Source organism: Dermacentor albipictus, chromosome 4, assembly GCF_038994185.2.
Source record: "Dermacentor albipictus isolate Rhodes 1998 colony chromosome 4, USDA_Dalb.pri_finalv2, whole genome shotgun sequence".
Lineage (NCBI taxonomy): Eukaryota > Metazoa > Arthropoda > Arachnida > Ixodida > Ixodidae > Dermacentor > Dermacentor albipictus.
The window spans coordinates 145,279,151-145,351,239 of record NC_091824.1 but is presented as its reverse complement, the minus strand read 5'-3'; positions in this window follow the sequence as shown (position 1 = coordinate 145,351,239).

Here is a 72,089-nt window from a genome sequence, read left to right as displayed (position 1 = left end):
AGTTAGTTAGTTAGTTAGTTAGTTAGTTAGTTAGTTAGTTAGTTAGTTAGTTAGTTAGTTAGTTAGTTAGTTAGTTAGTTAGTTAGTTAGTTAGTTAGTTAGTTAGTTAGTTAGTTAGTTAGTTGTGTAAGTTGCTAGTTTTTTGTTCGCTTTTAAAGTGAGTAAGCTGCCGTTGTAATGACAACATTGTGTCACGAACGAAGACGACAGGCGTCTTGATTTCTGCTACCCCACTCATAACTTGAAATTAAGGGTTTTCTATGGAGGACTACATGCAACAAATCGCTGCAATATTCTCGTCACGGCATCACGTCGTCTTTGTCAAGTCGTGCAACGTTCACTGTGTAAGGATGACTGAAACACGCTTTATGTGGCTGTAGCTATTAGTTACAGGCCCCTTTGCTGCCAGTCATACTTGATTTAGAGTTACAGTACTACATGGACGGCGTACATACGTCTCCAGTACTATGCACCGAATCCTCTTCAATCTACGTTATGCACCACCATTGCGCACTGCTTATGCGCTGCGAGAACCGGGTTGTGACACCTGTGCGGGCACGCGCTTTTGCCGAGGTCAAAGCAAGATTGCACCAACCTATTGCGCTTCTGACATATGTTTCAAAAGTGAACGGAACAAATCCCTGTCTGCTGCGCTTTCACCATACCAGAGACGAAAAAGAAAATTGACAGACACTTAAGCAGCCTTACGAGATTTGAGTGTGAAAGCATTCAAATCCCTCTTCGTCCACTTTAATTCACCTAAATCCCCCTTAAGTCATCTTACTCTAACTTCGCAACTCTACGTTATTCCACCTTAATCCTCTTTAATCCCCTTTATTTAACCTTCATTCACTTTACTTTACCTTAATTCACTTTACTCCACTTTAAGTCAGTGTACCATAACTTGTAACTTTAGTTCACTTCGATCTAATTCATTCTATTTACCCGTAAGTACCACTAATTAACGTTGTTGTACCATTTACTATGTCCTGTATTACAGCTGACGCCACACAAGACTCATACCATTATTGTCTTCGGTATTACGTTTGGGTGATACAAGACGCTGAGGACGTCACTGGTGATGATGACTTTTGGTACCATCGCATGATCACGCCGGTTTTTCTGCCTCATGCAGCATACAATGCTTACGCGCTAAAAAATTAAGTTATCAAGTTTTACGGGCCGAAACTACGGACCGAAACTACGGAACAACAACCCGGACCAAAGCCGGATAATGAGGCACGCCGTAGTGGCGGACTCCGCATGAACTTTGACCAACTTTGACGGTTCTTTGACAGGCCACTAAATCCAAGTAGAGCAATGAGTAGCACGCAGAGGACGAGACAGTAAAATTCAAACGCACACGAACAGTACGACCGCTCGTGCGCGTCTGAATTTTACTGTCTCGTCTTCTGCGCGCCACTAATTGGTATTCAAATCATGCGCCAACAGTCACAAAAAGCTACGCTGCTGAATAAATCCAAGTACACGAACGTTCTTACATTCCGCCCCAATCGAAATGCGGCCGCAGCAGCCGGTATTCGTTCCCACGACCACAGCAGCGCAACGCCGTAGCCACTGTACTACAACAGTGGGTTGCTTAAGAGACTCGAATACTTTGCAGTGCGTCCTGAGTATGTGGCGCATCGAAGGACACTCGAACATTTTGAGCACACGGGGACAGGTTGAGCCTGCCCATCGCGTTCTAAAATCCCGGCGTGATTTCGTAGGTGAGACCGGCTGAGGCGCTCGCATTTAGAACGTTTGCGGTGTGAATGTAAATGGGCAAAATGTGTTTTGTTTTGTTTTTCGAGAGCACTGTGTGTGGACGGGTTTCCTCTCTGTGCAAAGTGTGTGTACAGTGCCAATATCGCGTATTGGGCAACATGTATGCCGGGTGTCTCAGCTAATTGATCGGAGCTTAAATATATGCTGAAGCACTCCGGGATGACGTGACTACATGCATGTACTTGCTGTTAGCTATCGTATGGAGTAACTCGAACAATTTTTCCTCTACGCTGCCTAATTGCATAATTAGTCAATAATAATTAAACAACTATTAAAACGTTAACTCCAGGGCAGAACTTCTAATGGGAAGGCTGTATAACATTCTAGGAAACACCCTATTCAACAGCTTTTAGCTTCCTGTATGTTACGTAATTTTAATGCGAAAGCATTATGTGCCCATGAGGCAGAAAATTCGGGATAATCAAGCGATAATACAAAAATTATCATTAGCAGCAGCAGCGACGTCATCAGCGTCTGGTATGACGTCAGTAGCAAAACACAAGATAGCAAATGGTATGCGTCTTCTATGACGTCAGCAGTAATACAGGAGATAGTAAATGGTATAACGACGTTAATTAGTAGTTTTATTGGTAAATAATGTGAAGTAATGTAAAAAAAGTTAATTATAGTGAATTAGAGTAAAGTGAATTAAAGTTAGAGCATGTTAGAGTAAGGTGTCTTAAGGTGGAGTAATGTGAATCAAGTTGAAGTAAAGGGAATGAATATGAATTAAAGTAGATTAACGTAGAATAAAGGGGAATATAGTGAAGATGGAATAAAGTGGATTAAAATGGAATAAGGCGGAAAGATGGAAAGATAGAATAAGGTGGATTGAGGTTGGTGTAAATTGTAACAAAGCAGATTAAGGTGCATTGAGGTGGATTCAGGATGGTACAAATTAGAGCAAGGTAGATTAAGGTGATTTACGGTTGAGTTCTGAAGGACGTGTGGCAATCTATTATGTCACGTATCATGGACGTAACCAATTAATTAGAGAAGTCATAATGCTTTGGTATTCGAATCATGTAAGGATACTTAAATGACCGCCATTTTTTTTTCTTTGCCCTATGAAAGTCCGAGAGCTATAAAAAAAGACACGTGACACATGCGCAGCATGATTTCAGTGCTCTCAAATGTGCCGCGTATGAATGAGGAGCGCATTTCACCTGGTGTGCTTCCGCTTAGGAAGTGACGACACGGTGACGCAGGCGTCCGCTGCGCGATTTTCGCCATTGAAGCGTTTCCCTGATGAAGGCTCATGATAGCGATAAGTCATAGAGTTTCTAAATAAATACCGTAGACGGAAATGTTGCGCTAGTGTCTACGGGGGTTCTCCTGAGCGTTGCCGCAGCCTACATGGGAATGACGGGAAGTACAGGCTTCGGATTGACTTCGATCTTTAGACTAGCGGCGTTTGCTTGCGGCGCTGTAAACAAAGCTACACTCAAATATTATCGCGTAAGATCTAGTTTTATTTCTGCAGTGTCTTATATAATGCAGAACACGTTACTTAAACTTTGTATCACTTTGAGATTGAAGCACGGCTTACTATGGTTTACACCAGGACACACCAGGGTATGCATTCTTGTGCAATTCTGTTCTCGATTTAATGCCAGAGAATATTTATTTAAAATTTTTTTACAACAGCAGTAACAACCGTGCATGCACTTATATAAATATACTCAAGTATGTACGGAAATAAAAATTTTGTATTGTGAGAAATTGTTGCGCCTTTGAGAGGAATGCTACCAGCGTCGTCTGCTACGATGCCTGCTCGCTGCGAACGCGAGTCTTTTCTCGCAGGCGACAGGCACTTGCGAACTCTCTCGCTCTTTTGAAAGGCTGCGTCGGCTGTCACGATTGCTGAACGTCTTCAAGTGCTTTTAAACACATCTACTGGATTGCTAGTAGGGATGCTTGAGGCCTCCTACGAATAGGCTTAATTTTATTTTACGTTGACGCACCGCTTCCGAAGCGGTACGCCGTGGCTTTGCACTTACCGATTTTGCGACACTAGACCACAGCCAAGAAGTAGCAGCCTTTCCAACCACAAGTAAATGTGTGTTATCAAAGTCCTAAAACACGCATTTCAATGAGCACATAAATGAGCAATGCGTAATGAAGCCCTCAATAAAATTTGATTGTCAAGCCACTAGAAGTCCAAGTGTCTATGTCTTGTATCAGTAGTGCCTTTTTTTCGTATTCTGAAGTTTCGTAATGCATGTAACGCCACAGCGCCAACCTAACACACTTAACAAACCACGGTCCAGACGGTCAAAACATGTTCTTTCAACGTTTACGCTGCCGTCACTTTCTGGTGAAGGTTTCGACACCATGCCGCGACACAAACATCGTCCTAGCCGCTGGCCCAGCGCGCTATCGCCACTTCGAGCAACAGAACAAAGGCAGAGAGCTTTGCGTTGCAATGTCCCACTGCAGGTTTTAGAAATTGAGCTTGGAGCGAAACCAAAACTGCCAAAAAATACTTCTAGCCGAGTTTGCCAGTCAAGAAATTCCACTTCGCAGCCTGTACTTCCCATCATTCCCATGATGGTTGAACCATTGCAGCGCCAGGTTTCCCTCTAGTGATACTAATATGAAACTCTATGCGATAAGTAGACCAGGCAGCTCACCATGCTCCATGCGCTCTTGGCAATTTTTAGGACGGACAAGAAAAGGACTACGCAAAAGCCAGGAATCCCTGGGATTAAAATATTGCCAGAGTGCCCTACAACTTTCTGGCTTGAAAATTCTCCCTAAAGTTAATACTTTCGAAGAATAATAATTCATCATCATCATCATCATCAACAACAACAACAACAGGAGCATCACTGGGACACCATGTATGGTTAATTATACTGTTGCACCGTCACCTGCCGTTTACCTTTCCCTACTTCTCCCCTATCCCCTCAGCCTGGCGACGAGTAGCAGCTAGAAACACGTTATTTCGGTTGACTTCTCCTCCTTTCTCTTCATTCATACGTCCCTCTATACATCTATTTTTCTTTAGCCTGCCGATGCATGATGGAACAGCGTTTCCTTATTAAATACATGAAGTGCGGCCCCAGTCTGTTCATCTACTATGGCGCGCACATATAACTTTTGGGAACACTAATTTGGGTAACTTCATATATTTGCAGCCCACCACTGGGACAAATCAGCCGCATTTTTTTCTTCTGTTAGTCAACAACAGACTCATGCATAAATAACGGGCCATCGAGTCGTGTTCTACTCTCGGTGGCAGCATGAATATATGAAGAGCAAGGAAGAGAAAGCGTCCGCTTAAAATATGGTTCCGAAGCAAATATCGGATCAGAGTTCTCCTTAGTATGGCTGAAAGCTCTTCGCTGCAAATAAATGTGCGAACGGGTCGTAATGGAACTGGCAACACGCGTTTTAGTTTTGCTGTGTTGGAGGACAGTCTTGTTTCCAACAGCCGTGTAACGTCAAAGTGATATTGCGTGCGGTGTCTTGAACGGAATGAAACACAAAAATAACAAATAAAAATAAAACTCATCCATTAGAGGCGCACCGTGCTGCAAACACTGGGACGCTTTTGCGCTGACCTATCCCGCGTGCATTAACAATGCCGTCCATGTGGAGGGTATGATTGGATAACTGAATTTTCAGGCAGACACTACTCGTTCGCTGAACAGTACGGGAGAAACAAACAATCTACGGCACAGCAAAAGAATCTACGGCAAGGGCCTCTAGCGTTCGCGCGGTCTGGGCCTCATACCTTTCGTCGCGAGAATTCAATAGAGTGCGCAACTCGATGCGTATGCCGCAGAGTTTAGTTCTGCGCCACAAGCTAGTATGCGCGCAGAGCGAACAATGCATGCGACGCTGTGCCGGATGGTTCGTGGTATCTTGTTTGATAGTTTCGTGTTTTCGCAACCGTGGTGTGCCTCAGAGCGGAGTACTGAGCCCAACGCTCTTCAGTATAACACTCATTGGACTCGCCGACATTCTTCCATGCACTGTTAGGCTCTCCATTTATGCCGACGACAGTTGTATTTGGACGCCGGATGTGACACGACTCTAGCTTCACGCAAGGTTTCAGAAGACAATCACTTTAACATCCTCCTAGCTTCCAGAAAAATCACTTCATCTATCATGTGAAAAGTGTGCAGTGGTGGCGTTTACAGGAAATTAATGTCTCCACAGCTGATCTCGTACAGCACAAGTCAGAGATTTTTGGGGGTGGTCCTTGACAGATATCTCTCCTGTGCCCCTTATGTGAATTATGTAACAAAACGCATGACAAGAATATCACAGGAATAGCAGGAATGACTTGTGGAGTGACAATACAAGCTATGCTGCAACTGTACAGCGTCCTCTTTATCCGATTCATCATGTCCAACAGCTGCGGCACTAACCTGAATACAATCCAAAGCATCCAATTCCAAGCCCTCAAGATATGCCTCGGTCTACCGCGGAGTGTGTCAACGACTGAAGTTACTGCAGTCACTCAAGATTACACTATTAGAACGCACATTACCATTGAAACAATGCGTGTACATACAAGATACTTCTCTTGGACCCCTACCCACAACCTCTCAAGTCTCCCAGTAGAAAGGCCCCACACGACATTAAGTGCGACTGTTTTCAGTGCATCGTGCCGCAGATTACGCACCTACGGCAAGACCTTTGATTCATGAATTGTGTGTGAGCCCTACCCAAGTAAACCTTATAATCCTAGGACTTCAGAAAAAGTCGGACTTGCCATCATCAGCGCTCAAGCAACTAACTTTACTTCTCTTGTACGAGAAAGTCAGTGATTGCACAGGCATCTATGCTGATGGATCAACTGCGTCAACCAGTTCCGGTGGCGCAGTAGTTATACCAACAATGAGAATAACCCGGCTGTTCAAGACTTCCCATATCACTACGTCTACAGTTGCAGAGCTCGCTGTTCTCCACGACGCGCGTCATGTGGTAAATGCTGAAAGTCCTCGAAAGTGGGCAGTCTTCTGCGATTCAAGGCCGGCCTTGCAATGTGTGCAGTCGTTTCTCCGACATGGAACTCACGATCAGTTCACGTGCGAAATCGTGGAACTTGTCCATCACTTGACAGAAAAAGCCATGATATCTAATTTCAATGGATATCAGGCCATTGCGGTATCAATCCAAATGATGACGCAGATAAGGTGGTTCGGACTTCAAACAAAGAATACCGCTGCGTCCCCATTCCTCTGTCAAGGACTGACGCTGCGAGCCAACTTCGCATTCTAGCACACACACTCCCCTTAGCAGAGTGGAATATTGCACATAGAAGGCACACAAGACTGCACAAACTAAACCCTTCACTGTAACTCGGACCTCCGGCCGGACTGCACTGACGCGAAGCTTCTCTTCTTTGTCGGTTTCGCCTTGGAGTTGCCTTCATGAAAGCTTACTCAGCACTAATTGGAATGGCTGATAGTCCTGCATGTGATGTTTGCGGATGCGAGGAGAACATTTATCACTTATTGTTCCATTGTCCTCAATTTCAAGCGCAAAGACAATCTTTGTACAGAACATGGAGGAAATTAGATGATCGTCCTCTGAGTGAGCTGTCAGCACTCGAGCACTCCCCGCCGATCATCGGCTCGGAAGGCAGTGAAGACACTTTTGTGCTTTCTCAGAACGTCTGGTTTGCGAGAGCGGCTTTAACACAAGTGCTGTCCGTGCACGTCTCTATAACATCTCTCTCCTTTCTCTCTCTTCGCCTTCTCCCTTCCCCCATCGTAGGGTAGCCGATCAGACTCTTGCCTGGTTAACATGCCTGCCTTCCATATATTGATATTTCTCTCTCTCTCTCGTGATTGTTGGTATCATGGCCGCAAGGAACCGGTTACACGAAACAAAGAATAAAATAAAAAATGAACAAAGAGAAAGGATAATGCAGGCGCCGCTTGTTTCAAAATAAATTCTTACTTCATGAAAGTATAGGGCAGCAAATGGATCGCTTTTTATTCCGCTGTGTGGCTAATCTGAGGCTGAATTCACAAACGTTTTCATTCAGCTACCTTTACCACTGGCCGACCGCCTTCATTAATAATATGTTGACCATCATGATTAGTTGGAAATTTCTCTTGCGAACAACTCCTTCCCACGAAATTTTCGTGAATACAGGCCCTGTTCTTTAGTCACTGATCGCGTGTCAGCGCTCTCATTTCAGGAAAGAGTGTGCCGTGTGCATTATGTATTTACGTCCGACATAAGCAGCATAATTGCTGCAGTGTTTAACTGATTTATTTTCAGAGTTTCTTCATATTCAATTGACTAACATCCTTATATAACTGCACATTGCTTTTCAGCGGAGATACTTCTTTTCGTAAAGAACAAATCACCGATGTGAAAAGTATCCGTCATGCTTGCAAAGGAATCCAGCATATCCAATTGCGTGCTCTGTAAAAATTCCAAGTTTCTCATTGAGGAAGCTCAGAGGTAGCACTTTTCTTGGCACTTAGATCAAGCAGGAAAAAACGGAGGGCTGTCATAAAATATTGCCGATCTCTCTCGTCCAGCTATCACACAGTCTCTTCCTGAGACCGTATGCGGCTGTCTTATTAAATCTCAATGCAGAACAACAAACAAAGTTCAGAACTGCTATCACCTGTATGATTGGAAAGTTTGAATAACAAAATTTAATACATAAGGCGATAGTGTATGTGGTGTCATAATGAGAATCCTTATTACTTAAAATATAATAATGAAAATACCTGGCAAAGACGGTGAAGCGCCGCTTATGTAGAATGCTCTTCTAAGCACAGTTTGAAACATAGCGCAAATGCCACTAACTAAGCACTAATGCCCCTTTTTTTAAAGTCAATTTAAGGACCATGTTAACAACGTACTTTAGAACAATATGACATCGTTGGTAACCAACGCCCCTATTTAAAAAAAGGTTATTACGCAAGAACCACTCGTAAGAGCTGGTAAGACTAAATCGTAATTTTCGGACATCTTATAAATGAAGGCATCCGGCCAATGGCAAAAAGCTCTTACAATCAAAAAGCTTTGCAAAGTTTGCCCTCGATATTTAAATTGTGACAGCGAAAATGCATTTTGGCATTTCTGTGCTTACGCATTTTTTTTTTTTTTGTAAGAATACCTTCACGAGCTTGCCCAGATTCGCTAACTCCTAGGCGAAACACTTCACAAGAAAGTAATTCCATATAAGCACGACATTTGCTTTTCTACATAGAAAAAATGTGCCCAATACTTCGCCTAAAACACGTAAACTTGTATTAAAATGCAGCCTGCAGGACTTTCTTCGAAATTTACCTGCTTTGCCCTATTAACAATAAAATGTTTCTCCTAAAAGTGTTCTGCCCTGTATATTTCACGCCCCAGTCATAATAACGTTATATTTTATGAATGGTGTGATATCCAGATTTTACAAGAATAAAGGCTTTTTTTTCTACTTCATGCCTAGTCCTCGTTTTATGGGGATGCGACCAAAAAATAAAATAAAACACACGCCACTGTTACAAGTAGGCTTTGACCTTAAACTAATTGAACACGAATACAGGAAAGGCTGTGCGTAAAGCTTTTACAATATTTTATGGAACGTAATCAAGCTCTGCACAACATCAAAATATTCGGCTCTTATTTATAGATTGTTCTAAAGGCGTGTTAGTTTCGAAGCTGAAAGATTGTCGGTGACAATTACGGCAACCACAATGACTTGAAGTGACCGACTTCCCCGGGCAAAATGATAAAATTCATAGAACTCGATGCACTCTCCTAAATTGGAAGCTCATTGTCCTGTCACCAATTAATTCTTCTCTGTTAGACAAAGGCGTAACCTAGCCATCAGTTTGCCATTTATCGGTTCTGTCCCATTTAGGCGAGCGTCGAGACTGAGTAATAAAACACGCAAATGTGACGGCACGTGAACGTAAACTCTTACCGAGGTCATAGTTTAGAAGGAGCGCTAGTGGATCGACAGTAGCCTTAATTTTAAAAAAAATGAGGCACATTATTGCAGAATGCTGCATACTTCTTGTTCTTTTCCCAAGCGCAGTCACTGAAGGCATGCAGCCCGCGCCTCCGTGTGGAATTTGTTCACTAGAAGAATAAATTATAAAATGTTAACTTAATCGACAAGATTAATTTTCCGCGGCACCTGTTCATACTGCAGATTATTCTAAAGAAGAATGCTAAGCACTGTGCCTTCTCACAACAATCTTGGCAGATTGCGAGATAGTGCTTTATACTTTATTGCGAAATGTACCAAAGTTCAGGAACAAACGACGACGAAAAAGAAAAGTAAAGCACGACCACAAGCCCTCTCAGTCAGTGCGAAACTCATTTGAACTAACACCAGCGAAAGTGCCTCAAACACAGCTGCAACGCTGGTAACGAGTATGTGGTAGTATTCATAAGATCCACGCATGCACTCGGCATTTACAAACGTAAGTGTTAAGAGAAGAGAGACGAGATCCACTCACTGGACCATTTTGTCGAAGCCGCCTTGGCGAGCTGTTGCTTCAGCGGCGTCCTCTTGTCCAGCTTCACTCCGTCGAACTCAAAGTTATCCGAGGAGTTTCGCAGCAGCTGCGCCATGGCCTTGGCCCAGAGGAAGCAGTAGTCGTCGCCGTGCGACTCCTTTCGCGCCTCGGACTCGAACAGGATGAGCATGCGGCGCCAGCCGAAGCGCCGGCAAAGACCCAGGAATCCCTGGCACAGACCGGAAAAGGACAGGCCCGCGCGAGTCATGAGGTAGTATTCGCTGCCTTCGTGCACCTTGTCCCAAAAATCGTAGGCGAGCGCGCCCGCGGTGACCATGGGCAGGCGCCAGAACTTGAGCAGGCGCGCCACCGAAGCGGCCGCGTAGTCGCACGCGGGACCCACGAACACGTGCGCCGCGCCGCGAGCGTGGTCCCTGACCGCGTGCATCGTCGCCAGCGGCGACTGGCATCCGGAGTCGCGGTACGTGACGCGAAACTGCCACCCGAACTCGCGCGCCGACCGCAGCACGGCCAGTTCGACGGCGGGCCGCACTCGCGCGAGCGAGAACAGGTACGACGAGTTGCCCGGCAGCAGCACCGACATGCGGACGGTGTTGTTCCACGACGTCTCGTCCGGCAACAGCGGACTCGTGGAGTCGTCGCCGTCGCCGTCGTCGTCCGCCACGCCGGTCAGCAGGACGCCGCCGGCCAACAGCGCGCCGTAGCACAGCAGGAAGGCGGTAGCGCCGATTGCTGGTGACCCGCGCAGCCGCATGCTGGACTCGCTTCTGACAGGGGAGCGAGCACCCGACGCTGGCTGACGGCCGGTCTCGAGCGCTTCCCTTTCGGGACAGGGGCGCGCGCGAGGGGGAAGCGAGCGCCGCCGCTGCCAGCGGCGGCCGCGAAAAGCAACGCGCGCGCGCCCGTTGCTTAGCGGGTCAGCGAGGAGACCGGAGTAGTTTTTCGCAGGACTTGGAGGAGGCGCGCGCACCCGCTTGGGGAGAGCGATCTGATCCGTAGTAGGGCGCGTAATCCATTCAGAAGTTTCGACGTGTGGAGCGTAGTCAGCTGTGACTGCTGCGACGGCGTAGTTCGATCCAATAAGGCTGCGCTGGAGCGATCACGTGCAGCCGCTGCCAATAAAAAAGCAAAAAATACTACTCTGTAGCACGACAGGATGTGCAAGAGGACATTCCTTTCCCGCGTTCCTTTTAGGCGTGTTATAGGTTCAGCTTAAGGATAAGGGCACTTCAGAGGATTGACTGCGTGTCAATTTTTTACCCCGCGTCTCCTTTCTCTTTCTATGTTGTTCGATTTTGTGCTTCTTCCCTAGATCGTGATGTTCAGAGCAGCGTGCGCAAAATCGAGCATGAGGACCCCCCAAAAGAAGACAGGCCAACAAGAAGCACAAAAAAAGAACAGTAATACAGGGTGCCAGCGGACGCTGCTTTGCAAACTTGTGACACACATTCGTACGCTTGCATGATAGGAAGACGTCCAAAACTGACAGTTGCTAAATGTTGCAATGAAGTCCGTTGTGAGTAAATAAACTGGTTGCAGAATAATGAACCGTTATACCTCTTTAATTACGCTGAAGGAAGGGCTAGCTTCTGTATAACAGTTAGACCTCACAGCTAGCACCAATGAAAAAATATCTGGTCCAACGATTTGGCCTGCAGACAGATGCTGTAACTGTTCGATATTGTTTACCTCCTAATGACACAGCTTCCTTAATACCATGCCTTCAATTTACTTTAACTGCCAAGGGTGTTAAATACTGTCTGTGGAAAGCGTCCATTATCTCTTTGAAAGAAAACGCCATATCTTGGCGGTATGCTGTCGGGAAAATATAAATATTTATTTCAATAAATTTGGCGAGGCCGTTTGGATTTCAGTAACTTCGCTTAACGCCTCTTTAAACTGAATTAACTTCTTAAATAGAGAGTGAACAATATATTTAATTGATGGCCGGAGGCCTATTCGAGGATGCGGATAAAGCGGTGGGAGCTCAGTGTTCGACATTAGCGCGTAGGCGAACCCGATCCTCTAACGGTGGTCCCGCACTGCCCACTGTATATGAGCCTTAGTAAGCAAACACTAAATGATCTTTTGGGTTAAGATGGGAAACACAGAACTATACCTGCTTAGACATAGGGTGTTCCAGCTAACGTTAGCCAAGCTCTTCAGCGAAAGAAAAGATTTTTAAAAAACATGGTGCGAGATAGAATTTTAGAACCTACAGCGCTCGGTCTTCGGACCTCTGACGACCAAACACCCAAGGTTTTATAATTGTATCTTGGACCCCCGTCTTAAGAATGAAATGCTTTTAGCTCCCGGTGTAGGCGACTTTCAAGGGACCTTGGCCAAAAGCCAGGGCTGTTATCCGGGCACTCAAACAAGAACATCCGGGAAAGTTGCGAGAGCAAAACGAGATCAGTCGGGCAACCAGTCGAAACTTAATAAAATGCAGTCTTTGGCCCCCAACCCTTTGTACAGGACCCATTGCACACGCTAGCTCCTTCCCAACAAGTTAAACAAAAGAATGCTACTGAGTTCTTTCTAATGTTTGTTCATAATATACCTCAAGCTGTAACTTCTAGTACCTCGAAGTGTGGTTTGTCAGTTCTAATCGGCGACGTTCAAAGAGCGCACATATGGCACCATACACTTCACTGTTATCTTTTGGTGCTGTGACAGGGTTGCCTGTGCTCTTTGAACGCCAGTGGCCCGTGAGTTTTGCGCTGCGGGTTTTGCATCACCTTGAGCGATGGCGCCACGCTGCATGGCGCCTCCTTCAGGTGATTTTCCTCTGGCTGGTCAGCGCGCTCTGTCGTGCCGCCTTCCGTTGGTTTTCTTCTTCAATCTGGGCAGCATTCATATGGATCAGTATACACTATGGCGTGGTGCAGTGTGGTGTGAGGGGGTGTGCCGTTGCGAACATGCACTGCACCAATTTTAAGAATGTGGATAGTATCATCTGCAACCAATCTGCTTTGCCGGTTGCCATCACATGCTTACATCTACTCTCGATTATGGGAGAGCCAGCACTTTTTTTCAATATTTCTTTTTTTTGTTCCTTATTTTTTTCTTTTTCGTTGCGCAACCTGGCTAACGTTAGCTGGGGCGCACGGTGTATGCTCATGAAGGCTGGGTCATACCATGGTGCTTTTAACGTATGTGCAAATTGTTCTTCCTTGTTTTAGTTTATACAAACAACGTGCGCGGGTTCCGAAATGCTGTTGTTAATTTCACTGAACATTCATGGTTGTTTGGAAGCGCAACCACACTGTGCTCGTTGTGTCTCGTTCTTTTTCGTTGCTGGTGTTTGCGCTTCCAAACAACCAAGAATCTACAACAAGTGACTCGGTTATCCACTCTCTTGAAATCCCCTGAACGTGTTTGCCACTCCTCCACGAGGACAGGATGTCGCATCTTGTCAAGCGAAACGGCTTCCGCCGGTGGTCAATAAGCGCGGTTGGGTTTCGCAACACCTTACGTTAACTCGCTTTGACGTCGTAAATTTTGACGTTGTAAACTTTGCCCGATAACCATATCAGCCTTGTTCTTTTCGGTTTTTACACTCTTTGATCGCGCCTTAGTACAATGAATCAACACCCGTTCGCTCGAGAAGAAAGCGCTGAAGTTCTGAAAGTTTCCGTGCCCTCAAGATGCGCCCCCATAAAAACTATTGTTTGTGGGTGACGAATCCTGGTATTTTGAAAGCGACTAACGTCGAACGCCTGCGCCTCTTGGTCGGGTAATTCTCAAGCACGCATTCCATTTCCTTTTAAGGGGCTCTTAGTGGATATTGCGCCCGACCCTTTGCACACGAGAGGATCTGGAGGAATTCCGCTTCCGCGCAGGAGTTCCGCAATAAACTTCGTGGCGTTTTCGATTTTTAATTTCAGGTGTATGGCCTGCTGCGATAGTTGACAAGTGTTCTTGCTTCTTGTTTCGCTTCCACATGACGTATCGTGCTAGCTTTTTCTGCATATTTCCCCTCATTTCAACTTCCTGGTTGCGTCACTATGCGTTATGCGGTGCGATGCGTACAAGTTTATTATTGCTGACGTACAGGTTTAGCGTCGTGCGAAATGTGAGAACTGTTACATCAAATAGCTTTAGCCGTGCGATAGCCATCAACATTAAGTATTGTTCCCGCAATTTCTTGGTGGGTTCGATTACCGCACACATGAAATTAGACGTTGCGGATAAACAGACAAGCTTTCTTCGTCTTTGATGTACAAAGAAAGACATAAAGGAAAGAAAGCAGGAAGGCGCCACGTCAGGTTTGATACCCTACGCAAACGAAATTCCTGTTGCATTACTGCAATTTCTGAAGTCGCCAAAATTCTGTAAGCGACTGTAGCTTCGATGTGCTCCTCCTGAAGAAGCGACACCCTCAACGTGTCTCTCCTTTCTTTCTTTCTTCCTTTCTTTCTTTCTTTCTTTCTTTCTTTCTTTCTTTCTTTCTTCATGTAACTGCTATAGATTAGTTTAGAACACAAGCGTGCTATGAGAAGGCATTATGGGAAGGCAGCGCCTTCGTTTTAGTAATTCTATTTAACGTCCCTATCAAATTATTTTAGTCTGTTAGAAAAAGAAAAAAAATATTAAAAATATGGAAGCTCGTAAACAGATGGATGTCACTTAAAGGGAAGTGGCAGACAGGTAGAAACCTTGTATTGATCAAGCAGAATGGGTTGTTGTTGCTTTAACTTAAGTACAATATGTAAACGATTCTGTTAAAAGACATCCTTATGACAGCAGTAGAGGGACCATTCCATACACCCTATCCTGTTGCAATCGTTTGCCGGTCTGCCCGCCCCAAATGCAGCTGGTGGACACGGAAGCACATTTGCACCTTTGCAAGTGAACGTTTCGTGGATATGTTTTCTCCAGCACTGAGTGACACGATTTGGAGGTCTTCTGACGACTGGTGCTGCTTTCTTTATTTGATGTCAGTGTCTGCACTGAACTTGGAAGGCTCACTTTATTGCATCCTCTTCTTGAGCAACTCTACTCTATATGCCTCCAGACGCCTCATGAAACAGACACCGGCGATGTTCCGCGGAGATTACGAACATAAAGCACTAAATTTTCTATAATGATACATACCTTTTCGATTTCTTTCGAACACTGTCATCAACCGTAGCGATCATGACCATTTCCGCGATCTCTTTATGACCGTTTTTCATAAAATGATCGCATTGATCTCAGATATCCATAGGCATGCGTAGTTTTATTCGCGGTATCATTAACTCTTACCTAAATCAAAATTCTGTCGCCCCGACCTAAATGCCACCTGAAGCCGGGACATAGAAGCGAGCAACGAGATTTCTTTCAGCACCTGGTTCTTCTCACGGAGCGTATTGTCCCACAGCCACGCATGCATGGCGCGCATGTTGTGCCTGTGTGTTTGTTGTGTGTATAGAAGTGTCCGCCTCCCCTTGTTTTCATGAGCAAAGAGGGAGAAACGAAGTGAGTACGGAAATGAAGGTATTCACTTCGCTTCCTGGTTTGCGCAGGGTTGTATGCTTTCAGTCGTCGTCGGCAGCAGCTGTGCCTTCTTGCGCATTCACCCGAAACAATGTCAACCGAAACGAAAATCAGCGAGACCCAATGAGCACGACTGCAGTGTTTTTCCACTGTGTACTTTACAAAGAGGGAAAGCTTTCAGCCGGTGAAATTCACCGCTTCAGTTTCTGTTGACTGCCGCTTCAAGTATAAAATTTCCTTGTTGTCATCACCCTGCAGGAAACCGGGGGGATCGCAAAATTATCGGGGTATAAATCGTACAGTGCTTCCGGCGAGAAGGCAACCGTCACGACGCTGATACACAGAAACCTCTCGGCTGTCGAGCACGATACCGGGGTGCGCGACATAGACCACGTCCTGATTGAAATAATCCCCTCCCGTAAAGAAGAGGGAAGTCTATTTATTCTGAACATATATAGTCCACCCCGGCACAAGCCCAAATTCGGCCCACTCTCCCGCAAAGTGTTGAGCGTAGCGCACAAGCAGGCACTAGTCGTGGTCGGCGATTTTAACGCGCCACACGCAGCTTGGGGATACAGCATAGAGAACATTAAGGGCCGAAGCCTATGGGCAGACGCTCAGCACGAAGGACTAACGCTCATAACTGACCTTCAGGCACCAACCAGAATAGGAAACAGCGTAACCAACGACACGACACCAGATCTCACATTTACGAAGAATGTAGCAGTTTCTCAATGGACAAACATGCAGGAAAGCTTAGGTAGTGACCACTACATCGTCGTCACAACGGTACAAGCAGGCCCATGGAAAAAGAGGGGGAGAGAACTGAAGCTAGTAGAATGGGACTCTTTCCGCAAAATCAGACAAGATGATGCGGATAACACTATAAAGGACATTGAGAAATGGGCAGAGAAACTGCAAGAAAACATTAAACGAGCTTCCAAAACTCTTCCAGAGGAGGCAGGTATAGAGGAGATGGATAGCAGATTATTGCACATGTGGGAAGCGAAAGGTAGCATGCTGAAAAGATGGAAAAAGCAAAAACATAATCGGAAATTAAGGAAGAGAATTGTGGAATTAAACAAGGAAATCGAAATATATGCAAATAGGTTAACCCAGCAGAAGTGGGAAACCACGTGTGACTTGATGGAAAGGCAGATAGGAATGTCCATGACCTGGAACATTCTCCGATGCCTCTTGGACCCCGGAAGTACAAAAACCATACAAAGACACAATCTACAGAAGGTTATACACAGCTACAACGGTACAGAAGAAGAGCTCTTTCGAGAGCTCCAAAAGATGTACGTTGGAGATGCTGATAGAGAAGTACTTCCGGATTACCTAGGTAACGAGAATCCAGATCTTGATACCCCTATTACGGAGGCTGAAGTCAGATATGAACTTACCAGGCTCAACTCGAAATCTGCACCACGACCTGATGGGATAAGCAACAAAACACTCAGGAACCTCGACGATGTATCCATCCGAGCTCTCACGGACTACATGAATAACTGCTGGGAACAAGGCAGCATTCCAAGTCAATGGAAATCAGCCCAAATCATTTTTATACCAAAGCCTGGACAGAAACTACAACTGACGAACTTAAGGCCCATATCATGCACTGACATCCTGCGTCGGTAAACTCATGGAACATGTGGTTCTCACACGTCTCACGAGATACATGGATGATGGAGGACTTTACCCACATACCATGGTTGGATTTCGACCAAAGTTATCGACACAGGATATTATGCTCAAACTAAAACATCAGATCATAGATGCGGGTGAGAAAAGTCTAGACACTAAGGCAATACTAGGTCTCGATCTAACTAAGGCCTTTGACACCGTCACGCACAAGGCTATACTACAAATTCTCCAAAAGCTAGATGTAGGACGTAAAACATACGCTTACGTCAAAGACTTCTTGACAGATCGTACCGCAAAGATTTCAATTGGAGAATCCATATCGGACGCGCTCAAGCTAGGTAATAGGGGTACCCCGCAGGGATCAGTCCTATCTCCCTTTCTATTCAACGTGGCAATGATCGGTCTTCCTGCGAGACTCGAAAAGATAGAAGGACTCGGACACAGCCTCTACGCGGACGACATCACCCTTTGGGTGGCGGGTGGAAGCGATGGGCATGTGGAAGAGATCCTTCAAACCGCAGTAAACACGGTGGAAAACTACATCAAAGACAAGGGACTGAGATGCTTCTCGCTAAAATCAGAACTTCTGCTCTATAGGCCCACATGCCGGGGTCGAAAAAGCATTAGGGAAAGGCCGGGCATTGTGGTCACAGTAGAAGGCACCACAATACCGATAGTGGAGAGCCTGAGAATACTGGGACTCCGCATATCCGAAAACGGCCATAACGGAGAAACCATTAGACTACTTGACAATAGTGTTCAACAATCAATCAGACTAATGAAGCGGATATCCAACAGGCACTATGGCATGAAAGAGCACAATCTCATCCGATTAATAGAAACATTCGTAATCAGTCGTATTGTATATGTGGTTCCTTACCTCAAGCTATACGCTGCGGAGAAAGCCAAGATAGACTGCATTATTACAAGGGCGTATAAGCAAGCCTCGGGACTTCCGGCAAATACGTCAAACGAGAAATTCTTGGCGCTCGGCGTGCACAACACATCAGACGAACTTATTGAGGCCCAGAGAGTAGCGCAGTATGATAGGCTTACACAGAGTTTGACGGGGAGACACATCTTAGATGACATCGGAATAACCTACGAAGCACAGCAGGGAGTGCGGAGAGACATCCCAAGGAAAATAAGGGAACATCCATCAATACCCCACTCCCCAGAAACATGCACCCGGAGTTTCACCAATATCGAAGAAACGCACGAGCGAGAGCTCTCCCCAAAAGATTCCGTAGTGCCAGGGACGTGGTCTATGTAGACGCGGCGGAGTACGCAAATGGACAGAGTATGTCGATAGTTGCTACGAGTCTAGAGGGTGACTGCAGAGTTAGTTTGACGGTGAAAACATGGAAGGCAGAGGTGGCGGAGGAAGCTGCCTTAGCACTGGCAATAGCCTCCACGGAAGCTAACATCGTAGTAAGCGACTGCAAGACAGCCGTCAAGAACTATGCAAAAGGAAGAATCTCGCCGGAAGCACTGAGAATTTTAAACAAGTTTCGTGAAGATCGCGACATTCACATTATATGGGCACCCGCACACTCCTCCCTTCCCGGGAACGAAATAGCGCACAACCTGGCTCGAGAACTGACACGCCGAGCAGGTGACACGCAACAAATACTGGAACGGAGAGAGACCGGATGACCAGCTTCAACGAGATCAACAAACACTATAAATTGAGAAGGGCCCATTTCCCCCCTGCACACTCCTCGTTAAATAGACGGCAAGCGACGGCATGGCGCCTCTTAAAAACAGATACATATCCGAACCCGGTGGCCTACCAGCGCTACTACCCGGACCTTTACACGGATAGATGTAGATTCTGTGAAGAAAGGGCGGACCTACAGCGTATGGTTTGGGCTTGTCCTTGTAGACCCATACAGAATAAAATAATTAAGACCAGATAGCAGTGGGAGACCGCGTTGCTCAGCTGTGCACCGGAAGACCAACTCAAGGCAATCCAGCAGGCCGAAGATGCCACCAGGGCCAAGGGCTCGAGGCCGTCATTTAGGTAGAGGCCTAGGTCTCAAATCTGCTGTGCACAAATAAAGTTTATTCCTCCTCCTCCTATGTTGTCAGTTCTGTCTGCTGGAAGTCAACATATGTGTCCTCGGGCAAGTGTGTCATGAATTTCTGACGGACCACTAAGCTTTAAGGTAGTTAGTATCTGCGTTATGGGCGTACTTGAAAGGCATTCAAGCCAATAGTAGTTGAAATCTGCGAGTACCGCGAGGCATATCTTGACGGTGTCATTCACCAATTTCAATGAAGACGCTGGTTGCGTTTGCTCGCTAAAAGTGCATCTGTGACATGTCTTATCTTAAGCATCCAACTAGACAAGTTATAGCGTTAGCTCCAAATGAAATCACTAAGTAAGTAGAAAGAAAATGACAATACAAGTTCATATTAATGTTGCGTCAATTGCGCAGAGAAACACGCTATTCTGTAGTTTACACGCTGGTAGCTGCTATTCTCGATGAAATCGAGTCAAACGAGATATGAAGTTAAGCGGGCCATGTAGGTCGCATATAACAGATAGCTTGTAGTCTAATAGGTGTCAAGGAAAGAGAAATTCAGGTGAGGGCACCAGATAAATATGCGGTGTAATGAAATGAGAAAATTTACAGGCATTGGCTAAAGTAGACTGACGCAAAACTTAGTAACTGGAGATCGCTGTGTTGCTATAAACTTATGACAGTGTTGTCATCCTTTTTTATCGTTGTTTTTTTTCCTTGTCATTATGTTTGGACAGCCAGCCCTTTCTTTTGCAAAGCTTTCAATATTTCGCACTTAATAAGGAAGAAAGGCAAGAGGGGAGACGGCGCTCGTCCTGCAGTGCATAAAAATGTCATTATGATCATGATCGTGATGATGATTCCCATCCAAACGCTGCAAAGTGTTAAGAGAGCCTTCGTGGATCGCTGCAGATTAATTTTGACCACGTGGAGTTGTTTAACGTGCACGCGAATCTACGTAAGTTGAACCTATTTATTTTTATTTTAAATTCCGCGCACATCATAACGCGGCCAGGTACCGCGGCCAAGTACTAAACCTGTTACGTCGCGCTAAACAACACAGACTCATAGCCGCTGAATCCCGACGAGGCTTGGTCAATGCTAGTGACAGCACTGACAGCCTACAGCTTTATAGTGAAGCTGTATCTGACATTAAAGGAAATACCTAAACTATGCTATAAAGAAAATCTTGTCTGCTGATAAGATGAAGTAAAAGAAAAAAGAAAGAAGTAATAACAGAGATAACATAGAGACAAAGAAAGCCTATTTGTGAGGGAACCCATTGCTTTTCTGCTTATGCTTAAAAACAAAGTCCAGATTGTTACTTCTTAGCAACTGGTCCTTCGATTCGACTGGTCGAGTCCTCAGAGAGAGAAAGAGAGAGAGAGAGAGGTGTATTATTGAAACAAAAAACGAAAAATCTACATATATTGAATGGCAGCCACAGTGGTTTCTCCGCCAAAGTGCCTAGATCATATGAATTGTTTCACTCCTTATTAGATAATAGATAGAGCAGCACGCTGTCGTATATAGCTTTGTGGTGGTCAGGGATCCCACTTGAAAGGATCCAGTCGTTTAGTGTGGCCAGGACATGTCCGTGGCAGATGGTGTGAGTCAGGAAACAAATGAAGGCTAAACAGACGGAAGGTGACTGCGCAAGACACTAGACCGATTGCTTAAGTTAGGCTATTTGCTTCCTGCAGAAGTAAACATTGATGAAAGAAATAGACAAATAAAGGAATGCCGCGTGACAAAGCCAAAAAAAAGAACAGGCTAAGTGTGTAGGTGGTGTGTAGGCGCGTTCACGCCAAGCCTGAAGAAAGACGCATTTTATAAGAAAAAGAAAACAAGAGGCAATGGGGCTTCGTTATTTGTCTCAAATATGAAATAAACGATTAAAGGAAAGGAAGGAAAAAGTGGAGAAGTAAGGCAGGGAGGTTAACCAGTTTAGCCTAACCGGTTTGCTACCCTACACATAGGAGTGGGATGGGGGGAGGAAAGATGGGAGGAGAGAGAGAGAGAGAGCACATAACACAGCAAACACATCGTCAGTTACAGTCCGTCACTCTTGCGCGGTACGCGACATCACTGTCACAGCCGCTTGTCCAAGCCCGTATCCTTCATAAACCGAAGTAGTCCTTTCGTCGCCTTCAGCTGCGATGTCTTCTGTCGGCGATATGTGAAAATGGTTGCAACTGACAACGGTGTATTGTCCAGGTGCGCTAGAACGGACGCCATGGACTGTCTCTGAACATTATATTCAGGACAGTCGCACAGAATGTGTTCGAGCGTCTCTTCGCAAAGACAGGCATTGCAGAGAGCGTTGTCGGCCATTCCAATGTGAAACGAGTAGGATTTCGTGAAGGCCACCCCAAGCCATAAGCGATAAAGCAGGTTGGCCTCACTTCGGCGGTGTCCAGTTGGCATACAGAGATGCATCAATGAGGGCAGGTCGTGTTGATGATTGCTGCGGTTGGTCTGGCTGCTTGGTGTGCACCATAGAGAGAGCGTGATCTCCCGTGCAAGCACTTGAAGTCTGCTGGCTGCGTCGGACCGTGAAAGTGGTATGGCCTCTTCCTGTGTGTCTTCAAGAGCTGTCCGAGCGGCTTTATCGGCGTCTTCATTTCCTATGACGCCGCAGTGACTTGGAAGCCACTGAAACGCCACGTGATGTCCTTTCTCATGTGATGTATGAAGTAGGCATCTAATATCGAGCACGAGCTGTTCGAATGACCCGCGACACAGAGCTAATAGCACAGATTGTAGGGCTGCCTTTGAGTCACTGAAAATTGACCATTTTCGAGGTGGTTCCCGATTGACGAAACAAAGTGCAGCGCGAAGAGCAGCTAGTTCCGCAGATGTAGGTGTCGTTGGGTGGTCAGTCCTAAAGCTGATGTTAACACCTCTTGCTGGGACGACCACAGCACCGGACGAACACCGGATGTTTGTGGAACCATCTGTATAAATGTGTGCACTGTCCGCGTACCTCTCGTGCAGAAGAAGCAGAGACAGTTGTTTCAGCACAGGCGACGACAGCTATGACTTTTTCCCGGTTACTGGTACGCTGAGATGGACTGTGGGGCTGACAAGGCACCAAGGGGGTATCGATGGTTTAGATGCAGCGGTGATGCCCGAGGGAAGTTTGTCGTTGTACTTGACGATAGCTTTAGAGAATGATGCTTGGTGCCTGTGTGAAGGTAGTGTTGCAAGGTGGTGATAGGGGGCACGTGCAAAATGTCTGATATGCGTTCTCAGGGCTTCCACCGTGATGTGAGTTTGCATTGGATGGTCCCGAGCAATCGCAATAGTTGCCTCAGTTGACGTGCATCTGGGCAAACCAAGACAAACTCTGAGTGCTTGAGCTTGTGCTGCCTGCAGAACACGAATATTGTTGTTCAGTACAGGTATGTTGTTCAGTACAGGTAGACTGTATCTTAAAAAAACCAAGAAAGAGAGCTCTGTAGAGTCTCAGGATTGCGTCTACTGACATCCCCCACGTCTTTCCTGTCAAGTATTTAAACAACTGGGAGGTTGCTGTCAGGCACCGTTTCATGTGGGCTACGTGCGGGCTCCAACTGAGGTCTCGGTCGATAATTACGCCAAGAAATCTGTGGCTTCTGACATAGGAAATGGTCCACCCATTGATTGAGATGACATAAGGCGTCATTGGTTTGCGAGTAAATGCCACTAGGGCGCATTTTTCTGGCGATATGCTGAGACATTCACACAAGTAGCTCGCTGTCAAAGTAGCCGTGCACGTATCTGAGGACGTGTGACTTCCGAAGTCCAGACACAGATGTCCTCTGCGTATATTGAAATTTTGGTGGTAGTTGGCAAGTGGTCAGCAAGCTCAATAATAGCGAGGTTGAATAGCGTCGGGCTGAGAGCACCGCCTTGAGGAACGCCGCCGCTGGTATAGCGTCGCGTAGTTGGGCCATCGTCAGTTAACCCATATAATGACCTTGCAGAAAGATAACTTGCAATCCACAAAAATACTCGACCACCTAGGCCAACCGTCACAAGAGCGTCGAGAATCGCCTCGTGTAATACGTTATCGTATGCCCCTTTCACATCTAAGAATAAAGCTGCAGATAAACGTTTACGGGACCTTTCGTGCTGGACATATGGAACGAGATCAACTACATTGTCGATAGAAGAGCGGTCACGTCGGAAACCAGACATGGAATTCGGATAAATCTTGTAGTATTCAAGGTACCATTCCAGACGGCCAAGGATCATCCGTTCCATTATCTTGGCCTACACAGCTGGCCAACGCTATTGGGCGGTAAGAGGTGAGCTCTAGCGGGTATTTGCCCTGCTTCAAGATTGGCACCAGGCGGCTCACTTTCTATTCGTCAGGAATATTTCCCTCCTGCCATGAGGTGTTGTAGAGACTCAATAGTGCTATCCGTGTGGATTCTTCGAGCTAGCACAAGGCTCGGTATGATACACCATCTGGGCCCTGAGATGATGAGCGCCTGCAGAGAGCTAGTGCCGCCTCGAGCTCCTCCATTGAAAAAGGAAGGTCCATGCGGCAATCCCGGGAATGGGGGACGTCATCTCGGGCTGGAGGGTCTGGACGTGTCGCTTGGTCTGCCATCTGCGCACAAAAGTCTTCTGCGACATCGATGTCTGGCCGCCCTTGGAAAAGTGCTAGCGCCTTGAATGGAAAACGCTGTTCCGGAAGGCAACGCAGACCTTGCACCGTTTTCCAAATATGAGACAGCGGCTTGCGGGGGTCGAGTGTCTGGCAAAACGTTGGCCAACGTTCAGACAACTGTCAGTATCGCTTCGTCTTGTCTCTATCTTCGTCCCATGTGTTCTTTGAGGTAACTTCCCAAATTTTAAATGTCAATTTCAGGTTCTTGGACGCAGAAGTGTCAGATATGAGGGGTCGCTAACAATAATGTACATTTAAATAGCAATTTTGAGAAACGTTTTAGCCCAGTATATCTGGGTTTCCCATTGCGCACAGAAGTAAGGCTAGATGACGTCGAAGATTCCCACTGAACAATCGATACGTTACTGAAACAAATAAAGCATTTGAAGCTATACGTTCAATGCGACGCTTAATCTACTCTGATCCCACTAATTCCACGGTAGAGAGAGAGAGACAGAATAGGGGGCAAACTCTCCCCATTGTACTGTGTAGTGCGATAAACGCACCATGTTTCCTAACTCTACCAGCGGTCAACACACAGCCCCTTCCAGCGGGCATGCCAAAGTTAAAGCAGTGCATCTTTTAAGCTTAAATATATTGGCATGTCCTCGAGCAGCAGTTCATTGAATATCTAGCAGGAGTCTAGAAACCTTAATGGACGACCACATGCATTGGTCGTGCATCCCTGTTTCGTCAAAGAGTAGGATAGCCCGTCACGAACGCTAGCATGGCCCGGGCATTTTAGAGAATACTTTGGTAGCAAGACAGCAGGCCGCAGACACCGGAACGGCCTACGAACGTCTCCGACCCCCCCTCCCCAATTCTTCCACCATTGACGGTATAGTACAATTCAGATCATTACAGCTTGGCAGCGTATATGGTGATAACAACCTTTCATCGACTGCTCCGAACCAAAAAAGAAGGAACAATTGCGTCTTCTCCTCGAACGTTCAACGCTCACCCGAAAACGAGAAAGGAAGATTTATTTTCTGGCATGGTGGTGTCATTTCCTACTTTGGAATAGTAAAGACTAATTCTTTTTCCAAAGTTTCCGAGTAGTGAAAGTTGCGTACGAGCTTCTCAAAAACACTATAGCTTCCCACTTCGTGATGTTTTCGCTTTAGGATAGTAGCTATAACGAACTAGTGCAAACTTTCCGAAGCTTCAGCAGAGTGGACAAGATGTGTTAGAAATCGTAAAAAATGCTTAAACAAAACAAAAACAAAGGAGTCGCTTGGCAGTCATTTCGCCTCCAGTCATGTGCATTAAGGAAACATCAAAAATGATTGTTTGTCATGACGAAAAGTGGCAGAACAAAATGTGCCCGGCCAATGAGGACAAAAATCTGCCTAGGACTCCTCATCCTCAAGAGATTAGAAAAAAAAAAGAAGAAAAACTCGGAAAGAGAGAAAGAGAAGGGAAGAGAAAAGCAGAAGGCAGGAAAAAAGAAGGTAGCAAGTAAGCAAGAAACCTTGGAAGGTAATTACCGAGGCTGCGGTAAGAGCTAAAGGCGGTATATGCTGTTTATCCTTCTTGATAAAGCCTGTCTTCTCATTTTGGTTTGCCTAAGCTGTCACCTCCGGCTGGAGTTCTGGTCGTCGCGGCTTAAGCAGTGGGCGGGTAGAGGTGGCAGGGCTCACGGACGGGTCTCATCTTTCGTTGCAGCGATTTTATTGCTCCTTTTAAATTCGTTTTCTTTTATTCCTTATTTATTTTCTTTTTAATTTGCCTCATTAAAGGTATGCATCAGGTTTTGTTTCTGCCAACTTCATCGCAGGCGATTACTTTGCCGTTCCGAAACCAGTGGTGCTACACTTGTGGAGCAGCAGAACAGATCATTATTAAGCGGTCTAGGCAACGGTGCTTGCTATTACGGGAGGTATCGTTACTCCTAGCACAGATATTCCCGCAAGCCCGCTAGCGCTCTTATTGATAATTTTATTCCTAGAGTCGAAATTATTTTATCCTACCTTATGCATTGTTATAATTGTATTTCTTTTGTGTTGCGAAGCTTCACGAAATTAACTTCTCTTTCTTTTTCTCCATAAATACGTTTGGCACGAATACGCTGATATCGACTGAGATAATTGCACCCAATAATTCATAGTTATTTTCTCAGTGTTTCGAAGTATATTAGCAAATGCAAAATCAAAAACTTCGACCTTGCTGAACAATTTTGAAATGTTGCGCCACTACGCAATTGTAAAGCGAAAACAAAAATAGTTTTAAAGATTAGTTCATTGAGCGAATCCTAACGTGAGCACTGGAAGTCGCTTTAGCAAACCATCGGCCCATATACTGGGCAGAGATCAGCGGAGCTAGCAGCCCCACCTAAGGAAATTCTTTAGTGCATTAGATTTTCTTTTTACCTGGAAGTTGTATGTGTTACATGGTAACAAAAAGAAAAGAGAAAGTTAGATCGCCGATTTTCAGAGCCATAAGTAGGTTTGGCGCAATGCAGGGTACTCTTAGATACTTTATTACAAAAGCGTAGCTAAAGAGTGTGAACGCGAGGAGTGACCAACGTGAGGCATAAGGTGAAGCAACATATTTAAGCTATGTGCATTGATACAGAAATCAATGCAACTATCAGATGACCATGGCGGCTGTGCACTAATAAGTGCAATCTCGATATTATGCTTATAATCGGTGCACCCAAGACAAAAATGGGCAAATACATTCTCGTGATTTTCATGCTATAAAGCCTAAAGCGTCTTCCTACTGTTCTATGGCATGGTCAGCTCACGACCCCTACTTACGGCGAAGCTGTTATTCGGAGTAGGCACGCTGGAATACGTAAGATGGCAAACGATTGTTCCAAGCAACCATTCCACATGTCACCGAAGCGTTATTGAAAGAACCAACCACTTGCTCTAGTGAAATAAAACGTGAAATCTATGTGGAAATGTTAATACATGACCCATGAGAGAGAGAGAGAGAGAGAGAGAAAAACTTTATTGCTCAGTTAATCGGAGTTATGGCAGGTCTGGGTCGGGCCCTCAGTGCAGGGCTCCACTGGCTCTTGCGGTTCGCTGAGCTTGGTCCAGGAGAGCCACTTGGCTCCCTTGATCGTCGCTTGCGAGTAGTGCCTCCCACTGCCGTACGAAGTCCGTGACGCTTATAAAAGGTGAATTGACGTTGCTTGGCCGAGCCGCACATTCCCACGTTATGTGGGCCAGCGTGGGATTTGCGCCGCACCACGGGCAGGTGTAGGTGCAATATGTCGGGTGGTTCTTGTGTAAGAGGTTTAGGGGTGGGTATGAATTCGTTTGTATGCGAAGCCAGTCTTGGGCTTGTCTTCTATTTAGTTTGATGTGCGGAGGGCCGTACGCCCGTCTCTCCCTCCTCTGATTTTCTAATATGTCGCGCACTGCGGACAGTGGTTCCTCCAGGGTTCTGGCCGCTGCTCGGTCGTTGCTTCCTCGAGCTATGCAGTCTGTCCTTTGGTTCCCGTCGACTCCGTTGTGCGCGGGGCACACATGACCCATGGTAAGCAGTAGAGTAAGGGAAGATTGCTGTGCACGTTATGGAATATCAACAACATTAGATTAACACTATGGATTATTTCGGCTTATTCAACAGTGTGTCGTTTTAGAAATATCAGGCGTATGAAGATGAAGCTTTGCAGAAATAAGTGGTCTTGAAATTTAACATGTCCCTGAATATTCGAAGTTCATGTTGCTTAATATCACCCGTGAAATCACGGAGAAGAGAAGGAGCGAAAAGTACAAAACAAATACCGACTATCGGCTGAAAGGTCGTACAATGCAAGGTAAGTTGGAAATGTATTGGTTGCGAAGAACAAAATGGTTGTAAAACAGAACAGGAAAGTTCAGCTTAGGGTTGAAGATTGGCACATCATTAATAGGGGTAGCTTGTGCGTAAGTCAGCCATCGATTACATTGCTCAAACAAGAATTGTCGTACCTAAACTGCCATCTTTCGCGAATGGCCGTCGAGTCCATGATTTACAAGCTGGCGTTGCATTACTTGGAGCATGCGTATATAAGGTTTGTGTCTGCCTCATTTTCCACCGCTGTGCAACCCTTAAGTTGATAGCTGGCCTTTGTGTTGTACTTTTCGTTCTTTCCTGCGTCCGTCTATGTCCGTCTTTGCGTGCCTGCCTTTCAGTAACGAGAATTCATTACCAACTTATTCAACTACCACACGTTCCAATCTCGTTGTACGTCGTCGATAGGGACAATGTATAAAATGATCAAATATGAACCAATCGGAGTGCATTGTGCTTGGATGTGATATCAAACTTTTGTCCTTTGAGAATCGCAAAGCGCATCGAGACGGAACTTATTAAAAATCGACCTATACTTCAATACAAACACGCTGAACATTCTTCCAAGATTAGAACTATTTTGAATGCACCGGAGGGGAGAATGCGAAAGAAAGAATAAATAAAAAGGTGGGGAGTTTAACCCCATGTAGTTCTGATTGGCTACACTGCACGGGGGGGGAGGAGTAAAGGGACATAAACTAGGTGAGTGAAGCATAAGGTAAGTAAACTGTGCACGCAATCTAGCAGTAACAAGCGGAGCATGCAGTGTTCTTAAAGACTATTTTCCAGGCCTGTGGAATTCCGCAATGCAGACGCAACCTTCTGCGCGGAGGAGTTCCTTTGGGAGTACGGTCTTAGCATTTTTATTCTTATAGTGGACTATTGCCTGCTATATTTTACGCTGGGTAGATAAGTTGCCTCTCCGCATTACAGCGCAAACCAAGAAAGTATGGTCAATTGATTTTAGAACAGTTGTCTAAAGCAATCAGCTAAAAATATGTGCTTAAAGCTTTATATGCACTACGTTTAGAATTAACCGTTATAGTACTCTCTTTTTAACTTCTGGAAAAATAGTTGATTTGATAGTGCTAATCTGTAAGCGGCCGTGCGTCCAATGATGCTGGCGCCTGCGAAAAGCCCGAAATGCCCGTTTCCTTGGAAAACGTTTCAAAGCAATAACATGGAGGTATCCGAGCATGACAGTCACTTTGAGAGAGAGATAGAAACAATAATGGCATCTGGAGAGAGCGAGAGAAAGAGAGAGAGAGAAAGAAATGATCCTATGAAGCACATCTGGAAATGTTAACCTATAGCGAATGACCTGGCATAATAGCCTAAATAAGCTGGTGAGACATGAAAGAAAGTGAGATAAAAAAAAAGCTCGCAGCAACACACTTACTAACACAAATACACTAACAAAGATGATACCTGCGGAGGCTTGTTGAGGAGGCCTGTATTCCGAAGGAACCCTATAAAGACTTTACTGGGACGCAGTTCAAATCCAGGACTTTTTATGTGGTCCAAGAACGTCCCGCAGCTGAAGTCGCGTGTCATGTCGACGTTTGAGGCGTTCCTCAAAAACAGGCCTCGAAATCGTAAAGTAATTGCGAGAACAAATTAAGCTATCCAGGTCCTTGACAGCACTGGAGGTCACACACAATGGCATGCTGCACAAATTAATTTTATACAGTGTCTTGCACGAGAGACACTCCGGCGGATGCGATGAAGGCACCTTTGATCACATCTATAAAGAACACGTAGCATAGTAAAGTTAGAGTCGAAACGATTAAGCGAAACGATCGTGCTGGCACTCTGCGTCACTCCACAAGCTACTCTGACAGCACCACTGAGTCACGTCTTGAAAATGGTATTGAAATCAGCTTAGATGAAAGACAGACAGATAGGGAGAGACTGGTTGACAGAGAAGACGAATCCTGCTGACCTCACTGCAACTGTTTAACGCGCAGCTGGCACCTAAACGTCGGTAAGTAGTACCGGGGACGAGCAGAAGGTACGGAAAGATGACAAAGAGTGGAAGGAGGAGAATGCTCGGGGCTGACAGCTCTGCTTCCATAAACGGCTCTGCAAATGCTAGTTGCGCTCAGTAGAAACGCGGAAAGTGTCAACTCCCGCTGCGCCCGCTATACTATGCGGGTGAGAACTCCGCTACCTCACGTAGGCAGGCCGCCATGCACTCCTGAACTGTCACCAAACTTGACCAGGCTACAATGGCCCTTATCTCACACGTGGGTCGCCACGCGGTCAGTCGCTGTGTGTAGTCCGAGCTGCAGGGCCAGCTTTGACATTGCCTGCTATTCAACGGTGGGCGGGCAATCACTGAAGCACAGTACCGTGACTTGACCTGCAGGCCATCGTGTGAAAGTGGGTGCAGTCGCTTTGTCTCGAGATCTGTTTTGCTTAAACTCCAGTCGTCGTTCTGCATGATAGCAGGCTTACTCTGCTGGGACTTTTTTTCCTGTTGTCTTACTATTTGAACACGCTGTGCACACTCTTGTATGAGGTGTTACGTCCGTAAACTGTTTCACAAATCTCTAATCGAAATTCATTACCCGAGCAACAAATTCTCGTCAAGCTTTCTTCAACACGTTCGCGCTGCACAAATGTGCTAATTGACTCGTACCGCTCTTCACGCACTTACGTTTTTGTTAGTTACTCGCTGTTTCTCTTATTTTCTCAGACCCTTGTGCGGATGTGCCTGCATACGACGGTGCGAATTCGTGCGACTGTGTGCGCACGTTTCTGTCCTTGCAATCTTGTGTGGATTAATCTCTCCCTGTTTCCATTTGACACGAAAGCATTTTAGTGTATTTCTCGTTGAAATTGGTGCTGTTTTCTCGTGTATAAACAAGTCAGGCTAATTCGACTCCGAAAGATAAACAGTCACAATAGCTTAGGATCTGTATTTCCGTAATTACCATTTGTACGCAATGGGGTTCTGCGTTTTAACACAGCAGGAAAAAAGGAAAGAAAAAAAACAGCCATAAATTATACTACTAAACTAATTGTGGTGCAAGAGAGGAACTGAACAAGAGATAAAGTCGGGTGACTCTAGAGAAAAAGTTACCACTGCCTGAGATGTGATGAGAAACGGGCTACGGGCACAGAGACACCATACAGTTTGATGCGAAGTTATTCTATTTCTTTTTTTTTCATCTTCTTTTTACAGTCTCTTACATTGCCACTTTTCTTCCACCACATTTTGTTCCCAATTGCGAGTTCTTGCTGTGAAAAAATTCCTCCATATTTTTCATACGTTTTTAATGTAGCCGTGTGACGGTGTTACGTGCTAGCACATTTCGTCATGCAATAAGTGAAGAGTGTCAGAGGAGTTATGATTGAATATGAATCGATCATGCAGATTCGCATAATTAGAAACCCACAATAGCAATTAGCGTGCACAGCAATGCAGTGAGTTCCATTCCTGAAACCACTGTCGGGATGATGTAGTGATTGTATTCCAGTGCTGTTGGTTTTGCTGCTTCGCCAGTGGTCCGGGCGGCGCTCCGTACTCGTGATCAGCGGGATCAGCCAGCTGAGAATGGTGGATGGCAAAAAAGGAATGGAATGGAGCGAAAGGAATCTTTACGTTATACCGGTTAGGTGGGCGGGTTGCGTTTCTTACTTTCGGATGTTCATCGTGTTAGTGATTATGTGTCGCTTGCATTCATTTCAAAGAAGAGAGCAATATTGTTTACTTGAACACTGTCGCAATCACCGGAACACTCATGTCCTCTCTCTGAAGCGTCCCACGCAAAGCGTTGGTGTATGTTCTTGGCCGAGTATGCGCGCATTCGTTTTCATTTATTTTTCTTTAGGTGACTTATTTTATGCTTTAGACAGCCCACGTGAAGCAATAATCAGATGAGTGATGCAGAATTAATGTATAAAGAGAAAACATGCAATATAAAGCTTTATCATTGACGTAATAGAACAAAATGAATGCGTTTTTGTTCAACAATCCCTTACACGAAGCACTGAAAATATTTCCGCCCATACAAGCCCTCCATGCGTTTATTTACATCTTCAATATGCTACGTTGCCGCCCTTGTGGAATATTAGTAAATTATTATTCATTTGTTTCTTCCCGAAAATGTTTCTTCTTTAGTACAAACTAATTTGTTTTTTAGCAATGTCTGACTCTTGGAATATGCCTCACCACCAGTAAAAAAAAAAAAAAACCAAACTAAACAATGTCGTTCGATCACCGCTCTTTCGGTTCTACGAATAGCATACTGTGCGAAACTGTGTGAACCGTAAAGTGCGTTTCAATATTGAGCTATCAACTATTGTCGTTGCTTCGTACTTTGGGTGGAAGTGCAATTTTCTCGGCGTCGCGCTTGAGCAGGGCTACGCATGAGCGCCTAGAAGCACAAACCAGGAAATCGTCTTTTGGTTACAGGCTTTAACGAATGCACTGAAAAAATAAAGGGACTTCATGTACCCGATTAGAACGCATGCATATATGTCCCTCGAAAATAGGCTTCATGCGTATGCTGCGGCGTTCGCTCGTTTTACGGGCACGCTTTGTGTTACTACCACGCTGGTATAGTGGGAATGCTTGCTCCAAAACCATGCATACATTGAGTGTTCCCGGCAAACTAACGTGTCGGAAGCCTTTTCACTCTTAGTTACGTTAAAGTTAGAGATCGCGTAAAGCCCACGCATTAGTCAAGTTTGTTCGCCTAATTTCGTAGTACGTAGGAACGAGTTCCCTTGGAGTATCGTAAGAGCACTCGTAAATTATCGTAAGTGGCACTTTGCCATCAAAAGTGAAACTGCCAGTATCGATATGCAAGCGCTACAACAACTAAAGTCTTGACCCATGTGAACATGGTCGACTTTGGTATGCCGCCACCATTTCTAGAATTTTTATGCAGCTCTTTAGTTTTACAAAAGATATTACAGGGTCAAACGTTCCATTTTTAAAAATGTAATAAGGATCCGGGAATGGTTCTGTAGTTTCGTAATGTCCGATTGTTGTTTTAAACCCAGAAGTAAGGTACTGATTCTCTTTTAAGGCATATTTTGCCCCGAAAGACCCCAATAGTGGGAACATTATAGGGTACCAATGCATCACTAAACGCGGTTGGAGACTACCTTTGAGAGAGAGAGAGAGAGAATAAACCTTATTGAAAACTGGTCCGGCAGTTTTCCTTCGGATTAGGTCAGAAAAGTTTCTTCATTTCGGGTCCCGAATGGCAGCGTCAAGGAGCCAGGTCTTCTTACACGTCACTTGAGCGAAAATATTTTGTCTAAGGTATACTCCAGTTTCTGGCAGCGAGGATGTTTTTGAAACCAACAAGTGTGAGACAAAAAGAAAATCCCATATGGTGGTCACTATATTGCTAGCCTGACTTACTATGCATCTTTTTATTGCGCTTAGCGCTGTCGCAAGAGTTTGGAACCTTTAATATGCGCGTTACAGAATCTTACATTGTGCAAGTTGTTTGTAGTATCGTCAATGTTTTCGATTGCAGAATGGCGTGCAAAATAAAAGTAAACTAATTTTTGTTGCGAGGTTTCACCTGCAGCTTCCTGTTAGGGCGCCTCTAAACACTTTTATTCTTATCGGTCTTCGCAAACACTGCTCTAATTAAGCGTCTCTCCTCAGTGCTCACTCACTCTAGCTTTAACCAATGTGGTTTCCAAGAGCCAAACAGATCTTACGTCTTATCTCGACTTAAACAAACACCCATTTGCTGAGAGAATATGCACATTTATTGCTGCTTCTTATGAGCGCTACACAATAGTTTATTCAAAGCATGAAGCTTTCCTTGCCTCTTGCACAGTTACGCTATTATACTGCATAGTACATTATTTCGTCTGCATGATGCAGGTATTCTTTAAAGCCGGGAAAGGGGGGTGAGAAGGGTGAGGAGGTTTCTAGGTTGTATAATTGAAACAAGCACTTTCTTCGATTAAATAGCCCTAAGGTCTAAGTGGATGCATTTCATAAGGGGGAAACAATTATAAAAAAGAATGAAGGAATTGAAGTGAGCTTGTTACAAATAACTAAGCAATGTAAAAATGAACTTAGTACAAACAACGCGACACAAGTGGGAAACTTGCGATGTTTTGCGATGTCGAAAATATTGCTCGCGATCATAGAATGATTCAAACGAGAAAAATGCACGCTATGACGTCACGCGAAGTACAGCTATAGGTAGAACAGCGAAGCCAGAGACGCAGTACAAGAAGGAACATTACAAGTACTTTATAGTTCACAAAGAAAGGCATTAAATCACGCTAACAAACAGAAGGTATTGTATCTCGTTTTGAAGTTCATGTTTCATTGAATGAAACGGAGAGAACACGTCGCTATCGCATTGGAGTGAACAATTGTATAGGAACAGGTATTTGAAGAACAGCGACATATAGAAAAGCACAGAGAACAACGTGAATATGATCTGTAATAATAAGGAACATGTGCAACATCTTCTAGGAGTTGATTTCTATGTTTGATAGCAACAACAACAACAAGCGGTAACAAAACTGGTTAGTGCATGCAAAGATTAACTGCACTTTGAAATAATAACCTAGTCAAGGCAAGAAATCGTAAAACTTGAATGCTCTCACGATGCATGAAATATAGAGTTGATCCCAAATCAAGAAGGGGGACCGCCTGATAGAGTAGCACGCTGTGGTGTAGAGCCTGCATAAACACAAAGAAAATGCCTCAGAAATGCTGGCGAACATTTCGATACGCGGGCTTTGTCAACTTTGACGAATGTTGCACCTATCGAAGTTGACCAGTCCTTATGAGGCACTTTATCTCTGTTTAACTAATTTCTTTGCCACAGGAATAACTTCTTTGCTGACGGTCAATCGGTCAAAAACTGGGAAGGCGCATTTCAATGGACTTTCGGGGCAATGAAAATGGATGACAACAACCATAGCATTTTTTTTATATTTTGCCAAATGAGAAACCCGATGACCACTGTCACCATTTGACACTTCTTTTTTTTTTGCACTACGTGGGTGACATTTGAGATGGTTCTTCTTTCCTCTCCCACTCTGTTTTTTTTTGTACTCGATAAAAGTTGTTTTTATTCTTTTGTTATGCAAGGCTATGTATAGTAATCCTGAAAACGCCAGTTACTTTTTACTGGGTTGAGGTTTAAAGTGGGTCTGAATTGGAATTGATCACATGCCAGACAAGGAGAAACCTACGAGAGCAAATACGCATTCGCGAAAGATTTATCGCCTAAAGAAGTGTCCACTGTGGAAACCTTTAATAATGCCCAAACCTTGCTGGTAGGAAGTTCGCAAAAGGTGAAAAAAATGTTGGCCTCTAAAAAAAGACAGCATGACATGCGACAAAATCCTACTACGAGCGAAATATATTGCAATACAGTGGATTTCGACGCTACCTTATGTAATATTTGTTATCTTTAGAATGAAAAGCTTACAGTCTGAATAAAATATTATCTTTTTTCAAAAATTAGTTGTTTCTTTTTTATTGATCGCACTTATATGCGTTATTTCAAGATTAGATTTTACTGTCTTCTCTTATTGGAATGCATCATGTAACCGCGCAAACAACAAGGGACAAAGAAGGAAACACACAAGACAGGCGCGGAACGACAACCGATGATGGCCGCTAAATTAACAAGGGTAGCACTCGAATTCATACACAGAAAGGAAGGAAGAACAGGGCCCATTGAACTAGAAAGTAACATATTTAACAGGGATAGGCGGGCTAGTTGGTGGTCGATATTGGAATGCATCATGTAACCGCGCAAACAACAAGGGACAAAGAAGGAAACACACAAGACAGGCGCGGAACGACAACCGATGATGGCCGCTAAACTAACAAGGGTAGCACTCGAATTCATGCATAGAAAGGAAGGAAGAACAGGGCCCATTGAACTAGAAAGTAACATATTTAACAGGGATAGGCGGGCTAGTTGGTGGTCGATATTGGAATGCATCATGTAACCGCGCAAACAACAAGGGACAAAGAAACACACAAGACAGGTGCGGAACGACAACCGATGATGGCCGCTAAACTAACAAGGGTAGCACTCGAATTCACACATAGAAAGGAAGGAAGAACAGGGCCCATTGAACTAGAAAGTAACATATTTAACAGGGATAGGCGGGCTAGTTGGTGGTCGATATTGGAATGCATCATGTAACCGCGCAAACAACATGGGACAAAGAAGGAAACACACAAGACAGGCGCGGAACGACAACCGATGATGGCCGCTAAACTAACAAGGGTAGCACTCGAATTCACACATGCTTCCACTCCTCACACATTCACACTGCTTCCATTCCTCGGGAACGGTCTCAGCCTCCCAGTGTTTGTTGAGAAAGTCGGTTAATTCTGCGACTAACTCTTCACTGAGATTGCGGATGAGTGCGTTATTGATCTTGTCTGGACCCACAGCCGTGTTTCTGGTTGTGTTTCGAATCGCTGCGTAGACCTCTTCTCGCGTGGTGGGGTGGTGGGTCTGTCCAGGTTAACGTTTTCTCTTCCCCGGTAACGTTCTGCGTAAGCTGCTGGGTTTGTGTCCCCGAAGCACTTAACGCGTACCTTCGCCAGGAGTTCCGAGTCTGGTCCCTCGAACTGGTGGATGGACCGGTAGATGGTTTTGTTGTTTTCTGTCTTGGTCTTGGTCGGATCTATGAGAGCCTTGTCGGGGGAATTTCTTTTACGAGCGCGTACTTATTCCCAGTTGGTTGGCGGACAGTGCAAATTGCAACATATGTGGCGTAAAAGAAAGATTAAAACATTTTCCTTGTGCCTTCCCATCATATGAAGGTGTGACGCTTGCCCTTCGGACAGCTTTAAGATAGTAATATGACAGGCCTTCTGCAGAAGGGAAGGTCCTGGGACCATGATCTCGTGTGTCTGCGATGTGCAAAGCGACAAGAAGGCTGCTACGTTTCCCAAGATGCCTCAGCCTGTATGGCCACTTGTGATGAACTGAACGATGAACGCTCAGTTGCTTATGTGTCTACGGGCGCACTGTGGACTTTTCTTTCTCACCTTTCCATACCCGTTCCCGTTTTCTTTGCTCAGCGCACCCTACCATACTCAGTCTGATTAACCAGATAGTGGAAGGCTACAGCACGAGAACCGACGTAGACAAAAGAGGCACACAAAGCACACAGGCACAGCGCTGACCAACATTACCGTAATGTAGGCCAGTGCTTTGTCTGTGTACTTTGTGTGCCTCCTTTGTCTCCGTACCAAACATAGTAAGTGCCGTACTAAACATAGCAGCATACGACGACGAAACAGCAGGTGATTAATACCAAATGCTTACGTATCATTTATATAATTCGGACAGGAGATTATGCTCGTAATATTTTACTATACCAAACCTGAGGAGATGGTTATACTTTTTTTATGAACATTAGGTTGCTGCTTCTGGCATTAAACAATGGTGGTAAAGAAATTATAAAATTGTCTTTCACGTCCGGGCAAGTAATAAGAGCCGACTTGGAAAGCAGTTATACGTGCCTGAGCAGTCTTCGGTTCTCAGGAGGACATTGGCTTAACGTTAACGAACAGATCCTGTATGAAGCAAAGTAGCAATGCTTGGGATGAATTTTTTTAACGTGTATAAAATTGGCAGAGAGAAAAAGACTGGAAGAAGAAGGCTGGCAACTGCCAAAGGAAGCGACGCGATGCCTGCTTACACTTCAGGAAGGACGGAATGGACACATTCAACTTGAATATGTAAAAAATCAATGAGGGAACAAAGAACCAAAACACATATAAATATGATATCAGTGTAAAACCACGACAAAGAATAGACTACTGTGGTGAAAACATGAAAAGGTCAGCGCAAGTAGCACTAATCCGGCGAAAAGATAATCAAGCACACACGCAAATAGTATGACGTCTCATTAAATCCAACTGCAACGAAATTATGAACCGCGATAAAAGCTAATGATATGTAGATATGAATGATATTTTAGATATAGAAGAGACTCCCTGCAATATTTGACGTTTGAAATACGAGCACATGCGTGATGTTAAGTTTGCAAGAATAGCCGTCCGTGATGCCCAAAATCTAATACACCGCCATTATCTAAGCGCCGAGGGTGACGCATGACCTAACGCACGGCAGCTTGGTATGACCTCAGAGATAAGCACAGCCCGCAGCTACGCTCGCAATTGATAGCGCTTAAATATGCTCATTTTGGAGTTAGGTATTATCCGTCGGTCAAGCTGGTGCAGGCCAAAGCCAGTCCACACCACGCACATGCTCCGTACTGCAGCAGTTGCCCGTATAGGGGCGTTTGCATGCGTCTGCCGCTGGGCGTAAATGCCACAGCCACCGCGGGCTGCCGCGACGAGCCCGCTCAGCCTCGAGACGCTCGGACGTGCGCGTGTTCTGGTTAATCTCTGTGGGAGACATAGCTCCAGGCGCGTGGCAACGCTGGCTGGACCCAACGCCCGGCATCTGCGGTGGGCTGCAGAATCTCGGAGGTGACGTATTGATACGTACGTCTTGACGACATCCATCACCAGGTGCACGTCTCGTCCGCTTGGGTGCTACTTCGAGGCTGCTAAGAAGAAAATTATACAATTACCAGCCCTGCGGCTTTGCCAAGTTTGCTACTTTGCTACTCATCTATAACAAAATTAGCCAAAGTGACATTTTCTTGCGGTTAGCCGTTCAGAAAGCACATTCAAGGCCACCTAACCAGAAATATTGAGCATCAGCTACAGGAGAAGCAAAAAGGTGCTGAAGGCATGTTCGGGTTAAGTATGGTGGTGACTAAACACCTGCTATGAAAAAAAAAAAAACGATCGGCTAGCAGACACGCATGAACTGCAACGAGCACAGAAGCAAAAATGCGATGCAAGGGGCTGCTGTCCATGAGCACGTAGATAGGCGACGGTGTTATTCTTTTCTCGTCTTCGCAAACACATTGATTGTCGACAGTTATCTACCGCAGCATTCGGGTAATCGTTAATTAATCAATGGGAAGATATGTCCGCCTTTCGCGGACATAAGCTAGCCAGCTGTCATTCTTGTCAAGCCAGTAGTTGCCTGCCGACCTATTCTCGCGTGTTTGAGAAGGGAACGGCCCGATACTTCGCATGCAGTGTCGCCTATAGAGAGAGAGAGAGAGAGTGAGAGAGGGGGGGGGGGGGGAGAGTGAGTGATTTTACTTATCCTACAATGTCACTGTGACGAAATCCGCCATCGTGACCGGGGTAAAGCTCTCAGAGACGGTTCATCATGCCTCTGTGTGTAGTTCCCTTTATCTTGAAATTAGATACGAGTGAAAACCTTATACACACAAAAAAAATTCGCAGTGATAAAAGCAAAATCTTAGAGACAGCCCCGGTAAATGTAAGTGATTGATCCACCCCTCTTCGATCGTTCGTTACGCAAAAGGAACCGTTGTGCTCGGCGCAAAGACTACGAAGAAGTACGAAGAGAAAGAAAGAAGTTACTGGGGTCTAGCGACTGCGTCAACTCTCGTGTAAAAGAGTTTTCCTCAACGTCAACTGAAAGCAACCCTGACTCGCAAAGAGCTGGGCGGCCTATTTGCTCCCGTCGAGGAGGTAAATGGATCACGATAACGAAGGCCTTTCAGCCATCAATGCAACTTTCTGCTTTGTCTAGTTTGTTATCTGTGCCTGCCGTAATTTCGCATCGCTTACCGGGCTTCCCGTCTTCCGGACACAAAAGGAGCGACGTCAGTCTAGACATCACGCGCTTCCGACGTCGGGAGAAAGGGCACGGCGTCACATGGTGCCGGAAATCCTCGCGCGGTCCCGCTCAACGCTGCCTTTCCTCTGGGCCGCTTTTTCGTAGCTGTCACAGTTCACTAACGCTGCATCATCGTGTCTCGCTGCCTGAATATACGAACATTTCTTAGCTTTGTAGTTGCGCGCCCTGTCAGCACTCGCGCTTCGTGCACAAGAGACAAAGAGAAGACCGGTGAGCCTCCGGCTGCTTATGAACGCCCCGTTCGAAAGCATTCTCGAGTAAAGTAAATTGGAAATCAACATCATTTGTTTCATATTGAAGGACCCCCGATTTGGTATTACGTAAAGGGCGAGCTGTACAGCACTTGGTCAATAATATAAAGAATCAGCAGACTGGAACCACCTCTGTTGCCTGTATAACTGATTCCAAAGCCTTGAAGACTGATGTTTCTGGTTATGTTTTGTAATAATGCTTCGTTTCTTAGTAACTTGTGTCATGTGCACTTTATTTATATTAATCTATTTTTCTGACTCCAACTCATTTGTATGATGCTTCGGCCTTAAGAGTAAATAAACGTGACACAATCTAGTAATATGAAGAGCATAATTTAAAAGCTGGCATGATGCAATCAAATTATAAAATTCATCTACGAATTATTGAAACATTGCAAGCGAACAGGAAAGGGATAAGAATGGTATGAGTTAAAGTGCGAAAAAAAGCTGGCCACGGAGAGAAATCAATGTCAGGGACAAAAGGCAGTAACCCCTCTGAGTAAGCAAGGAGGAAATGGCGTTGTGAACACCTAATTTAAAGCGTGCGGTGGATACCTCTCTACACATTGGAGGATTGCTTTCAACGACAATTATTAATGTAGCACTTTCTATTCTGCTTTGTTGTTGGGTTGAAGTAAGTTTGTAAAGCCATTGTCAGTGCCGTGGAGAGGTTGGGGTTTCGGCCCTGGTGCCCTAAAGGAGAACACAAATAGAAATTGTTCTAAATCGTGACCCGAATGGTAAGCAAACTTAAAAAAGAATTTCAGCTATCATCCATACACTTCCACGAGCATAGTCAACAGTTTCTTCTTCCTTGTCTACCTCATAAAGCCCTAGTGGTGAAGACAATATGGTGGAAGGCAACAAAGACGACTACAGCAGGGGACGTATTTTGAAACGTTCGCCGCGGCGAAAGTTTCAGGGCTCAGTGGGGGTCGAGGAGCCTGCGTGTGTCCAAGGTAAAGTGAGGGCGCTGTTGCTCTTGATAGCCTCCGATTTCTTCTTTTATTATTCCTGAGGTGATAAGTCAGTCTGAAGTGCTGTACTCAGCGGCAAGGGGACTCTATAGCGAAAAGTCGGTGTATCAAGGACTCAAATATGTTTGATTCACTGTGGGAAGTGCGCATGTGGGAAGTTGAAGGCTGACGATGAAAAGAAGGATATACAGTTTGCATCTGCAGGCTAGCTGGAATCGGTTGGCGCAGCACAGGGGTAATTGGAGATCGCCGGGTGTGGCCTTCGGATGATGATGATAATGATGATGATGATTATGATGATGATGATGATGATTTCCGAGATTGGGGAACAGTAATTACAACACAGTAGATAAAAATTAGCTATCTATGACCAAACTACATCCGACAAAGCGACTATCAAGTACATGGAGGCCATTCAAGTGCAGCGATGAAAGACGTATGCGTGTTGGAGGTGGAAGACAATGGCGACGAATAGTATCGGATATACCATTTGATTTTGCATGCTGGGGGAACAGTTCTTCTGCATAGTATACGAAGAATTCGCCATCTATAACAAAAATAGATCCCCCAAAGTGACCATCAAGTACATGGAAGCCATTCAAGTACAATGATGAGCCGTGTATAACGAACCCAAAGAATCTTTTTAAAGCTTTTCACACAAGATAACCACTGTCAGATTACCATTATGCAAGTTTTTCTGGAGTTAAATGTGTGATACAGCTGAGAATAATTTGACGTAGTAGTTCTGCGGAAACCCGCAAGGTGGAGAGAAGTAATGAATAAAGGGGAAATCAGACATCCACCCGTTCGTAGAAATTGCTACAAAGGAAACCCATACGGGTTCCTCGAAAGGAAAGCCCCATAGTTGAAGAAAAATTCGTCCTGGTCCGGGACTCGAACCGGGGACCACCACCTTTCCGGGGCAGCCGCTCTACCATCTGAGCTAACCAGGCGGCTAGCAGATGGCAGGGGGAAGTCGAATTTGTCGACAACACGAAGCAAAGGCAAGAATACGTCAAACTCTTGCCTTTGCTTCGTGTTGTCACTGGTGGTGATGATGATGATGATGATTGGCATCCCCTTTGAAACAAGGCTGGGACAAATCGTCACCTAGCCTGCTTCAGTTATTCAGGTGTGCTATCAATGCTTTTCCTACTAGCATTCTTGCACACATCTATATAGTCCTCCCATCCTCTTCCTGTAACAACAGGTGTCCCACAGAGCTCAGTTCTCGCCCCTCTTTTGTTTCTTATAGGTATCAATGACCTCCCACTGCATGTATCTTACTAAATTAGAATGTTTGCTGACGACTGCGTTATATACCGCCGAGTAACTAACACTATGGATCAAGAAGCCCAACAACAGGATCTAAACCACATCAAACAATGGTGTGAAGAGTAGCTCACATTCTTTAACCCTAGCAAATGCAAGCTGCTTTCCATTAACCGTCGACACAAGATTCACGCGTTTCAATTCGCAATCGCTAACGAGTTCGTAGAATCCGTATCATCTCAGAAATACTTAGGCATCACATTATCTAATGATGTAACATGGAACGAACATATTACTAACGTGATATCATCAGCCAACAAAACACTGTGATTTCTTAAGCGTCATCTTCACCTCGCCCTACCTCACGTGAAATTGCTTGCTTTTAAATCGCCCGTTCGACCTACACTAGAATATGCATCAGCCATATGGGACCCGCATCACGTTAACCTCATAAATGATCTAGAAGTTGTCCAATATCGTGCTGCAAGGTTCATCCAATCTTCTTACTCATGTGAAGTCAGTGAAACTCTTAGTTCGCCGTCGCATAGCCACCCTATTACTGTACCACAAGTTCTATTACTCCCCACTCAATCGTGCAGCTTACATCATGCCAGCCTCGTACATTTCTCACCGCACCAACCACAACCTTCACGTTTTCCTCTACGTGCCCGAACGGTTGCTTTTTCAGCTTGCTTCTTCCCACGTGCATCTAAAATTGGAACGACCTTTCCCAATATATCGTTTATATCACCTGTGCAGCACCATTCGTTGAAAAATGAAACAACCTTTTTTGTATATAAACACATGTGGCGTTGTTCATGTTTCTTTTGCCGATTCCACCCCTTATGTAATACCTCCTCGGGGAACCTTTAAGGAAATAAAGAAATAAAATGAAAAATCTTTAATCTTGTCTACCTTCTTTGTACCACTGCTAGTGCTTGCTGTAACGGATCCGGTCGTATCAGTCTCTTCACTGCTTTTTATCCGCCAATACTCTAAATGTCTCTTCTTTATCTCAACTGCTGACCAGTTGGTACTTCCGTCTACATTAAATCTAAGCGCTTCTGGATAATGCGCTTTACGTACTAGTCTCGCTGGGTTATGCACTCGCAACAGCTAGTTTCAGCAATAAATCATATGCTGTCGCGCTTAGGCTGGTTGATGTCCTGTAGGGATAATCAGAAGTACATTAGAACATTTGTTATGGATATCATATTGCAAGCGCTCACATGAGAGGAAATCGAAAGAGGGATATAACCCAAGAAACTGCAGAGACAAAATACGGTTGAGGGCCGGCAGTACAAATGGTGGCATTGCGTGCAGCTTAATAGACGGATGACGGTACAACCAAAACATTCATGCTGGCAGGTTTACTTTGTCTGTTTAAGCACTCAAGAGGGCGTCGTACAACAAGTGTGTCAGCATCCTGGTTGGCATGAATGAGGTTGAAGGGTTATATTTCAAATTATGCAGCAAACATATTCCAGCTAAGTTTAATTAAGAACTGTAGAACGACATCCTACACTCCGAAGTTCTGTCTGAAAGGGTGCGAAGTCTGCGGGACACCAGCATATAAAGAGAGGAGTTCACGGCCATTGCAGGTATGTTTCAAGGGGAAGAAATGAGCAGCGTAATATTCAAGAGTGGAGCGACGTGATCTGGTCAAGTGCAGGTGACATGAGCTACATCATGTGTTGTTCGCAGTGGACATTTCACGAAATTTAGAACAAGCCAACGAGATGGTTAGATGGCATAGGGAATTATTTTGGTGACACTGAGCTGAGGAAGGCAATCTTAATTGCTATGGCCAAAGGGAAAAGAATTCAATGGAAAAACTAGGCTGTGAATGGGCAAGGGCCTATTGCTGATGTGCATTGAAAGGTAGACACTTTTTTCTTCGCGTGATAAAAAAAAATGGAAAAGAAAAACAATCTGTATTTGGTAAAAGAATGTATTCCAGAAGTTTGTTTGAAAACTTTGAAAGTTTGGTGAAAAAAAGAAGTTTTCGAAAAGACACCTCCAGTTGGACAAAGAACGCTCGGTATTTCTCAAATATACGCACCTGGGAATGGTATAGGAACAGTTCTAAGTATACTAGACTGCATTTCAAGGCAGCCGCAGCCCCTTGGGGGCCATAAATTTTGCTGCATACAAGTGTATAGTTAGTCTACGGTAGAGGAAACGTAGATATATCTGGTGGTGAAGATAATACAAGAAAAGGTGTCTAAAATATTTGTGACGCGAAGGGACCGAAAACGTGCTACAAAGCCAATTTTCAATTTCGGGCACTTGTGTAACGCAGTTGTGTTTTAGTTTACTGTTATGGGTGCCTCAAAATTCAACGTTGCTGGTTCAATCCCAGTTTTAAAGCTGCTCCCAACAAGTGCCCACTCGGGAAATGAAGCCCACTTTGATATCCTCCTTCATTAGAGAACATACCTAGGTCGGGTTTTCTTCTGAAGTAAGTCTTTAATTCTGCTGTGCATTTCCATGCACTGCTGCCGTGTCATATTGCTATGGCAAGAGTTGAATTAGTATTCTACCACATGTGGAATATCTGGCTCTTTCATGAGACAACCACAAATGAACCATTCTCTACTTCCTAATGCATTGTTTTTCATTCGGGATTTCTACAAGTGGCCTTTTTGAATCCCTGGGGCCTGGTCTTTCAAAGAAAATGGGCTCGATCAGCCTCAATGCCTGAAATTACATTCTTTGCTCCAGCTCTCTCGTGTTCTCCACCCTTGCCACACTGCAGTGTTTCACCCGCCAATGTCCCACAGTGAAAAGTTGCCCTAGATACCGCGATGCACAAATAGTAAATACAAAGGCATGAGAACGTTATAATTGAATAGACCGATATTGCCTCCTCTTTACGTTCTTGCAGTTATTATGAAAACTAAGGGAGTGCTACTTACGAGCATGAAAGGTCGAAAATCCTCCAAACAGCCTTGCGCCACGTGGTTTCCCTAGAGTGCTTCGAGCGCACAGCTTCTAATTTTGGCCCCCGGGTTATGCCGGTGCAGAAAATTTTTCGTAATCGACCACGCAGTAAGTCTGGCGGATACAATGAAACGCATTGCCAATAGCAGTGGATATTGAAACGAAACAAGGAGCTGATTGCCTAATGTCGACGAGCTGTTCATCTGATAAAGCATGGCTTTTTCATAAAGCATGAGACCGGCTTTCCTGCGATAGGATGGCGCTCTGGTTCAAGTGATAATTCGTTCCCGCGAGGATATTGGATATTTAGGAAGCAGGCACTTCGGCTCCTCTTAAAAGTTCCTCCAGGATAAAAGGTTGAGAAGCGAATCCTGAGGTGTATAGGGTTGTCGTCATTCGCAAAGCGAGCAACGTATTGGGATTCGCGTCAACTTTTTTTTCAAACTAGTTGTTGTGAGCTGAACTGCAAAGTGTTTCAGACCGTATCGGGGTTGATAGGCGGCGTTGAGTTGGAGTAACTGCCGGCAAGTTTTGCAAGACTAGGTCCACATGCAGCAAGCAACCATTCCCCCTTCTCCTCCTCCTCCTCCTGGTTCCACTAAGTTTCCGCTTTCGTACCACCACCTGTTTTCTGTTGTTCATAAATGATAATAAACTGGCGAAGCTCGAGCGATTTTCTTATGTTACCCGCGTCGGTGGGGCAGTGGCTTTTACGTTGCGCTGCAGCGCATGAGGACGCTGGTTCGACCCAGTGGCGGCAGCCGCATTTCGATGGGGGCCAAAGGCAAAAGCGCCCGTGTACTGTGCATTGAGTTCCCGTTGAGTACCGTGCATTGAGTGCCCGATGGCGATCTAGTTAGATCGCCTACTCGCTAAGGCGTCCTGCTGAACGCGTTGCCGTGGGTTTGGTCACCGACCATGACAGTCATGTTTTGTCGTCGTGCTCGCGTTGAAACTCTAGATGTTGAAAATTATTTCAGAGCCCTTCTCTGCAGCATCTCTCACGGACTTTGTGTTGCTTCGACACACTGAATCAATCAACCAATACATTCGTCGCTCTAAAATAAATGAAATGACTTGATAAGGCGCTGTTATAACTTAAAGTGGTCAGAAAAGGTCTGAACGCCACGCATGCGTTTCCAGACAACATCGGTAGAGAACTAACGCCGCCATTCTGTAAGTTGTTTTTCAGTCAACCGTTCACCACGATTACCGAAAGGAGAGGTCAGCAGATCCTGTGCAGGTCAGCAGGGCATCTGACGACTGCTTGATTTATTCTCACCCACACTTTATCACCGAATCTCTTCGAGAAGTTTTCAACACTACGTAATCAATGAAAATACTTTCTTTTGAAGCGCGAAGTTGGATTCACATATTTATTAGTATATACCAAATATAAGAGGGAAGCAAGCAACGTTAATTTTATATGCACTGCAAGGAAATGTGGCAATTGAAACACTTAAAGGAAATGAAAGGTAATGTGGCAATTACATGCGTCTATCGCAATTCTGTTTACGGGGTGGATGCGAATTATCTCTACACAACAGCAGGAGCAAGCTTCCGCTTTACATAGCTTGATGCTTTGAACGTTTACTCTGCATAGTGTATTAAAATATTCCGCAGTTAATTAAACATTTGGAAGACGCTTAAGCTTGGCCTTTAAGAGTGGAACGCGATGGATTTCAAATATCCCTGGCTTCCCGGCAACCGCCGCTTTCTTGCGTATGCGCGGCGCCGAACGCGATGGTGTTGTTTCAAGGAACTGAGCGGGCCGCGCCACTCAAGAAAGGGGTTTCTGTTTGAGTTTCCCTTTTATACTGGAGCCCTTAATACGTGCCACCGTATATGCGTTAATGGTATCTTACCTGACCACGTGGGGGCAACAATGAAGAATGTGCGCTGTCGTCCACTGATCGTTCGTGTTTTGATCTTATACATTGTTTTCCTTTATTGTTATATTTCTTTTTTTTTTGGGGGGGGGAGGGAGTAAAGGAGGCTCTTCTGTGATGGTGCTTTCTTCTTCGTCGAAATCATGCTGTCTTCTCGGTGGCTCGTATTCCTCTCAACATAGACTCCCCGCCAATCTCTCTCATTTCGTTTTTCTCCAGGCCTCGTGCTTAGCCGTGTGTGCGCCTCTCTTAGCCGTGGGGAATTCTGCGAAAAACCGGGCTCATGCAACAGGCGTTCCCTCGGGCCGAATTGTGCATTTCTTCTCGTCACGGTGATAAATTGTCGGGCTCAATGGCGTCTGTCCATGCACTTCTTTTGTGGCCACTTCACCTTTCTGGCGCTTGTATTGTACAACGTTTCCCAGGTTAGAATATCCAGTCAGCTAGGATGCGGGGCCGCTTTTCATCAACACAAAATATGGATAACAGCAATGCCCGAAATACTCCCACACTAAGGTTTCTTTGCGCCCAAAAGCAAGAAGCCTTCTTCATCCAATCTTCTTTTTTGTTTTCTTTCTGTGGGCGTGATACTCTCACGGTCAACAGATTTTGAAGACGTGTTTCACGTATGCTCCTAGGCTGACCAGCTGTCACATGACCTAAATAAGAAATGATGTCTCAGAAACGTGCAGTGGACGGCGTCTATAGATGGGTGTGCAAGCGTTCGATTCTGAATCCCCGCGAATGCCTATAAATCTAAAAACGGGGCAGTTAAATTATCGTCATCTCTTTAGTGATTGTTCCTTTCTTGAGCGCCGCTAGTATTTCGCCTATTTTTATTATTAAACAACGTCTTATGGTGTTTCTTAGAATGCAAAACAGAAACATGTTGTGTGCGGTGATGTCTCTGTAGTTGCAGACGCGTATAAGTGTATACTCATCTAATGGCTATAAATATGTGGTTTACGTATATTATTGACCCCCGCATATATATGCATCAGAAAACGCCCGGCATTACTTGTACGTTCAGTAGTATATTCCATGCAGGGGCCTGCCAACTGAGCCAGTGCCATGTATGGTTGTATTTCTTACTAAGTATTGCATCTGAAAAGGACGTCATACTTGTTCGCACTAAGTCTGGGAGCCCGTGTAAATACGGAAACCAGATACGTGTATATCACAGTCTTATTTGTTTTCTTCTACGTGTAGGCTTGAATAGCCCACAGCCACCCGCTACCTATTTAAGTAAACGCAGGGGTTTGACAAGACGTATACGGTATTTCATGCAGCCCTTGCGGGTAAGCTGGTTCCAAGACTGATCCTCGCTTGTATGGAAATCTACACAAGCCAGATAAGCGACTCCTCTTACACCACTTCATGAAGAGCTAATAAACCAAACCATCTGCACCGCTTGTTCGTTGACTTCGTAAACAGTCACTGACCTCTACGAGTAGACAAACTACCCTGATGTTTACGCGAAAGATGGAGGAGCACCGGACATCTCATACGCTTAACCGTGACACTTTCAAGCTATAAGTTTGAGTGTTTTACTTTCTTCCAGCCTTCAGAAGGTTTCATCACGATGAATTCCAAATATAGCGCTGTCTGACACTAGGCTAACCTGTTACAGCCGCAGTATTTGCGTCATTCCTAGCTCTCAACAAACATGTATTTGAAGGCTGCCCGCCGATTCACCTTGACAGTCAACACAGGTTAATAGGGATGACACCATTGTTGCCACAGTCCCCAGTGGCTGACAGTGCTGGAAAGGTGCCGCCTATTACGAAACCACCGGTCAATGACCATCGCGTGCTCACACACTTCTCATCTCCATTACCGAGGCGAAACTAGTACCGCGTTCATCGCCGGGACCACAATGGAGTTGCATTTCTCTGTGCATTGTGCGATATAGAAGTTTGCACTCGTGGTAAAACTTCTCAGTATATATAACTTTGTAAGCAATACATTGCGTCACTGAGAGAGAGAGAGAGAGAGAGAGAGAGATGTAAAGTCAAGGAGGTCAACCAGACTCAAGTGTCCGGTCTGTTGCGTTGCGGTTGGAGGAAATTAGATTAGAAAGAAGGAAGGAGGGGAGACAGAAGAAAAGGTATTGTCTACTGTAGATGTTAACCTAACCTAGTCCGTGAATTGCAAACCGCATGATGAAACTCTCACAGTCTTCTGGTGAGGTAGGGTCACGTCAACATATAATACATGGCTGGCTACTATACAGCATTGACCCTTCGTCGAAATACAGAAAAGATGAAAAAACTCACGTGTGATTTAGTTGCGTATCCTCTTCTCCGCTCCTGGACAAACTGGGCTTCAGCCCATGACGGCATCATGCGCTTCCTTGCAGACATATTCTGAAAAATACTACTGTATATACTCTTTTCTTCTTTTTGTTTCCTTTTAAGCATAACCTTCTCTTCCTTCAGTCACTGAGCCTTTCAGCCTGCGTTAGCGGCTCGTCTTGGCTCTATGTCGCATCGTTTATCGCCCTCTTCCCTTTCTCACCAACGCTGCCTTGAATAGCGCAACTACACGGCCCTGTGGCCACAAAGGTCGTTTCAAACTCCAAAATTCCTGATGATTGATGATCCATAATCGCTTTCTAGGCTTAAATAACGTACTTGTAAAAGTTATCAGAAGTTGCTCTAGCACTCTTTCACGTATTGTGGGACCTTGTGTACTAGCGCAAGGCCTCACAGACTCCATCCATCTCATAGCGATTGTAAGCTCCCTTTCGTCAAACAGGGCACAGCTTACGGACTTTTTTACTCTCAAGCTCAGTTGTTTAAGAAGGGAGGAAGTAAAGAGGCATCTGCGCAGGCTATGTGTTCTTATTTTTTAAGTATAGAAGATGAAAGCGTTACTTAATTTACTTTTACGAAATCCAGTTCAACTTATCTCGATTTTGTCTCGAGGAAAGCATCTTGCTTTAGAAATTCTGTCGTACTCCGTGTGAGCCTGTTTGGAATACGGAAGCCAAAGGCTGGGTCTCTGAACCCCTGCTGCGCAGCATGGTAAGCTCGCACTGCTTATACCGTTCTAGATGGCTTTGGTGATTGCCCTCAACGAACGCCGTTCCGGCATCAAGCCTCCAGCACGCTCTTGCTGTTGCGTATCACAAGCTCCTTTCATTTTTTTCAGGCACGTAATATTTCGTTTCGTATATTAATTCTTATATGCATTTATAAAGACGGTTCACTGACGTATTCCTCATAATTCTACGGCGGACACGCATCGAAGGTGTCCACTTCACTAGTTCGTGAGTGTCGCACAGCTCATACCTGCGAAATTTCCTCCGATGATGTCGTTGCCGCGATTCAGAATTTGCAAGCAGTGTCACTTGCAATTAGGCTTTGCTCGTTCATAAAGAGCACACCCAGCTAACACGCTACGTATCGTTTCACGTGCTTTGCTCGCCGCAGAGGCATCCGCGTCATAATTTCGCTTTGGATCTTTAACAACTCTTCCATCTAAAGAACAAACGCCCAATATAATATTCGCCGTTGCTCATGATGTCATCGAAATGCGTAGGCTACAAGGAAGCAGCATAAGTAGGATGTAATTCCCGTATGCTACACAGTCGTATGAGTATTATTAGCTAAGCGTGCAAATAACGCACTATAGCTGTAATTGACATGTCCAGAGCTCGTACTAGATGCACAAACTTTAAGGTTAACATGCATAGTTGTATAGCTCTCCGAATTACCTTGCGAGTATTCGCATTACGTACGCCACTCACAGCTGTACCTTAGGCCAGCAATTAAATGAAGCGCTAAAATTGTCTTACCTCTCTTACATAGCCTCATGTGAAACATCGGTGACATGGAAACAAATACAATTTTTAATAGCAAAAAGTATAATTTGTTCTCCATGGAGCATCTGTGCAGGGGTAACGGCAAAGCGCAAGAGCTTGTATTTTTATTACTTTATACGTCAAACTGGTGTGCGCGCAAAATTGAGTCGTACGTCTTATAAAGTATCTAACTGCGTCTGCTTGTATACATATGTACCTGAGGTACTTCAACGGGATTGAAAAGTGAGAAAGAGGAGCAGCTGCAAACACATTGGCCAAGGGAAAGGGCACCTCGGCCGATCCCTTTTGCTAAACAGAAGCTCATAAAAGCAGAGACCTCTTCCAAAGCTTGAAAATTAGTTCTTCAGTGCTTTCACTGACAATCATCTTAGCTAGGTCGTGCCTGGTTAAGCAGAAAAACGCCAAGCCAACATTGCGCAAGCACCTTCATCCAGATTTGGATACTTTTTTTTTTACTTTCTCTTGGTCTTTCGGAAATGCGCCGGTAGCAATAGTGGCAACATTTGGGAGTGGCTAAACATGGCACATGCCCGAATGAGAGCTCATGCCTGATTAGGAGTGCCTTAAAGAAAGCAGCGAGCGTACTGAACCTAAGTCATCTGATAACATTGAAACAGAAATAATGTGGAGGATGGCCCGACGCAGACAGCAACATGGCAGCAAGCGAGTGGCATAAAATGCAGCTTTCGTAATCCGCGGAGTGACTCCTACCAATTCCGCCAAAGACTCAGTGATGGTCTGGAATGATAGAGATAAGAACATCGTGCCGTGCAAAATAGCATCAAAACAACCGCAGCATCGAGATGAGAAGTATCTCGGACAAGATATGCGGGAACGTCAACAACCTATCCGCTACCACTGCACTGCATAGAAGACATTTGAACCAGCTGCCTACACTTCGAGCACGCAGGCTGGCCAGCTCAATTTTTGCTGCGGTACCGTAGCTATAGGGGGGCTCTTTTCAGCAATGAGATTCACGTGCGCCAGAGTCATGAGATGACTTGCGAAAATGCATGTATCGCAACAAACCAGAGTTAAGAAAAATGCGCAAAAAGTTTTGGATGCGCTTCTCATTTTTTGGTTTTTACAACTCTGAATTGTTTGTGTTCATTCATTTTGTGGCTTTGTGAATGCTTGAATCCATTTTTCCATGTCTCGTGTACGAAATGCATGACTCTTCAGGCATATTTCCCAATGATCTAAATACAGACTTTTTCTGTACTTAGGTCAACCGATAATGACCGCCTCCTTTTAGGCGGTCATTATTTGATAACCTGTAGTGCAGTGACCTCCGCGTTATGGTGACCCCAAATAGAATATATACGCAACACTTAATTTTGATTTGAACAATACGTCTTATTTCAAAGTTTACAATATAAGCTAGTACTCGCCAAGCTATTAAACCACTTGTGAGTCTCTTAGACGTACATAAATGAATGTCCCTAGCGCCAACGTTGCGATAAGTCTTCGTCAGAACATCAGGGCAGTTGTTGCGCAGTTACTGACCTTTGCTGCCCGGCAAGTGACCTTGTCGAAAGGTTGGGTCCAGCGACATTCATTGTAGTAGCCCTGTTAACCTCCTTCTTCTTGCGAACTTCCCACATGAGTTTTTTAGGTCATCTGACTGTATATACTGTTGTACGACTACCGTTTCCGTCATTTGTCAAGCCAAATACAGCAAACACGCTTTTTCTTTCGCATTTCGAATGATTGATTCTTCCCGCTGAGAGTAATGATATTTCTCTCGGGCAAATACGCTCAATCTCTTTTCAAAGCAATCTGAAAAAAAAGACATATACATAAAACGGTGATTTTTCTGACGTTTAGTATGACTAACGAGCTACGTACAGTGATGCGGCGTTCAAAGAATGCGCGGCTACGAGATTTTGTATCCGTTTCCAATGAAAACCAGAAAAACCTTCGAAGAAATACGCTTGTGCTTCTGTAACAATGCATGTTGAAGCAGAAGTTTGTTTTGAACGCAAAGCAAGAGCTTCAAAAGCATTTGCTTGCGTTTCAGTGATTTTAAATATGCATTCACGAGTGAGCAATGTCTTCTCAAAACTACCAAAGAAAGACGCCGTAGTTTTTCCTGATTCGTTGTCCAAGAACCTCCTTCTCGTCGAAAATGAGACACAAGTTCCACGAGCGTTTCAAAAGACTACACGCTGCCTGCCTCTCGAAAATGCCTCATCGTTGCTCCGCAACGCAACTCGCTCACTGTAGTCGCTCACTCAGTCCTGTAGACCATGACATTTGGAATGAATGGCCACTGATCCATGCCAGCCACAAAACAGCACTTTCGTAAGACTTCCAGACATGAAAATTAAAATAAGTAAGAAAGAGGTGGGGATCCAAATCACAAGTACTGTAAACGAAAAATGGGAACTGCTTCTATTTTTTTTTTGTAAACGCAATAGTTTAAGTCATCTGTCATCTGGTGCATCAATTTCCACAGATCTGTCAGCATCACTATTAGAGATTGCGTAGGCATGCGTGTGCCCTAACGGACCTGCATTTTATTTATCCCTACCAGGCTTGGCTGCCATGTGTTATGTTCAAGACAAAGTAGTAGTGCGCGTACAAGAGTAGTGCGCAACGTCTGTGAATCGTAAACCCTGGAACTGAAGCAGGTCGCATTGCTGACGGCAGCTACCATCCATAACGTTATATTCTAAAGCTCCCTTGACAGTGTGGGGCCCTGATTTCTTGCGCCTTTGTTTATTGAACGAGCGGCATAAATGATAAAAAGAACAAAATGCGTTTAAAGAACGGTGGAGCAAATTAAGCAATTTGTGGGATAAAAGACGTGAAGACGCAAACATACATGTTTAAACCAAGACGCTGCAGGAAGAGCGAGAACAAGTTGATATTCAGCTTGTGTACACATTTCAGTAAAAGTTTGACTGCTCAATCAAGGCATAAAGGAAATTATTATTTCTTACTCGGAAGTAATGAACGAGGAGAAAGGGGGTTAACCGAGGGGCCCGATTTTTATTAGTCATATCATAAGGAGCCAACAAACATTGACACCAAGGACAACATACGGGAAATTACTTGTGCTTAATAAATGAAATAAAGAAACGATAAAGTAATGGAAATTAAAGTGGATGAAAAAACAACTTGCCGCAGGTGGGAACCGAACCCACAACCTTCGCATTTCGCGTGCGATGCTCTACCAATTGAGCTACCGCGGCGTCGTTTTCCCATCCACTTTCTTGGGTATTTATGTGTCCTAGTAGAATCCTGGGAGTGTTAGCCAGCGCCACCACTCACAGACCTTGGCGGCGGACGTGGAACGTCTTTTTTGCCGCAGGCGTCACGAGAACGTGATCTTTTAGGGTGAAGGCAACTGGTCAATAAACCCACATATGCTACCTGAAGGCATCAATGTTGCCGGATTCGAGACCCTTGTTATGTAATGAACGAGAAGAAAGGGGGTTAACCGAGGGGCCCGATTTTTATTAGTCATATCATAAGAAGCCAACAAACACTGACACCAAGGACAACATAGGGGAAAACAACATAGGCGTGGCCAATTTTTTCATCATCACATACATACACTTTTTATGTGTACAACTTTTTATAGACTCTATTTATTTATTTATTTATTTATTTATTTATTTATTTATTTATTTATTTATGAGCACCTTGTGCTACCGCTAGGTCAATTGAGACAACAAAATTAGAATGAGGAAAGGGCGTGAGGACAACTTACTATTTTCAAGTAATTTCTTTAATAATCATAATAAATTCGTTGGGTGAATAAATTCGCAAGAAGTTCGAACTCAGCGACAGAACGCCCATCTTCCTGCAATAACTAACAATCATCCATTGTTTATATTCCACGATCAAGTTTGCTATCATCACCGAACGAAAGGATACCTGAATAACACAAAAAACATCCTTTGGGGTCGCTAACATATTGCAAAAGAACATGCCGGTTACGAGCCCTTGGAGAACACCAGAAATTCGTTCATAATAAAAAGAGTGCATAGCTCAATGCGAACGTAAAAAAAAACGACAATTAGAGATAGCCCTTAAGTCATCGTAAGCAGTATGGAATGAACTCAGTCAGTTAGGAGCTTGCGAATAAGGAAGTTATGTGCAAGTATTCATCGAATTCTCCTGAGGTGTTGCAATAAACTGCACACACGTGACCATTGTTTGCAACCGTGAGTGCCGCAGGTTTAATAAAGCACAAAAAAAAACTTTCCGTGGGCTTGCCATGAAGAAACACCTGTTAATAAGCTGCAGTCTTGTGCCTAAACGATTTTTTTGCGCCCTACTAGTTCCTAAAGAGTGCTCCTTTACGAGATGAGCAAATGTTGCCTGTACATTTTCACTCCATCCGAAGCGATTTGGAGGGTCATTGAAATGAGGTTATGCGAGAACACCAGTTACTTCTTGCGACCATTTTTGACTTTCCAGTTTTCCTAACTTTTGTATCGTTTCCAAATGTAACGGTCTAGGCATAAATGTTCACAGTAACGTAAATCTCGGTTGCCCTGTACTGTTCGACTGCAAGTCAAGTATGCGCGAGAAGAAGCGTTACAAAATATGTGTACCTAATTCAAGCTGCTGCTGCTGAACCAGAAAACAAAGACAGCGCAGAACAATTTCTATAGATATATATAGCTTTAGAAAAAGAATAAACTTTATGAATGCCACGTTTTTGGGCAAATGTCTCGCGGCACCAAAGGATTTCCTCATTGTGTCCCAAGTGGGAGGCAAAGACAATGATAGGGACTGTAATATTCTTTGCCGTAATATTTTTGCCGTATTATTTTCTCACATCCTGCATACTCGCTGACCGCCAAGTATTATTCCTCATCTACTTTCTTACTTATGTTTCGCTAATACGCTAATACTGAACAAAGGGCCTCTTAGTCGTAAGCGAGGGAAAAATCTGTAGAATCGAAAAGCTGTAAAAGCTCTGCTAGAGTAATTTATGGCTCCCTTTGTATAGCTAGGGTGTTTTTGACGAGCTATGTTGGCCGTTCATTCTCAAATAGCAGTACTGAATGAACCTGTAGGCTATGCAAGAGACCGAAAACGTGACTGGGAGGAAAAGTTACGGTGCCGAAGCAGCCAGAAAAGTCTACCTCCTTGCGTCTGTCTGTCTGTCTGTCTGTCTGTCTGTCTGTCTGTCTGTCTGTCTGTCTGTCTGTCTGTCTGTCTGTCTGTCTGTCTGTCTGTCTGTCTGTCTGTCTGTCTGTCTGTCTGTCTGTCTGTCTGTCTGTCTGTCTGTCTGTCTGTCTGTCTGTCTGTCTGTCTGTCTGTCTGTCTGTCTGTCTGTCTGTCTGTCTGTCTGTCTGTCTGTCTGTCTGTCTGTCTGTCTGTCTGTCTGTCTGTCTGTCTGTCTGTCTGTCTGTCTGTCTGTCTGTCTGTCCGTCTGTCTGTCTGTCTGTCTGTCTGTCTGTCTGTCTGTCTGTCTGTCTGTCTGTCTGTCTGTCTGTCTGTCTGTCTGTCTCTCTCTCTCTCTCTCTCTCTCTCTCTCTCACTCTGTGTGTGTGTGTGTGCGTCTTTCTGCGTGTGTGTGTGTGTGGGGAGGGGGGGGGGAATGGGTGGGTGGGTGGGTAGGTGCGTGCGTGCGTGCGTGTGTGCGTGCGTGCCTGCGTGCGTGCGAGTTCGCGCATGTGTGTGCGCGCGTGCGTTCATAGGTGATAAATTCGCTCCTCTGACCACCAACTTTTTCTATATTGAAAAGCTAAAAAAAAAGAAAGGTACATCCGAAGATGGAGACTTCAAATAACCAACAGTAGCCAAAGAAGAAGTGTCGTTGTGCACAGCCGACGTTTCGACAAGGGGACTTCTCTTCGTCAGGGCATCAACTGCAATTTCTATGTCAGTTACTGCCCTGATGAGGACAAGTCCCCTTGTCGAAACGTCCCCCCTTCAACGTTCCTTGCTCGTCCACAACGGATAACAAGAATATCAACATATAACAGAATATTGTTGTACAACAGACAGCAAGTATGCCACACGCGTCCTTGCCTTTTTGCACCGTTTCGCAATGAGATTCTTGGTTTAATAAAGAGAGAGAGAGATGAAGAGGAAAGAAAGGGAGGTTAACCAGATATTAGTCTCTGGTTTACTACCCTACACTGGGTTTGTGAGATAGGGCCTTGAAAGAGGACAAAGAGTAAAAGGGTGAAAGAAAAGTTCGCTCAGAGCGACACACACATGAAGGGCGTTCACGTTACAAATGTCTACAAAGGCCGGTAGATCGCAAGAAGAGCAGTAACGCTTGCACGGCCTTCTTCTGTAGCGTTAGGTCCGGTCGATGGTGTAGAATCCCTTCTTCCGGTAGTGGTTGGTCGTACAGCTGATTGAGATCGGGGCGAAGGGATTCCCTCTCATCGCTATACTGCGGGCAGTCGCACAAATATCGCCAATTGATTCTTAATGACCGCAGTAGGCACAGGTTGCCGTGTCGGCCATCTTAATGCGGAACCCATAGGCTTTGGTAATAGCAACGCCCAACCACAGTCGATACAAAAGCTTGGCGTCTCCACGGCGAAGCTTTGATGGGACTCGAAGGCTTCATGTGGGATCGAGGGAGTATAGTCGGAAATTCCTGAAATGTGGCTCATTACATTGCGACGCGGCGGACTGGCGAGCAAGCAGTCAGAGCTTCCGTGCTGCGTCAGTTCTAGAAAGTGGTATTGGTACGTGGTGGTCCTCAGTATAGGCTGAAAGGGCAGCTTGATCTGCCAGTTCATTGCCAATAATGTCGCAGTGACTTGAAAGCCATTAGAATGTTATTTCATGGCCTGCATCACTTATATGGTCATCGTCTCTGTAATCTCAAATACTAGCTGTTCGTACGGTCCGCGTCGTAAAGGTTAAAGTAGAGACTGCAGTGCCGGCTTTGAACCGCAGAAGATCGTCCCCTTGTGTGGCGGTTCATCACCGATGCAATGAAGGGTGGTAAGGCAGGGCTGCGAGCTCTGCTGCCGTCGATGTTGTAGCGTGAGTCGCCTTAAATTTGATGGTCGTAACTTTCGTTGGTATCACGATTGGCATCTGAAAATCGGGCAAAAGCGTCCGGTATAGTTGTAGCATAGCGCTTGTCGACATTCCCCAAGTGAAGTGTCAGTGAAAAACTTGAACAGGTGTCAGATGCCTGTCAATAGTTTTTTTTTCCCTTATTATACGTGAGGACTCCAAGATAAGTACAAAAAGGGACTATAACACTAATATAAAGGTGCTAACAGTGCCTGATAACATGCACTCTCGAAGTCTCTGGGGGTTGTTGTGGTGAATGTATCAAACAAAAACGGTGGTTAATTTGGCGCTTGGCGGCCGCTAATTTGTTTGAATGGCTGCCGGCGCATATAGGGGCCCCCACGCGGTCAAGTTGTGCACGACTGAGTGGATACTACCATTCGTGGACTGCTCGCGGCTACCGCATTCTCGCTTGACTCATCTCACGTAGAAAATGCTCACAGTTTACTCTCGGGGTGGTCTTGGTTCTGATATTTTCTATTGTTTCTAGGTTTTTACTCCTTAGTTTCATTTGCTTCAGTGCGGTTTGCAGTTCTCTTCATATCTCAGTATTCCGACGTGTTTATATGCCGGCTCGTAATTCATTGTGGATGGTTCGCCCATCCTCTGAGTGAAGAACTAGAAGTACGAAAGCAGCGAACAACTTCGAAGAAACATAATCGCAGTCTCGAATTATTTGCTCTACTATTGTTCATTTTGAAGTGGTTGTCACTGTCTTCCGTTCCATTTGTACTCCTTGAAGACTGGATCCTCATGACTCAGAAGAGTTCTAAAAAACTGATATGGTTACACGTCGAACCATTTCTTCATCTTTGTTTTTTTTTGCTTTCATAATTTCTTAATGTACAAAGGCGGTTACGTGAACTGAATCAATAAGACAAGGCATCGCCTTTAGAAGAAGGTCTGTTTTCACCGCCCATTCGCAATGCGTCTTGTCCGCGCTGCTGTTCTTGCGAGTTCGAGCTTACGTATTTGCGTGTGCATGAGTTAATGAGAAGCGACATCGTGACAATGCACGTGTGATTCCCTTCGCCACGTGTCCAATCGCGTCGCAACACCGTCTGTGTACTCTCGACTGCAGTCTTGAGCGCATTCCCAAGCATTACAGCACGACTGCATTCTTCGACTGCAGTACCAGATTTTATAAAAGTACGATATATCTCTACGGAATGTCAGGTGCCCCACAACGACTCCTCTCGCACGGCAACCCAAAAACTCCTGTCCGATATACCATGCCTTCTTTGATGTTCACAACCACCACACTTTCAATGGTAAAAGAAGAAAGGAAGAATCTCGGGCAGTTGTAGAGAGGCAGGTGGCCTTCATTTTCCAAAAAGTAGCCACTGATCGAAAACAAGGAGAGATAGAAGGGAAACGCAGTAGCTTTCCGATACACGGGGCGTTAATGCAACCATCACGGTGCGTGGTGACTTCTTGCCTCGGGGCACTTAGTGCGCGGAAATAGCGAGCTAGAGAGCGTAGTTCCATTACCCGACAGTTCTCGCACCTCGGCAAGCCATTCTGGCGTAACTCAAAAGAGAAACGCATTTATCACATCTGCGATGGTCTTACGAAGCGCTGTCACGTCCGCCTGCGGTCGTAAGTGCGCAAGAGAGCGGGAGAGGGGGATTGTAAAGTGCATTTTCGAGCTGGGACGCTCCTATATAGAACCCGTAGAGGGCGAGCGCAGAAAAGCTTTGTTCACAATTTTTTCTGAAGCCTACAACCCACAGACTGCGATGTTGCTGCTTTGGATATGAGCTAGTACGCTTCTTACACAAGCTGGAGCTCTTTCGTGCTAAACCCCTGTAAATATCATAGGCACTCAACGAAACTCTTCGCTGATGAGATGCACAGAACGGCCAAAAAGAAATTTGTTCCATGAATTGCTTCACAAGCAATTCTTTGTGTGACAAGCTTGCAGTATGCCCGCAATGCGTGGGCAGGCGCGAATCAGCTTTTCTTTTTGTTTCCTTTCGACCGTTGTGTGAAACCATGCAGGAACAAAAAAAAATGCAGCTTGGATACTTCTTCGAGATGTTTTTTAAATGAATTTCAAGGTTTCTATGTCGATCGGGAGGAGGTAGGACTGGGGGGTCGAGAAGACATCACTCTGAGCCGTTGTCTTCTGTGGACAACATACGTCAGGTTTTAGTTAGGTTTTTTTTATTTCCTTATTTTGATAAACTAATGTGCGCTGCTCCTGAATTACGATACTGGTTTTCTTTTTCTTCGGCATCGAGAACTGCTTTGCCAACTCGCAGTAAGGGCTCTTCGGATGTGATGTTTTCTTCGTTTTGGCCTCATATCCTCTAAACTTTCCAAAGTAAACTTCGACGCACAATGACCCCATTACATTGTTTCCGAGCAATCCGCAATTGCTCCATGTCCGTATCCACCGCCGTAGCTTAAGGACTACACTCTTAAACAAATTATACCCTTTGAGTCGTATCTTGCCACAGAACGAGAATCGTCATCTGTCTTGTTTGCGTTTCCTTTCTTGAAAACGCTGCGCTCGCTATTTTCCTGCCGAGAATGCTCTGTCGTGATGATAACGTGCATGCCGTTCGCGACTTGGAAGTACCGGGCTGGCAGCGTTAGAGAAAGGAAATGCGGACAAGACAGATGACGATTATCGTTGTGTGGCAAGTTACAACCGAAAGGGAGTAATTCAGCTTCAGAGTGTATGGTGTTTAGCTGCTTAGCTTGAGCTAGCAAACTCAATCCCGACCGCATTTCGATGGCAGCGAGATGCAAAAACACTCGCCTACTTAGGTTTAGGTGTACGGTAAAGAACCATAGGAGGCCAAGATTATTCCGGAGACCCCCCCGCACGCTATGGCCTGCTTCATAATCATATACTGGTTTTATCACGATAAACCCCGCAATTTTTTTAATCTTCGTAGCCTGTTAAAATATATAGCCTGAAACATCTTTTTACGAAGCAACAAGGGCCCTCAAGAATCGCCCTCGCTATCGGAACACCCGAAGTATTCGCATTCTCTTTCGCTGTCACCAAGAAAGTATGCAATGGCTGTGAGAGAAAGGTCGTGATAACGGATGACGTTTCACGCTGTCGCTACATCACTGGGCTGCTTCTTTAACGCGCATTTTGCTTGCAGATCTGTCAGTATGAATATTGCAGTCCCCTTATTCCGAGCTCCAATCACGAGGAGAAGGCTCAAGCACACGCACGACACTCTTGGCTTCGTCCTTTTCGCGCTGAGCCCAGCTGTCGCCACTGATCTGTCTTCCAGTTTCTGCGAAGACAAAATGCAACGTGTTCTTTCATTCCAGCTGCTCTCTTTTCAACACCGAGTTGCGTCAGTGCCTTTGGCGGTATGCGAATCGAAGAGGGAGAGAGAGCGCAAAAACAGGCACGGCAGGGAGGTCAACCAGCCGAGCACCCGGTTTGCTACCCTACAATCGAAGGATTTGTATTGTCGACGCATAGCTTGGCGTGATGTCGTAACAACAATTAAAATTGCCGAGAAACATCCCTCACATATCATATTGACCGCAAATAAGACGGGGACAGAGGGAGAAAACACATAAACAGCACGGGCGGTATGCAGTGATATGATATGCAGTAAATACCAACTAGGCCAATGTGAAGTTCTTCTGATCCCTCACATGTTCACATTATCGCGTTCACATTATCGCGCGTAGCATCTACACATCACACGCATCTCCGTCACTCAGTTATCACGGTGTTTTAATTCTTTTTTAAATCCTAAAAGTAAAGAAATATTCACTTGAAATACTTCAACAAATATCTTTCAGCGGAAAACTCCCATTCTCAATATTTACAAAGAGTCAGGTTCCACACTTGAGCTCCACCCAATTTGCTTCTAAAAATTGCTGATTGCCGAGGCCTATAAGTATATTTATGACAAATACATTACAATTTTTAACCACGCAACTGTGAAACATATTACCATCTCGTATGACTTTAGCAGATAGGTATGCAAATGCTCATAAATATCTTCCCTCGATGTAATCGATCTACAGGTCGCCTTTTTGACAATACTGCTGTTGTTATTATAATATATATATATATATATATATATATATATATATATATATATATATATATATATATATATATATATATATATATATATATATATATATATATATATATATATATATATATATATATATATATATATATATATATATATATATATATATTTCCATTTTAGCTACTGGCTCCAGAAATGCGCTGTTCTTGTAACTAATTAGCTATTTATTGCCTAACAATTTCTTTTTGAAATACCATTCTATTCCACAAGTGGCCCAAGCGAGAACATGTGTTACTAGCTCCCTCCTCTGGCAATGCACGTTTCTTACAGGAAAAAACCTGTTTTGCCGTAGTGGAAAAACACCGCTATGGCGAAACTAGTTGGTTAACCAGGTTAAACATTTAAACAAAATGAGAAGCCGATACAAAACGTATAATACATTCTTATCATTTTTAATACGTGGTGCATTTGTTTCTCTTCTAGACATTTTTGTAAAAGATTCTGGCAATTAAATTGATAGTGCGAAAATAGCTCTACGAGTTGCACGCTTTTAGATGCTTTCGTTCAATATTGTACTTACGGATAAGTTCTTGTTTATAAATATTTATTGGTTTATTTTCCTATACGCTCTGCACACTTTTTATAAAAAGGACACGAGTAACTTGATGTTTATCAGCATGACAGATGAAGAAAGTGTTGGCTAATTTCTGGTGCTTCCCGCTTTGGATGTGCCTTGAAGACACTCTGACATTCATACGTCCTTGTTTTAGCCGTTGATTTTGCACTTAAGGGATAGTCGCACTCAGATTTTCTGCTTTTACTCTATTTGTTACGTTTCCACATGAAGTCTAATTTACAACCTAACTTTTTTAGGGTGAGCTCATAATTATTATTTCTCATGGTCCAACTAATGTGACAGGCATCGTCTACGTTAGAAAGATCCATTTATCGTTTTCAGCTCTCAGTGACCATGTGCTTTTTACTTACTTTTTTTTTCACATTCACTTTTAGAGATTACAAAGAAAAGAAAGCGCCCTAATTATCAGCGCCTACGCAGGGAATGTCCGTAATGCGTCTAATAGATATTTACAGCGTATTTCATTACACCTATAACGGAATAGTTCATGCGAGCACTTTTTTTTCTCCGTAATGACATTTATGAAATTACCCTGAATGCAATATTACATGAGCTGTCCCGGTTTTAAAAAATCCATTTATTTTCCAAGTCACCATGGCTGATTTATGGTCGCTGTCAGAATATGGGAATTAGAGCTAGAAGCCATTTTTCTTCATGACACCCTTAATGACGTTTACTCGCTTTCATCATCGAATGAACAAGTCTGGAGAATTGTTCATATGTAGTACGAGGCCCAACAAGCGTGAAGTTTACAAGCATGTGGATGTGCTTGACAGCTTTAACACAGACAGGGAGAAGTTTTAGTGGACGAAAGGTTGAGAAGTGAGGAAAGGACTCGTATAACTTTCGTGGCAATTAGCGAGTAGAATAACAATAAACATAATTCTATGTCAGGTCTCTGTGAGACAGATCGGCTTTGTTGGTGGTCGCATTTATAGACTACGGAATATTCTTCGTCCTCTTTTCACCATTCTCAGCATCTTAGTCACAAAACACGTCTATGTGGAAGCGAGAACAACAGGATTTAAGGACTTGCGTTGCTTACCTTGAGACAAATCCAGGAAAAACACGGGGAATGCGGGAGAGGGTGATTCAAAACGATGAGCAAAACGAGAAACAGATGAAAGCCGGAGCCAACGTTTCGACAAGTGGATTTTTTTCTGTTTTGAATACCTTGAAGGGAGCCTTGAAAAAGACTAGTCCACTGGTCGAACCATTGGCTCCTGCTTACACCTTGCTCTCGTTTTCCTCATTACCTATACTTGCCTATACTTTTCATCGATCAACACTGAAATGGGTCGGGTATAATACCGCAATCAACGCATTCTGAGTTGCAAAGCTTGCGAGATTTATTGTCCAGTTATCCTTCATGACCACGTTGCTCCAGCAAGCATGGTTATAGACTACAAGCATCGGTGCTTTTTTTTTCTCAGGGGAGCATTCTCGGAAGTTATGTCACATACAATCAGCGCCGACTTGCATATTTCCTGCTTCTGCGCACAGCCGATAGTTAAGACTTTCGGGTTGCTAAAGCATAGGTGGTTACTGAAACATTTCTACCTTTTACAGAGTTGTTTATATACACTCAGCCCAAATGTGTGCATGTGTGTGTGCACGCAGGCTTGTGCGTGTTCTTGGAGATAGCAAACTGAAAAATGTGAGCACAGGTACAAAGCGAAGGGCTTTCACAGCCAAGCCACGTACTTACAAGATTTCATGACACACACTCGGGTGCAGAGCTCTTCTTCAGAGATACTGATATCAAGAAAGCGCAGTGCCTTGACACATGCTCCGAACGACATCACTACCTCTGTATTTGAAGCTGGCTGACGATTTCAGCGTCTCTCGTGAGCAGCCAAAGAGATCAGCCCGACGTACCTCAAGAATCTCGTATGCTTGTGATACTGAAGTATACAGTCGGATGCGAAGGACTTCCACCGTTCGGGATTTCCACACGGTTAGTTTCGCTAATTAGACGCGGTTCAGACGTGCAACAAGTTTCGCGAGACCTCGAGAGAAGAAACGATCGCTGCTGTGACGCCGCTGCGATAGCGGCCTTGGAATGCCCGAGACGCGCGGCGAAATTACAGCGGGCACTTGGTGAAACAAGAAAACACTCGGAGCGTAGAAGCGCAAAGCAGGGCCTCGATCTGAGCAAACATTCGACCTTGATTGCGGCTCTCTGATTGCGGTTTTCTGTGATCGAGGCAGCATGTGCGACAAGTCGACGAACGCGTTCTTTTGCCTGTTCTTTCCTCTCGGCACATGGGACCCTCGGTGACATGTGCCTGGAGGCAGTAAGGCTTTGATTTCGCTCCAGCAAAAGACGACATCGAGGAAACGACTAAAAGTAACGGTTATACGCCGTTTGTGCATACGGGCGAAGTTTCTCCTTGTGCGCCAAGATTCTGGCGTCCATCATGGTTTATTGTCTTCCATAAACAACAACGACAGAAAAGATCGATGGACACTTCGACACGTGCGCGCCTGTCATATTTAGACTATGGCAAATCACAATCTGCACAAATCCGTTGGGTGTAGAAGGTTTCATGAAAGCAAGGACATGTAGACTTCTTTTATGGCTGTGCAAATAACGCTGCTGCCCGTGGCGATGCAAGACAGTACTCAGCACGCCATCGTCGTGTGTCCACTGTCAACATCTTGGTGAGGCTCACCATAATCTGTAACACTGTCTTGAACTTGAAGAAAACCATAAAATGTTACTAGATGGAGTAAAGCGTAGAATGCCATCGTACATAAACGCGTGAGGTGTTATACCTGCCAGGACACTGTATTTTTAGGAGAGAAGGGTTTAGACACTTCAAATTACTTCGTGATATTGAGCTGGAGTAGGAATGGTGAACAGCAATGCTTGGTGCGGGGGATAACAGGGCAACATGGACTGGATGACACTTAGTCTGTGGCGCCCCGGTTTAAATCCTTACAGGATATTAGTATTCTCTTGTGCCACCAAACGCCTTGTTTTACCAGGTAAACGAGTATTGTGACGGCCTTCACACTCTACTGCAATTGATAAGGGGCGCTAGGGTGGAGCAGCTGCCAGAATCTTTGGGAAGGCTAAGCCCGGCTGCGGTAAGCAACGCTCATCCTTCTACAAGTTGACTACAGTTTGTCACGATCGAAAAATATTTATTTCGTAGCAATACGTTTGCCTACTTCGTCCGCGTTCGAAAACGTAGTTATGCATTTTTATTGCAGAAAGTAACCATCCTTAAGTGAAAACTGTACAAGATGGAAAGCAATGGATAGAAGCATCGATAACACTGCAGCATGCGTTTGTACTTGGATATTGTGTGCTCGAACGACTGAGCAGAAAGACATTTCAGATGGTTTATTACGGGAATTGGGATCTTCATCGTGAGAGCTCCTATTTGTTTGTGGAGAAAGGATCTAGGTCCAAACAATTTTTTTACAGATAAGGAATACCTACCTAAAATGAGATATTGTAAAATATAATATGTGTTAGTTGCTGTGAGTTACAAACAATATTGCGAGATCTAAAGGTCACGTTATCCCCATTATCAAATGTAAAAGAAGAAAGAATGCCCATGGCATAATATTTATCTAAAAAGCACGTGAGCGGCGTCGCGTTATGTTTTCTTTCCAGTAAATCGATTTTTTTCCTGAATTCTTCTTCTGTAAGATGCTGACGTCAGAAGAATACACGAAAACATTTTGTTCGCGCCTCTTAACGCCACCGCGACAGCACTCTTAGCTATATGAAGGAGCACTCATGATTGAGCTTTAAAGATGAGTTGTGCCTTTGCTTTCCGAAAGTGTATCACCGAAGTAGTACTCTTCCACTAATACAAATACTTGCGTAAGCAGCCGCAAACATTGCGTATTGATGATTGAGCGTGATTAGAGTTCCTCCAAAGGATATTGGCTTCAAAGGAAGTCGGTGTAATTTCATGCACCGACGCCCTTGAAGGTTAAAATTTGCCATTGCCCAGTGTGTTACTGATAAAAAACTGCGCCCAACACGCAGTTCGAAACAATATAACAGCGGTATCCGTGGAGGGATCCCTGAAGAGACCCTAGTCAGGAAGAGTCAATCTCCATTTACTCTTTTCTTCTCAGACAATGCATGTCTGAATAAACCCGAATTTAAAAACTTTATCGCTTTACTGGGGGAATAAAAAAATAATCACCAAATATCTCGCTCCCTGATCTGCGTTCATTAAATTCTAATGTCCTATCCCTGCTGTTCCTAAACACAACCCAATTCATGTTTATTTTGCAAGAATAAAAGCAGAATGGCGGTAAAGACGCTGCAGGCACATGACTCAACACCGCATAAGCACGGAGAATACGTCGATACTCGTTACTAGAAACCTGACATATTGCTGACGCCCCAAAACAAAACAAAAAAAATTACCGACGATTACGTTACTTCCTAATGCGAAATTTGAGCGCAGCAAATAAGCTGTTTCACCTTTTCGATAGATTGAGGCAAAGAAATCGAGCAACACATGCATGCGCTATCACAGAATTTTTTTTATTTTTCACACGTATTCCTTTAACAAAGACTCCACTAACAGTTCTTGACAGTCATGAAGGAAGCTTTGTGGTCGGAGAAATAGACTGATATATGTTCGACTTGGTACACCAATGCTTGATTCTCAAAGACGAGATCTATACAAGTGCCTCGCGAGGTTGTCACAGCCGTGGGACGCGTTATGAGCGAGAGGAACGGGATGTTCTCCCGCATAAGTGTTAGGAAATTGCTGTTTGTCTTTATGTCAACATTAAAGTCCCCCACTACTAACATCGGTGTGGATCGATGGACGGTTAATGCGAGTTGCAGGAAGTGCACGACGTCTTTCGTGAGTGCGGTAGCGGACTCACGAAAGCGGTATCAGTCGGTCGCTGCTAGCGCTGGGGGGATGAAAGGGGGGCGGAGCTGGTTACGAGGCCGACGACAACGCCGACGCGAAACCCAGGAACGGACGCCAAAGAGCCATTTGTGTAGCCAGCCCTCCTCCACAGTCTCTACTCCTCCCTTCCATCATCCTCCCTCGCCCGGAGAGCCGACAGCGCGCATGCGCGGCGGCGGAGCAGATTCGTCGGCGAGTTGGTTACGAGGCCGACGACAACGCCGACGACAACGCCGACGACGACGCGAAACCCAGGAACGGACGCCAAAGAGCTGCGCTCTAAAAACAAAAAAGGAAGCTCAAGTAATCTGTAGCGACGTCTTCTGCTAAGCAACGCTACTGCATCATAGAACGCCTTGTCTGTATTGACATGGGAATTAAGGCACACTTGCTTTTAATACATTTGAATTTGTTCACACACACTAAGTAAGACAGCAGAGCCGCCATTGTATGGTTAAAATGAAGACAGATGTAGTGATGTGAGGCTAACGATCCTCACTAATTTTTATTTCAGACAGCCCCGGTGGCCCCAGATTGCCAAATGTTCGTCCTAATCTGTTTATGCTTGTACTAGCCCTTCCCCTGCGTTCTAATAAGGAGTTAATTGTAGCTGTTGCCATCGCGACGCAGTAATTGTGTTTTCCGGCCGAACAATCTTGTCGCTAAGGTAATTACCGAGACGACCTTGATCTGTGCGCCTAACCTTAGATTGTTGTTTCACTGGACGGATTTTTCTTCGGTAAACCGCCCGTTGCAAGACTCCTTTATCGTGTTCTTTTGCCTTCCGAACGAAATAGTGACATTATACACTGTGCCATGACATGCACACACTCATCTAAATCTGTCAAAATATCTGGCACGAAAGGACAAACTATCCAACTGTTAACCATGCAATTCCATTTACATTTTCTATCAGAATGCGGTAACACGCTTAGTTACCTACTGGGGAAAATAAAACGTGGTGATGATGATAAATAAGTTTAATACTTCGCTGAGCGGGATGCCAAAGCAAAGAATGTGTGAAAGGCTCCGACAGGTATATTATGCATAATTGCAAACGAAATCCTGCTAGCGGCTGTTTCTTTGTAGTTATCAATGCGCGTTCATGTTTTTTTTCAGCTTTTTAATATTTCTATTCCTTAATTCCCTGTCTTTCCCTCTTCTGCTCCTTCACTTGTTTCTCCAGTGCTCTTACGCAACAGATGCAGCTTCTTAACAACCGCAAAACACGTCCTCACGTGATTATGCTTAAAGTCACATGTCTTGTACTCGATAAAGCACCGTTCGTGCGCCCAGTTCTCTACACCGGCTGAACAGAGAAATAAAGTGTGTGTGTGTGTGTGTGTGTGTGTGTGTGTGTGTGTGTGTGTGTGTGTGTGTGTGTGTGTGTGTGTGTGTGTGTGTGTGTGTGTGTGTGTGTGTGTGTGTGTGTGTGTGTGTGTGTGTGTGTGTGTGTGTGTGTGTGTGTGTGTGTGTGTGTGTGTGTGTGTGTGTGTGTGTGTGTGTGTGTGTGTGTGTGTGTGTGTTATTCCGACGGATTAATCACGTGAAGAAAAGGTTACAGTAATTATTCCATCCTGTCTCAGGCATCTGGGGTGCGATCTTGTACGCGTTCCAAACTCGAACGGAGGCGGTCCGTTCTTTCCGTCGCGAAATTGGCGGTCCGTTCCGTTGCGTTCGTCCGATAGCAGACAACACGGAATGATTGACAGCAGATATCACTTCACAATTGAGGCCATGGCGTTCGACACCGTTCAAACTGACCAAGCGTGTGCGGCTCGGTGGAACGGACCGCCTCCGTTCTATTTTGGAACGCGTACAAGATCGCACCCCTGATCACAGCTTCTTGCTTTCAAAGCGGAGCTTTCTTTTTATCTTCCAGGATGTTGGGCGTCGATGGTTGGTTTCTCGGCGGATATATTTGAGGTCATATATGCGACGCTTACATGTGCTTCCAAGGAAAGCACCAGCGAACGAGCTTTTATAAACCCTCTGTGTTAACCGCCAAAGTAGTGCAAGTGACCGCATCCCTGTACTGTGTAAAAAAAAAATCCTATATTAAACTTGAACACGTATTGTCGGCTTCTAAACATGGACAAAGCACATCGATCTCATAATAGAATAGCGCATTATATTCAGCGGCTTCTTTCCTTTACTTAATTTTGTATAATTCAGCCATTCGGTATTTGCCCCTGGGTGTGTAACAATCCTTGGCTAATCCTCCGCAATAGGCATCTACCACCCCATAACGGGTACATGCCGTTGCGACGCAAGGTCTATGCAGAGATAGAAATAGAAACATTTGCCAAATGCGGATAAAAAAAGCCAATCCATGTGGTCTTTCCGGTGAGGTGTTTAGGTTAACTTGACTGTCCCACTCCCGAACAGGTAGAGCAAGAAATTTAAATATATTTGCATGCATGTGCCAGAGTGAGACACCGAATATAGAAGTTGTGACGTCTGCCATGCATAAACGTAACCATTGCATGAGATTGCACGTTGCATAGAATGAAAGCAAACGCAATTGTGCGCATTTCCGTTAGTTTTATTGCACTTATTTAATAGCTTCATAAAACTTAGCTTCACATTATACACTACAAGATGTGCGTTGTATCAGCATAATGTTTTTCCTTCCTGTTTCCTTACCTCCCGCCTTGCCCTTTGACCGCACTTCACCTCTGCGAAATAGAAAACGGGAACCTTCCTTCGTGAACCTCTTCTCCTGTCAGACTCATTAGCGTTCATTTTTACCCTTTGAATACATCCAGATACGCTGGCATGGTCACTGGTGCTAAAGTCTCTCTGTCGTCTGTTTGGCGTGAAATTACTAATGAAAAAAAGAAGTACAGAAAGCGATGAAGTGATATTTGTAATTAGGAACGCTTGGGTGCACAAAAGCTTATTCAGATTTATTTGTTTGTTTCTTTCTATATTTTAGTTTCATAGCAACGTCATATTAAAAGCTTGCTTCATGGACCTTATTTCAAGGACGTCTATGAGAGCCCGTAAATGTGCTTTCATGTTGACTGGATGCCAAGCACAAAACGTTCTCCTAATGAAGGTGCTTTCATCTGTAAGCAATGTCACTGACAAATTTGAAGACAGAACATACTAACATACATGCAGGCCCTCGTACGATGAAGACGACGTGAGGAAAATGTCATCGCTTTGCTAAGCCTTTTCCCCATCTCAGCATTTTTTTACTGTCAACTTTCTTACGCAGATACAGTTCTCATAACTTTTACTCGCTTACCCGAGTATAACCGGCATTTTGTCAACATCTATACAAACCAGATTGTCAATAAGTTTTTTTAACACATTCCGCGCGGTTAGTTTGCGCAGGTTATTTCTTTGTATCTTTGCTTTAATGACTTTGTAAGCATCACCTTTAGTCTTTGTTGATGATGCTGTTCATCTTAATAGGCCGCTCTCGTTGAGTTGTTAGATCCGCACATCATCAGATATTCGTGTCCTATACGGTACAAAGCCCATGTACAAAAAAAGTCTGAAAGAGAGCCCAGTCTGAAAGAGAGCTACAGGGCGCCATTCCTGTGACAGCTATTTTTGGAAGCTTTACACTAAAAGGAAACTTCCTGGTGACCTTGTCTACCCAAGCAGTAGTTTTTCCAAAGGCTCATTAGCAATGCAGCACTCTCAGCAGAGCAATTGCTTATGAGTTTTTCTGTTGCTGCACAAGTCGCACTATTCAGCTGCTTAATTATTATTATTATTTCTGCTTGGTGCTCTTCTCGTAGAAAAGGCCAGCCGTGGTACTGATGTCTCAAACAGATCACCGAGTTCTACGTGCCAGGAAGAGCTTAGAATATCGACAATCATGTGAAAGTGCTCCAAGGTGGTGCATTTTAATGACACGTTGTGTCATAGGTAACACAAACGCGCATCTTCACATAAAAGGTTTGTATTTATTTTTTGCTAACGGCAAGCTGTATTATAGGTTTCACCTTTTACTTTTGACTACAACCTCAACACATTCCAATGGTGCTACATAACAAAGTAAAGCTGGAAATTACGTTGATAAGCGCAGTGAAAAGAACAGTTTTTCCTTATGTTTATAATGTCAATTGAATAACACACACAGAAGATTGCGCGATGATGAAACAAGAAAGAGGCAGAAGAAAGGCGGAAATAAGTAGTATGCGACCGCCACGCTGTTCTGCTAAATTGAAAGCCAGTTAATGCAACCACGGTTAAACAACAAGAGCAAATGCAGTTGGGAAATGCGCATTGATGCACGAATTAACGTCCATCAAAAAGCTATACCATCACGAACTAATTAGACCGACAGTCAGTTATTGAGCTAACATTTATATGAATACTTCAGGTGAATGTTCGGCGTCACTGTGGTGTTACGGATATACAGGGTGTCTAGCTTAAAGCTTTAAAATATGCCGATGCGCTCTAAAACGATGCGACCAAATGCATGTTGTTGACTATTGCACTGAGTAACTCACATTATTCTAGTATTCTCCTTAATTGCATAATTAGTCAAGAATAATTAACCAACTTCGAAAGCAACAATGTCTGACGACAAATTCCAATTTGAAAGTTGTAGAGCTCTTTGCAAAATGTCTGATTAAGCAGTTTTCTACTTTCTATCTATCATGCATTAGTGTTTTTTCGCTTACTGCAGACGCCCACGAAATACAAAAAAATACCGTGACATCAGATAGATCTGTCAGTCCCGTCGTGGGATTAGCCAGGTGCGCGTTTTATCGCGCTTTGCTGGACCAAATAAAAGTTTATTCACTCACTCACTCACATA